Genomic DNA, 72,089 nt, shown 5'->3' on the forward strand with positions numbered 1-72,089 from the left:
GAGACCTAAGATATTTCAGAAAACGAAGGTGTATAGTTTCTGGCATAGAGACATTTTCAAATCCCCATATTTCGCTACTGCAAAGACGAATTTGTATAATTATGATTTCAAAAGGCCACATTTGTTATCCAACTGATGAAGGTGATTTCCTCCATTGGCACAGACAAAACTACATTGCTTTGGTGGCTCGCTCTGATACACCATGCTTCCTACCGGTAAGTTTGAGACCAAGGTGTTTATAGGACTCCACATGTCCTGAAGCATATCCTTCAACACAGAAACGGTTTGTATAATCCCTTTTGGATCCGCCCAAAATCATTACTTTAGTCTTCAATATATTACTCCATCTAGTTTGTGCAAGATCTATGAAATGAATACAACGCATTTTGTCTGCATACAAAAATACAAACATTGTTATCACATTTTCTATTGGTTCATAAAATTCGTTTGGCTTTAACACTTAACAACCACACATTATTGGGAACAAGAACAACTGTAAGCCAGAATGCACACGTGGCCTCTTACGACTAACTAAAGTACTGTCGGAAATAGAAAAAAACTGGTTGATATCTACAGTTTATATAGTTAACATGTGTAAGTGTGAAATATCTGTTCAACTAAGTTCGGCCTAACTACAGTCTCAGTGGTAGGGAGATTGGAAACGTAGAAAAAAGACTTTACTGAGAAGAGATTAGTGCAGAAATGAGAAATGCGCTTTTTTCTAAGTTCAAAGCGACTTATTTGGAACAGACCATGGCTTTATGCAAATGAGTGTGCGATGATATGATATTACAAAGGACAATTTTTACATGTCCATTTTGAAATAAAACTTAGCTTCATTATAAACGATAGCTGACGTAAAAAATAATAACTTTAATACTGAAACTATGAAGGATGTAGCTACCATGTAGTCTCACTATCACTATAAAAAGAAACAGGTAGGAGGGGTTGTCTCAAAAGCAAATCCAGGACGGGTGTCGCAGACGGTGGTTGGGGTCGGGCTGGGGGATAGAGATATAAGCTGAGATAGATACATGTAATCCTTTAGGGGAATTAAACTGGGAAGCAAACGGCATGTCATAACAATTTACAAATAATATCCAGATCTTCGGGTGGCCATGCCACCTACATATTTTGAGACATTTAATACGATGGTTGATTTAAGCTTTCCCATGGGTATCATACCCTTTTAAGTTTCTTAACATGAAGTTTATGATCAATGGATGAGACATATTCAACACACATGAAAATGCATAAAATATCTTTGAGATGACCCCTTGTGCTTGTAGGCTGGACGTGCATTTCATGCCAGGTGAGTCGACATACCTGGCTGAGCGACCTAATTGCCATCTATAGTCCGATCTATTGTTTTGAGCAGTTATTCGTATTTTTTCTAAGTTTTGCCCGATTTTAAGAGTAAACATGCTTTTCTGGATATACTATTACGCATCCCACTGAATGCCCAGTTAGGCCGATGTGGGTTATTTCGATATATATGCTATTTGTAAATTTGTCAATTATAGGGTTAAAGAGTAACAGCCTAAAAACAGGTTTTTTCTATTTCCGACAGTACTTTAGATATAGTTGGAAGCAGCGATGTGTTGCATATAACTCTCTCTTCATACTGAAACTGCCTCAATAATAGGAGCGTTTCTCTCACTCACTCACCTCGATATTCGGACCCGGGTATCTAGTGAGACTAGAGAAAGGGCCAACGTAGAACGCCAGCCTGTTCTAAATGAAAGCGGAACTATAAACATAAAATTGTATATTTACATAAGATGGTTAAATCGTAACGAATTTGGTTTACTGCCATAAATTTGTGAAATTCGACCCACAAGTAGTTGAGAATGGTGTAGTATCAAATTTCTATTTAGAAGACCAAATAAAACATGTATTTGCTGACTCTTCTGTGCTTGGATGAACCCAAGGAGCCTGACCTTTAAACAATTCAACTCTCTTGGTTCCTATAAATAAAATAACTATTTTCGGTCTGCTTTGAGAAGGGTAAATTATTCTGTGCTACGCAATTCTGCTAATTTAAGACGGGCGTATTTAAGTAAAATATCATCAATTATTTCATTCTTGTCATTAATGCTAGCAAGATGGGAAATGATTTTAAATATTCAAACTTCAAAATAAATGTTTAATGAATAAAGTTATTACTGGAATATTAAGAAAATAATAACAGAATCAATATCTGAAAATATGAATGAAATATTGAATTATGTATGTTTTCAAATATCTTTCACTGATTAAGAGATTTACATAATGCAACGTATGGTAAAGATAGTTTTATTTGCTTATCAGCAACACAATGCTTTTTCAAAGCCAACTTTTTAAAATAATACTTGAGCCCCATGGTTCCACAAGATGTGTTTCATATATTTGGAACTGGCGAGAGTTTTCGCAAGTAAATATATATATATATATATGTGTATGGTTCTTACGCCCTACAAGAGCATCCGAAAATACCAAGCAAAGACTGCAGCGGTTACATTGAAGCTATATCTTGGACAATATTACCACTCTGCCCGGTCCGGCTTGTCAAACAGCTGGATTATTGCTGGGTGCAACTTTAAACAACAGACAACTTACAACACAAACGACAGAGTCCTGCCCTACATTTCCTCACTACGGCGGTGGTTGCTACAGTCCTGTCCTACATTTCCTCACTACAGCAGTGGTTGCTACAGTCCTGCCCTACATTTCCTCACTACAGCAGCGGTGGCTACAATCCTGTCCAACATTTCCTCACTACAGCAGTGGTTGCTAGTCCTGCCCTACATTTCCTCACTACGGCAGTGGTTGCTACAATCCTGTCCAACATTTCCTCACTATAGCAGCGGTTGCTACAGTCCTGTCCAACATTTCCTCACTACAGCAGTGGTTGCTACAGTCCTGTCCAACATTTCCTCACTACAGCAGTGGTTGCTACAGTCCTGTCCTTCATTTCCTCACTACAGCAGCGGTTGCTACAGTCCTGTCCTACATTTCCTCACTACAGCAGTGGTTGCCACAGTCCTGTCCTACATTTCCTCACTACAGCAGCGGTTGCTACAGTCCTGTCCAACATTTCCTCACTACAGCAGTGGTTGCTACAGTCCTGTCCTACATTTCCTCACTACAGCAGTGGTTGCCACAGTCCTGTCCTACATTTCCTCACTACAGCAGTGGTTGCTACAGTCCTGTCCAACATTTCCTCACTACAGCAGCGGTTGCTACAGTCCTGTCCTACATTTCCTCACTACAGCAGTGGTTGCTACAGTCCTGTCCTACATTTCCTCACTACATCAGTGGTTGTAACAGTCCTGTCCTACATTTCCTCACTACAGCAGTGGTTGCTACAGTCCTGCCCTACATTTCCTCACTACAGCAGCGGTGGCTACAATCCTGTCCAACATTTCCTCACTACAGCAGTGGTTGCTACAGTCCTGCCCTACATTTCCTCACTACAGCAGTGGTTGCTACAGTCCTGTCCTACATTTCCTCACTACAACAGTGGTTGCTACAGTCCTGTCCAACATTTCCTCACTACAGCAGTGGTTGCTACAGTCCTGTCCTACATTTCCTCACTACAGCAGTGGTTGCTACAGTCCTGTCCAACATTTCCTCACTACAGCAGTGGTTGCTGCAGTCCTGTCCAACATTTCCTCACTACAGCAGCAGTTGCTACAGTCCTGTCCAACATTTCCACACTACAGCAGCGGTTGCTACAGTCCTGTCCAACATTTCCACACTACCGCAGTGGTTGCTACAGTCCTGGCCTACATTTCCTCACTACAACATGTGCTGCTACAGCCCGTCCCCTACATTTCTTTACTGTGATACTGCCTCATGTTTCAGCATACACTCTGGCAGGCTGAGGAAATAAAATAGAGGTTTCCCTGGAGCATTCAAATCATACAGAATCTATGCTTTCATGGAAGATAAAATTGACAGAAAACCCCTTTCCAGTATACGTATAGCCAACCAAGCACCATCAGTATTATTTAATTCATCTTCCTATGAACATGATCAAACAACATAAGATGCTGATGTATATTTGACATTGAACACATTAAAATAACATGTGAAACATTGATGATAAGTTTTGAAATACGCATCTGAAAAAACAAGCACAAAATCTTTGTCTTCCTGGTGTACTCTTGTCTCAACAGCAACACTTTAGTTAGCAGTACAACATAATACAAATCCTCAATTGTTAAGATATGTTAATTAATTCCATACATAAAATAAAATTAGTACAGACACCAAATCAACTCAGCTGTACAGTTGGTAAATATATTTCATAAATCTTCAAAAGGGTTAACAACCAAAATATGATCAAAAGAAATCAAACAACAGAACATAACAAATCATAAAAATAATATCACAACATGTCATGAAAGCATATGATTGCTGATCTATTTGTGACCAGAAAACAGTTGTCTCAGTACTGCACTTGAGATACTGATCATGTATATCATTAACAAGGTGAGACAAAGTTTGAATATTTTAACTTGTCATGTGATCTAAACACTACAACCTGTAATCACACGGAAAGTGGAGAAATATATTTTAAAATGTTGAAATTGAGTACTTTGATTCCTATCATATCATGATGCTATCAGTCAACAAGTAAGGCAGGTGTATTGTGACACCTCCACTTATCATGACAGCAGCACAAGTAGGAGGGTAGACTAGTTGCAGCCATGTCTTATTTCAGAGTTTGACCCTGATGCACATTCTACATAAACGTTGTTGGTTGGTTTGTTGTTTAACAGAGCACTTAGCAATATTATACCTATATGGTGGTGGTTTGTAAATAATCAAATCTGGACCAGACAATCCAGTGATCAACAGCATGAGCATTGATCTACGCAGTTGGGATACAATTACATGTGTCAATCAAGTCAGCGAGCCTGACGACCCAATCCTTTTAGTCACCTCTTTTGACAAGCATAGGTTACTGAAGACCAATTCTAACCCGGATCTTCACGAGATCTTCATAAATGTGACCTGCATGTGTGTGGTACCTACACCATGTACAGTATAAGCCAAATAATACAAATTATGACATTTCCCCCAAATCAAAAAAATAAATGTGTTTGTAAAAATTATGCAAATGATGAATCATTTTTGTAGTGGATGTCTTTTTACACCACCAAGTGGCAGTCTTCCACTCCGTAGGGAACCAGGCACTCCATCATTGCTGGCAGAAGTGAGTGGGCCTCAGAGGAAATGAGGTTAGCAGCAATAATCAGGGACTAATTCCATCAATGCAAGCCATCATATTTCGGCTCGGCTCAGAACTAGTTTTAACTTGACTGGTGAATGGGTATTATTGTATGTGTTCACTAGCATTCACACAAATTATGATAATCACATGCAACAGACAACTGTGCATATTATGATTGTGCAACGCACCAGACAACTTGAACAAGTTACACACACATAGTGTTATTAGCACAATATTGTGAAATCCTTTCAAAGGAAAACTTTGATATATCAATAAACATGGTTAATATTGTTAATATATATATTTAATGTTCATAAATAATAGACAAAATTAAAGCAGGAAAACAATCTGTATGATACCAAATAAATACAATTCTCCATTGTGTCATGCCCAGTTACATATACGCCATATGTATATGTCCCTGTACGACATGCATGTCTTCAAACAAAGTGAGACAACTACCGGTACCTATGAGACAATGGCTATGGCAAAAGTTTGGGGTGTTCAGTCATGATTGATGTCAGGTGTTCAGTAAGAAATGTAGAGAACAAACCTGAAAACAGAAAATAAGATAACAAACAAATGGCCAAAGGGAGCTAACTCACCAAAAATGAAGTTACTCAAGGTGCTTGGTTTCATGCATGTGTGTAACTGCTTGTACTGGTTTGAACTAAAATCACTAAGATATCCCACTAAGATACCCTGCTCAGCATACTGACTTCAAGGCGACCAGCACTTGTTTTAACAAGTGCTAAGTGTCAGACAGGGTCACAGCAAGTACAATCTTTTTACATCTTTCAGCATGATGCTTTTTAAACATATTACGACACACAAAGAGTTACTGTTACACATATTAAACGAACTAAATAGGTGAGTGAATTGCACTACATTTTTCCCAAAGAATCAGTTATATTTATCATGTTTATGTTGTATAAGGACCAACTTATGGATGAACAACTTCTTTATTCAGGTGGTGCGCATTTCAATAAAGATTCTAGTATACCTGCTCGAAACCGATACCTGTTTCTGTATCAAAACGTCACACCACCTGCTTGACAATGATACAAGAATCAGAATCTGTATCAAAACCTTGCACCACCAGAATAAAAAAGCTGTTTATCCATAACGTTTGTCCTTATCTGACACTCCAACTTCTAAAAATGTCACTCAAAGAGAGTATGTTTATGTTGTGTTTTGTGTCCGAAATGGATAACTGGTTGACAAAGCCTGTAAGTACAAGAGCTAAAATGAATCAATGACAATCATACTTTAAGCTTTAACAATGCTCGAAATTTTGCATGTAAATATAGTGTCCTTTATAACCCTAACCCTGAAGTTAAGCATGCTTAAGGAGTCTGAAGATCCATGTGTTCCTACAGTACACTTCAAGATACCCTTCATCCCCACCTTATTTCTAGAGTATGCGAGTGCTTAAAGCCTTCACTCATCATGCTGAAGGCCCAGGTTTGAATATCCACATGGGTACAATGTCTGAAGCCCATTTCTGGTGTCCCCCGCCATGATATTGATGGAATATTGCTAAAAGCGGCATAAAAAACTAACTCACTGGCTCACTCACCCTAATTTATAACACACTGTTATTACTTCAACCATGGAAATGTGATCACAAACAACCTTGTATCAATTAGGTCAAACATCATGACGAAGGTGGAAACATATAATAATTACCTCTCTTTCATATCTAAATTTACATACCATTCTATTCCATTTCCAGAGTTACGGAAAGGCATTGGAAAAATGAAATTCAGCAACCACATGGGTCCAAATACTGATGATATGTTTTCAAAGAGCGGCCTTTTATAAAGCTTGATACCTTTCACATATTCATATGAACTCTGACCGGTGTACAAGAGCATGCACTGCCACAGAAAGTAATGTGCACATGCTGCCATGGTTGCAACACAGCAGTAGCTGTAAACAACCATAGATACGGTTGCTATGGTAATATCACTAATAAACCATCTCCATAACAACCATGGTAACAAATAATTGTAAAATTCCTGGGATGATAGCTTGGCATAGTGAACTTCAAGGTACCCAATGGCAATGCACAAACTGTAGAGAGCACCAAGGGTTCCATACAAACAGAACACAATAAAGTAACGCTGGTTGTGGAAGCCAATACAGCATCCGGCAAAGAAGCAGTGATGATCCCTTTTGAGAACACATCGGTCACAGAGTGGGCAGTGTTTGGCTCGTGGTGGGACTAGCTGGTTACATGTGAAGCATTGTTTCCAACGTTTCTCCTCTGCACTTGTTTCAGTCTGGTTTAAAAGAGCTGTGCATGTTGATGAGTTCACCACAGACCTCTTGTAACTACGAATGATGCAAATATGATTGACTACAAGCATGGCAAATATATACCAGCCTGCTAAAACCCGGTAGAAAAGCACATCTGGTTTGTCTTTGTACAGCTCAGGTAGGGCAACAGTTATTCCTACTACTAGAGCAGTGGTAGAGTAAAAGAAAAAGTAGATAATTCCACATAGGTTGATAAGTTGCAGCTTCCATTTCCAGCTGCTGCGTTTTGACCCATGAAGCCCCTGGCAGGACGGGTACAGACCCCCCGAGGTGTCCATGTCCATGACACGAACTGATTCATAGTTATTCTTCATCTTGAAGATCTGCAGATTCTGTTCAGTTAAAAACAGATATTCAGCAAAACATCGTCTCCGCTTTGACAGTCATCTGAAACGTTAAAACATAAAAACATAATAATGATCTTGACCATGTTCACTATATGATCAGGTTGACTGTCAATGCAATTGCAACAAAGCAATGATAACAATTAATAAAATTCATACATGACAATTTATCCATTTTCCTGTGAAAAACATATTGCTCAACTCAAACTATTATTACTATTAACTATATATTGGAACGTCAAAATGCAACAAACCTGCAGCAAGCAAATGGTACACAATGCCTTATTTGAAACTGAACATGTGTAGTCACTGTGATGTCATAAATGTGTGTTTTGGCCAATTTAATAGCGGCATAAAATCACACTCACTCTGAAGGCTTCCACCGGGGCACTTGCATCAAGACTCCATCGTAACGTTCTTTACTGAACTTACTCCTTCCTCGGTTTAAGTAATTTAGCACTCTGTGTGATGCAAATGTAGCCACAAACCCTTATTCATTCAACGGAAAAAATCGAAATAGCAGTTTCTGTTGACATTTCAACCAAATTCCTGTTATTGATACGAAACCGGAAGTCATTGTCTGCACTGCCCACAAGGGTTTGCTTGTTGTAAGACTCATATTTGCTTTCCTATATTTATGAAGTAATGCGTAGTGAAACTGTTCATTTTTCACAAAGGATTATGAAATGATAGTCTTCTATATACATATTAAGTATAAAATAAATGAAAAGTAGAACGTGTTTCCAACTTACAGTAAGTCTTATTATTATCTCTAACACAGAGTAACAGTAGTTGACAGCAAGTATATTTTCATGAACATTCAACCAATTGCGCATGCGCTACGGTTTCTTCCAACTTGGCGTCATTGCTTTTTTGTTCAACTGAAAACGGACTTTGAAATATTATTTATTCGTGAATTCTGGCATTTCAACCAAGAAGGTAAATGCGATACGTCAATATGTATTGTTAGGGTTGTTCACTATGAGATCGTTACGTACTTATAGCCGGTATTGGACTACAAGCAACAGCAGAGGCTAAAAACTAACCTCATCAATATGGCGTTGGCGCCAATCCGCATCCACCATGTTTGCCGTTCCCTTCCTTAACTAACCTCTCGCAAAAAGTCGCATGTTTAGGAAACGAAATGGAGAGGAAACGAAATAGATTATTATCATGCAACAATTGTCCCAATAAAGTGTGTGTCTTGATTGTGTCTATACAGTAAGATTTAATGCTAGATGAAACAGTACTTATGATATGTTGTTGAATCAGTGGTCACTATGACCTTGAGTACACACAAACATTGAACACAAAACATTGACTGTTCTTGATCATTAATTCTGTTGAATAAGATTATTTTCATGTTCATGTTATAAAATGTGAACTGCAAAATTGATGTACTGTTGTCATATTGATATTGCCTAACGCTTGCATGTTTAGTCACTTGAATGAACCAGATTTTAGTTTGTTGTTATTAAATGAACCAATGGACTTTCATGTAAGGACTTACATAATATATATATCATGGCTATCTTACTATATATAGGCCGTGGGACTCTCTCCAAAACGTTTGTAGCACAACATCATTCGTAAGCAAATGGTATAATATAGCGTTACGATAAGTCTTACGTTACGAATGCTTTGTGAATTTGGACCCTGGAAGTTACACAATATATTGAAAATATCTCTTCCAATTCACATTTATCTGCAAGTCAATATGAGTTTTCTTCATTGGACATATCTATGTATCAGGCCCTGATTTCTCGAAACAAACTTAAGCCTGAGTTTTGACTTAAGTTAGAGTTTTTACTCAAATTTGAGAAAGCGCAGGAAAATGCATTTCCCAGAATGAACTGAAATCATTATTACACTACAACATAGTAGACAATTTGAGTTTGGTGGATATATTACTTAAGTTGTTTAAGCAAATTCAGCCGTTTCAAATTGTCAAACTTAGTTTGAAATTTGAGTAAAAACTTAAGTTTGTTTCGAGAAATCAGGGCCTGGTATATCATAAGTAACATACAGATTTGCCTCAGATCGGTTACATAAGCACTATTCACCTAAAACTTGGTTATCGGTTCTACAATTAAATGGTCCATAAACTGTTATGGTAAATCAACAAATGTAATGAATAATGAAGAAAGACTTTTCATGAATATCAGTAGTAATGCTTTCAAAAATTGTATAGGATGCTGAATGCCCGTGATTACAGAGGAAAGAAACATCAGGATTGAATATCTTTTACTCATGACAATAAGAGGTGTTTAGTAGATCTGAGTATTTTGTATGTAGGAGTAGTAGCAAATTATTTCTGACATTTTCTCAACTTAAGCTGTTGTTAACATGTTAGAATTCCGGGCTAGAATTCATCCCCAGCAACCTATGCTTGTATATAATCGACATTATGTGTCAGGTGGTCAGACTTTGAGACTCTGTTCATGGTATGTTAATGTACACCAACGATGTTGATTATAATCATGATAATACCAATAACTGGACTGTCTGGCCTCGACTTGATTACTGAAAGGGCACCATAATCAAGTTGGGTGTTGATCATTATAACGTTAAACAGCAAATAAACACTCACCTGTTTTTAATTTCTTGCCTTTTACTGGATATTACTATGTCAACATGGGCATTATTATTTTTCAGTTCACCCCATGAAAGACTGCCTGATGTTCTGTACTCCTTAGCCACAAAGTTACTATGGATCAGCAAGGTAATAAACTTTAATGTTTCAGTTCTTGTGGGTTTCCTGGTCAGAATAGGCCATTATGCTATTGTCTAAAAAGTATTTATTTAACCTTTTAACACATACTTCTGTTTGATAACACAGGTTGTTAGTTGTTGTCACTCATGCCATCAATCACCTCAACTTGACCAAGGGCGGTGGGGTAGCCTAGTGGTTAAAGCGTTGGCTCGTTACGCCGAAGACCCGGGTTCAAATCCCCACATGGGTACAATGTGTGAAACCCATTTCTGGTGTCCCCCGCCGTGATGTTGCTGGAATATTGCTAAAAGCGGCGTAAAACCAAACTCAGTCAGTCAACTTGACCAATGACAGCTGTGGAAATATCGCTGACTTTAATATAAAACAATCATCCACACTCCAGCTACTATTAAAGCCAGATGACTAGATCCCACTGTGACACATGTATACTGAGTTGCCATGGTTACAGGAGCAGAATGTGACGTGTGTGGTGGCGGCCATGAGACAGAGGTGTGCCCAGAGCTGGGACTGGAGGAGGCAGCGCCAGGAACTAGCAACGAAACAAAGTGAGTTGATCCTCAAGGGTGTCTGCTGGTACGGTTATGTGCAGTTCTTACTGCTGTTGTGGTGTTTAACGACATGTTTTGAAGCCAAGAATTATAAATTATAAATCATAAAACAAAATTAGTCCAAACCCATAAAATGGCTTACAAGAAATTAGCCAATCAAAAAGCAGCTGCCCCAGGCTATACAGTACCAGTATAAACTGAAATATAAACTGGTAACCTCTATTTCAAACTACACCTCTATTACATTTTGAAAACTGTTCAAAGGAAATATTCTGGAATATCTAATAGATGGATTTGATTATATAGCAGTACTTCCCATGTGCAATGCAAAGCGTACAAATATTTAACTCTGTGAACCATGAGACATGATATTGACAATGTACAGACCCTGTCTTAACCTTCCAAAGGTTGCATGATTAGGCAAAATACTATGTCTGTAACTTTCCCAATCTGGTAAGCGACCATGTGATTGGTCTGATGGAAGGATGTTCAGACTTGAAATGGGTATCCCCAGTTCTTTGGTTAGTGGAAGCTTGAACTAGGGTCTGAGGTTAATGAAATTGATCTCCTCACAGTGCAGCTGATTTTAGACAGAAAGGGGATGGAAATTAACTCTAGCTCATAGGCCAAGACATTACGTAATTGTTGCAGAGTGATGGTACATGTACAGGAGTTTATACGATACTGAAATATATGTCCAGTAGGCACAAATGTTTAGAATGGACATATAAAAAATGCGATTTGTCCCTAGGGGCTCAGAATAATATTCAGTTTTACACATCCTTAGCAAGATATATAAAGAGAAATTATTCACTAATTAAGTAATTATCAAATCTTACAGTACACTACACTACATTCTGTCATTACTGTTACTTCCCGGGGTCCTCATGTTTCCTTTATGTAAATTAAATATTGGGGTTCCCTTGATCCCCACTCATGTTAGTCAGCCTAAAACCCTGCTGGTAACAGCTATACAGGGGTTAAGTCTGGTTACAAAGATTTTAAGCTAATTTATCAGTTTAATCAAGTATTACTTAAGACTTTTAATGCTTCAATTTTGGAGGTTCAGTGAACATGTAAAAGACAAATGAGAGGAAGCAGGCATAACTTTCTTGATTCTCTGTAATCCCTTTGATAAGATATGCCCATGGAGTCAAGACAGGGATTGTAAATACATGTGGTGTTTGTGTTTCAGAGCCCGTCTGACTGTACCAAGCAGCTTGTTGGTGCAGACTTACACTGATGGCAGTGTCGGCATCTACACCAGAGAGAATCTGCCCAGCAAAACTCAGTTTGGACCATTTGAGGCTAGGCGGACAACGCATGAGATCGGGAATGAGGACTTGTTTGTTCTCAAGGTGGGTCCAGATACTCCAAGGTCAGAATGTAAGAATACCCAGCAGTGATGAGTGAGTGAGTGATGTTTTACGCTGCTTTTAGCAATATTCCAGCAATATCATGGCGTATGACACCAGAAATGGGCTTCACTCATCGTACCCATGTGGGGAATCGAACCCGGGTCTTCGGCGTGATGAGCAAACACTTTAACCACTCGGTTACCCCACCAACCCCAGTAAGATGAGATGGTAAAGTGACTGTCAACCTTACATATTACTACACAGGGCTCCAGATAATTTTTCAACATCAGGAGTACATACTCCTTATTTTTGTAATATAGGAGTACTGGAAAACCTTAAGAGTACATTTCGAGTACTGAATGGAATTTAATGCAGTATCAGTAATCTTGTGTTTTGTTTCATATACGCATCACAACATTGCTACTCTTGTGTAAATGGGGCAATAAACAATAAAATAATACTTTTTCAGATAAATACTTCTGTAAATGATTCTGAGACCGTACACCATTGCTGTGATGCGTATCTGCTACGTTTTCTAAATTATTTCCTACCGTATCATGCATATTATTTAGCCGTACATACGTCGATACAGCCCTTATCTGTAGCCCTGACTACATATGTACTTGGGTTGTATTCTCCCCAGGGAGCAAAGAATACAAAATCAAGTGCACACTGCTTCTTTGTTCTGGGTAATGAGTCTCTGTGCTTTGTGACAGGATATCCATAGAAATGGATGACTCTGTCATCATTGTTTGTTTGTAGATCCTCTCAAAAGAAAAAGATGGCAGTGCTGTATGCCTGGACGCAAGTGACGAGAATGAGTGTAACTGGATGTGCCTGGTGGAGGTTGCCAGGACAGAGGAGGAACAGAACTGCATGGCGTACCAGCTGGCAACCAACATCTTCTTCAATACCACCAAAGCTGTGGAGGCTGGAAGTCCACTCAAAGTGTGGTATGCTTCCCACTATGCCAAGAAGATGGGCAAGTCACCCCAGCCTGATGGCAGCACCATATGTACGTGAGATGAACCTAGTGGAAAAAAAACAATGTTTGAAATAGAAGACAAAGAATCATGTTATGGTCCATGTGATGAAAATGGTAGATTAAGGGATTCAAATACTATGAATTACAGAGCACTTTTATGTCTCCCAATGCTACATATGACAAACTGTTATACCTATCCCCTTATTATCATTAATCTTGACTATATCTCCAATAATTAAAACATATCTGTAGGGTTTGAGAGACAATAGTTTTATTGTGATACGGAATACATGATACTGCACATGTTTATACTGCATCAAAATCAGTGTTTGTCTTCATTACAGCAATGCTGGGACAGAAGCTGACAGTGCAAGAAGAGTCGGTGTTGGCCACACCATCACCTTCCTCCCGCAGAAGTGTCAGGACACGGGTCTTGCCAGCACGATCCAAGTCACATACCAATGAGAAAGGGGATATGGGTCAAAATGATGCCATAGAAAATTTCTTCTCTGAAGTGAAGCAGTCTCTGGATGAGCGAGAGGAAGCCGATGAGGACGAAGATGGAGAACCTGCTAGTGCAGACTATTTGGGGATCTATGGATTTAAGTGTCAACGCTGTTCAAAATCATTTGAGGATCAAAGCCAGCTGGCCTATCACATCCGAGAACATATCATGCCCACAGTGGAAAAGAAAACATTCAAGGGTGTGTATACCTGTAAGATTTGCAAGGTTGGCTTCCAGACAGTGAGTAACTACAATCGACACATGAAGAGACATGTTGGCTACAAGGTTAAGTGTCCTCAGTGCAACTACTACACGTACAGGCCAGATATCCTTCAGACTCATCTCATGGGCCAACATGGTGTCACCCTAGAGAATGCGAAGACTCTAGCGGCATCAAGTGAACTGCCTGCCAATGGAGATGAAGGTTCTCGGAAAACTTCAGGTAGGAAAGGTCGTCGGAGAAGAAGGAGGGAAGGAAAAGGAAGGTTGAAAGTGAGGATGAGATAGAAGAAGAGGAGGAGGAGGAGGAGATGGAAGATGTTGTTGAACCAGGGGAGGAGGGGGAGGAAGAAGCTGAGGAAAGCACACTGAAGTCCCCCGTGGCAGTGAGTCCTCGTGCAGTTAGTTCACACGATGCTGCAGGGTTCTCCCCTACCCGAGTTCAGCCAAGACGTTCACTCAAAGGTATCAGAACAACTGGAAACCTAAAGGGAATCAATCCAACTTCACTGTTTAAGAAACGGAAGAATGAGTCTGAGTCTGAAGAAGAGGAGAGTCCAGCTAAAAGTCCAGTGAAGATTCTCATACCTGAAGTTAAGAAGAAGAGGGGGAGACCAAGGAAACATCCAGTGGTAGAACCAGTTGTCGAGGCTGTATCTCCAATGCGGAGGAGAGGCAGACCAAGGAAGGATGCTGAAGAGGTTCATAAAGTGGCAGAGGAGGCTATGGAGGAGGAAGAGGAAGAAAATGCAGAGCCTGGAGAAATAATGATAAACGATCCTGCTGAATCTGGGGTAAAAGGAGAGAAGGTGGAAGAGGTTGCTAGTCAGGATGTCAAAAGTGAAATTGTACCTGGTGAAGAAAAATCTGCAGTTACAGCAGAAACCTTTGTGGATGAGACGAAAGCTCTAGTTGAACCTGAACCACCGACAGAATCTGAAATACCAGCTGAATCTGAAGCACCAGTGGAATCTGAACCTGTGAAGGATGAAGCAGAAAGGACTCTACCAACTGGAGATGAGAATGTTGAAGAGGACAAGGCCAACATTGCAGATGATGCTGAGGAAAAGACAGAAGAGAATCAGGAAGAGGAACCTGATCAGGCTAAAGAGGAAGTAATCAAACCAGTACCAAAGAGAAGAGGTCGACCTCCTAAACACGGCAGAGTCCGTAACAATGAAGAAATGAAAGAGCTAGAGAAACAAATCCGCCAAGTGGGTAATGCCTTCCAATGTGGGGTTTGTGAGAAGAAGTTCTCCCAGAAGAAGTATGTTATGTTACACCTGCCCAAACATACAACAAAATTCAAGTGTGACGGTTGTGAAAAACAGTTTGCCAGATACGAATCCTATCAAAACCACTCCTGTGTGCATCATCCTGTAAGTGATGATATCATTACTACAGACAAGAACGGATGCTACTCCTGTGGAGAATGTGGCAAAGTCTTCTCCAAACCAGAATATGTTAAACGCCATTATTCTGTTCATTCTTCATCCTGGGCTTGTGAAAAGTGCAATAAAAAGTTTTCACGCCGACATCTGCTGCTTGATCATGTGTGTCAGGCAGAAAATGGAGATGAAATTGTTGACAATCATGAGTGTGAAATCTGCAAACAGTGTTTCCGTAGTCTGAAGTATTTGTATCGCCACATGGCTATGCATACAGATATCTTCAAATGTCAGGGATGTGACAAGACCTTCTCTAGAAAGGATTCACTACAACGACATGTTCTTAGATGTAGGCCTGACCTGGCTGATCAATATAAAATCTATGACTGCAAAAACTGTAAGAAAACATTTGCAACCAAGCTTGGTCTGGAAAATCACTATCTCAACTGTGCCAACTATAGCTGTGAGAAGTGTAGAGTGGCTTTCTTTAAAATTGAACACTTGGAAAAACATGTTTGTGAAGGCACTGTTGTTCATGATGGCGCTAGCGTGCAGTTCCCGTGTCAGGAATGTGGAAAGACTTTTGCGAGTATCAACTATCTCCGTCGCCATGAGGAAAGTCATAAAGGTGCCTTCTCCTGTTCAAGATGTGATAAATCTTTCAGTCGGAAAGAAGAGCAGAAGTTACATGAACATTTATGCTTTGCTCAACATCATCTTGAGACAAATACTGAAGTGGAGTGTAGCATTTGTCATTCAGTTTTTACAGAAGCAAAAGCCTATCGAGATCATCACCATGAACACTCTCATCCATTTAAGTGTGAAAAATGTGGGAAAAGATTCATCAAAATTGGCACCTTGACGACTCACACTTGTCAGGAAACTGTGGTAGATGAAGATAATCCATTTTCTTGTGACCTGTGCATGAAAACCTTCCGCACTGAGAAATATCTGCAGAGGCATCAAACCATCCATGAAAAGCCTCAGTTTGAGTGTGAGTATTGCAACAAGGTTTTCTACCGCAAGGACTACCTGAATAACCATGTCTGTAAGCTGCCAGATGGCACCACGGTGAGAATTGTCAGGAAAAGGGATAGAATATTCATCAAAGAGAACTTGGTGTGCCATCTCTGTGGGCGAACATTTGTCAGCTCGAGCAATCTGAACAAACACATGAAAATTCATGGAGAGAAGCAGAATGAATGTCCTCATTGTCAGAAGAAATTCCATTACCCAGCATATCTCCGAGAACACATTAAGACAGTCCATCAGCGTGCCTATCAGTTCCAGTGTGCCGACTGTGGCAAGATCCTGCACTCAAAGACTGGTCTGGCAGCTCATCTAAAGCAGTTCCATAGCAGACAGATCCAGCTGTACCAGTGTGGGACGTGCCAGAAGACGTTCAGACAGAAGGGCAATCTCAAGACTCACATGTACTCTCATACAAAGGAGAAGACGTTCATGTGTGACTTCTGTCACAAGATGTTCAAGTATCCGGATCAGCTGAATCGCCATCGTCTCGAACACACAATGACAAACAAACTTAACTGTGAATTTTGTGACAAGAAATTTTGTCGTCCATACCAGCTCAAGAAGCATGTACAGACATTCCACAGTGGTGTTGTGTACGTTTGTGATATTTGTAACGAGCGTTGTAGTCACAAGCACACCATTGTCCGTCACTATAAGCGTAAGCATCCGGAAATCAGCAGCGTGTTTGATCATCAACCTGATTTCCTGACCCAGCTCCAGCAAGAACATGCAGACAATGAAGGGCAGGTTGACATCAAACCAAACATAGCCAGTATTGTTCAGGCGATCGACCACGTGGAGACAACAGTTGTGACGACTGAGGGGGCGGACGGAGAACAACAGTACACAGTGGCGGAGATTCAGACTGATGGGGACGGGTATCTGCCGCAGGTGGCAGCAGAGGCATTACAGAATCTGTCCAACACCATCATTGCTTCTGAAGGGGAGGGAGGGACATTGACCATACCCCATTCCATTGAGGGACCCGATGGTCAGCAGACAGTTGTAATTTTACAGATTGTGAACCCAGGAGAAGAAGAGACATCCATTCAGGAGATACAAGAGATTCAAGAGGTACAGGAAATTCAGGAGATACAATGAAGATAACATAAAGATACAGTGACTATGAACCTTACTGCTGCTACAGATACAGTGAAGACTTGACGTCGACCTCACTACTACTGCAGATTCAGTGAAGACTTGGTGTGCACCTCACTACTACCGCAGATTCAGTGAAGACTTGACGTCCACCTCAATGCTGCTACAGATACAGTAAAGACTTGACGTCCACCACAGATACAGCGAAGACTTGACATCCACCTCACTACTACCACAGATTCAGTGAAGACTTGGTGTGCACCTCACTACTACCGCAGATTCAGTGAAGACTTGACATCCACCTCACTGCAGCTACAGATACAGTAAAGACTTGACGTCCACCACAGATACAGCGAAGACTTGACATCCACCTCACTACTACCACAGATACAGTGAAGACTTGATTTCCACCACAGATACAGTGAAGACTTGACATCCACAACAGATACAGTAAAGACAGGACGTCCAATGTTTAGGACATGCACTCAAGAAGGTGCAGTGGAGCACTCGCCTTTTGTCAAACAGCTGTCAAGTCATGCTGTCTTGTGGGTTTTTTCACCATTCATGACTTTATTATTTGCAGCACATTTCATCCACACCCAGTATCAACCGTTTGTGTCTGTATATGTTGAGGTTATGTAACATTTTGGCTTAGCTGAAACCTTATCATGCTTACCTGTATTGGCAGGTCAGTATTTTTATTGGGAAACTAGGCTCTGGCCCGTGGTCCGCAAAATCAAATTGGCTTGAAGTCATTCAAACCACAGTTTGTATACTCAAGTTGAATTTCTAGCAGTTGATGCTAACGCCAATATTACACATACCCAGGCTCTTATTTCATTTATCAGGGGTGGTGGGGTAGCCCAGTGGTTAAAGTGTTGGCTCTTCACGCCGAAGACCCGGGTTCGATTCCCCACATGGGTACAATGTGTGAAGCCCATTTCTGGTGTCCCCCTTGCTGGGATATTGCTAAAAGCACCATAAAACCATACTCACTCACTATTTCATTGGTCAATGATTACAGACATACACCAAAAATAGACACCTGATCATGCAGCACAATATCCCTGTGAGGCCAGGTCTTGTCTTGAACTATGGATTACACACCAAATACTTAACAAATAAAGTAAGGTATCATGAATATTTGGGGTTATTTATTAAATTGTGTGCTATGTCTTCACTGCAGAAAAATATTTCTGTCTTCAACTTCATCAATTGACAAGGTTTGGCAAGAGTGTTGTGTATTCAAAGATACTGACTTTCAGTGTTTGCTTAACTTCAGTTAGTTTTGTCCAAATTCTGCAAGTTTGGTGACCAATAATGTAAGATAATGTTACTTTGTGATGACAGTTGGTTATTGTTTGTTTCCTTCTACTTGATGTTATTACATCTAAAGTTGGCATTGTGCAGTTCAGATATGAATTTCAGTTAACACGTTTTGATTTACATGAATGAGGTACTTGACCTAGTCAGGATTTCATACAGAAGATGACTCACACCAGGATACATAATTAAGTATGTTGTGAACCTTGTAACAACGGTAACAATTAATATTCCACTAGATATTGTGGCTGACATCATGTATCATGACTATTGTGTGATATAATTGTGAGAACTGAGCCAGCTAAGAGTGGGCATTGTTTGAGGCATGCCATAAAACATTTATTTAGCTTGTATGTCTACTAAGTCTGTCTCTTGAAGATGGTGGAAACACAATAGGTATCTCTCATGGAATTTGTTCTGAATGTCGAGATGCTCACGTGTGAGAAACAGCTACTCATAAATAACATACATGTACTTCATCTGTCTTGGAAACTTTGCATAGTGTCTATTTTCAAAACTTTTATGTTTCAAAAACATTCTATGGTATAATTGTATGTCCTATTTAATGCACAGTTTCACAAAGTGAAATTAAGTGCAATTAAAACTGCTTTGCAAAAGTGAATGTAACAAATACTGACTTCACAAATGAAAATAAGTACTAGCTGTAGAACACAGCATGTAAACCAAAAAAGTCTGCTGTTATTTTTAGACAATCATATGATACTGACGATAACAGCAATGTCTCATTATACATATGAATGAACATGATAAACAATGCCTACATTATGATGCAAGATCACTTGTAAAGATTGTTCAGTTTAAAACAAGTGTATTGTATCTTAATCTCAAGAGTCGTGCACCTCCATCATGAATGTGACTTTGAAAGCATGTGGAGAAGGTTTGTCAAACATTTTGGATTCAAAAAGATATTTCTCTGAAGTTTTATTAAAAGGTTTCAAGTTTTGAATGTTCATAGTTTCAATCTTTCAAATGGTTGCACTTGTTAGAATGTTATCATTTATTACTTGAGATGAACGTGATGAAGAACATGATGGAACTTTAATTTGACATTAGAGTTATCTCCCTTATACTAAATAGAAAGTTTGCTTAATCCATGCATTTTTTAACATTTTATGGTTCAATGTACAACAGATATATAGTTTCGATAGAACAGAACTAATGTCCTTCTTTGACTAATTTATTTCACTGATTTTGCATAATATAGCACTAAATATACTTGTTTTAGCTATTTTTTAGTCTCAACCAGGAGGCAGTTCTCCTAACAAAATTAGGTACACAGATAAGACACAAATTCACCATTTATTCAATCATAACCCATTTATCATGTTGGGGATGTGGACGATTGAGATTAACTTTCATTCGGTTAAATGTAACAGTAATTTTCTACACAAAACTTCTGCTATCTACACACTTATATGCCATACTCACTCATATGCATGCAATATGACAATATATTGTTTACATGGTTCAGTATATATGGGGTATTTTCAAGTTACACCATCTCATTTTGGGTCATGTGAACATTTGTATCAAAATGCTAATCGACCTGCTCCCATTTCCACAAAGCAATCTTACTGCTATAAGGATAAATAACTTGTGTGCTATAACTTCAGCTTACAAGAGATGTAATGCTAAGATTGCTTTCTGGCATGAGGCTGTGCATCACTCTCCTGCATTCAAACTGACTCATGATATGAAAGAATCCCTCTTTATTAGCACTGTACATGTATCATGTACCTGAAATATCTCCTGCATTCTCTTTTAATTTCTACGTTTAGAGTGTCTGTACATTATAATAATTTATTGTAGATGAACCTGCTTAGCTTAGTTTTTACAAGATCCCCCTTGTTTGTTACGCTTTGTGCATTCAACACTGGTGTTATTCTTAGACCTGTGATCCTAGGAATATGAAATGGTTAAAGGAAACCAGAATCCATGCATTGTTTCATTTTAATATGACATTGGGTAAGAACTGGAAATACTTTTCAGCATTTTGAATGATGTGGTGAATATTGCGGATGAATGTACTCTGAAGATTGTTGAATATAAGTTTTACTGAAGATGGTCTCTGAGAGTACTCTGTTTTGTATTCTGGTCTGTCAGACACACCTATTGTCTGCTTTGATGTATATATAATCCTCAGTTTGTTGTTCCTGTTAACTTTGTATTTGGGTGCATGAAAATGAAGGAAGTCTCACATAAACCATTGCTGAACATTCACAGTTTCCTGTTGTTTCTCAATGAATTCATGAACATGGTAGGACAACATTATCCAGGTTTGTTCCTTTAGTTGGAGTATTGGGGCATGTATTCCCTGAGAACGACTCTCAATGAGCGATTGTCTATTATCATCCAAAACTGTCTTCCACAGGAGATATTGCTTGTGTGAGATCAAACGATATCTCCTAGGAGAAATCGTTTTGACAGTAGATTTTGTACAATGCCCTGACAATGCTATGGCCCCATGAACTTGGTGACGTCACAATATTATGACATCGCTTCACTGCAAGCCTAATGGCAGTACTGTGTACAGAGATGTACATTTCTCATTGAAAACTGATGAAGAGTGATTTTGGGTGATAAATAGAATCTCACCCTCGTGTCTTCTGATATCAAATATATCAACACTCGTTGATAAAAGTTAAAATATCCTCGGCAAGCCTCGGATATTTGTAACTTTATCAACTCTGTTGATATAATTGATATCAGAAGACACTTGGGTGAGATTCTCTATTAACCCCAGAAGAAACCTACATGTAGGACATCAGTACTCAAGCTTCATCTAGAATGCATGTTTGAGTAACATCATCACCCAATGATTAGCCTACAGTGGGGATATGGGGTACTGAAAGATTCACCCTGAAAGGAAAAACATCGCTTCAGTATTCACCCCAAATGTCGGGCTTCAACACACCAAGTTTGTTAGAATGGGGAGACTATTATTCCATACCTGAACAGAGGACAGCATTACTCCATGTCGGATGAGTTATCACACAAATTATGAATACAATTATATTAATATATCATTATCGGACATCATGCGTTTTTGGACTTCAGAATTTACTCTTGCTATAACGAGGCGGTTTGCATTATTTTTCATGCCCGTCACTCAGCCAGTTTGAAACCGATCACTAGTACCTTACTAACCACAACGGAAAAAATAGTATTAATATCCAATTTCTAACCTGTCAAACGTGTAAGTGATAGATCGTCCGCTTTGTGTCGATATCTGTTATCACATAATTGCTTGGAGGAGGCCCAATGGACGTAAATGGCTTGTCAGTAAGGCGAGCTTAAAACATGCAACGTCATTTCAAAGTGCCATCTTCGCAGTTGGAATTTAGAAAGCTATCGATACGGATTTTCGGTTCATAACATTTGAATAATATGCCATCAACATGTAGATACCATATTAAAACTATTCTATGTTCGTTTGTATTTTGTGAGCACGTGTGTCTTATCCAAGCGAAATCTGATGACGCCAGGGTAATAATAAACTTGATCATATTCCATTACATGGAAGTGTAAAATGGATACTTTTGTAACTGAATGTTTTACATTTTCTTTGGGCTGTCACGGGAAAGCGGGGCGGTAGGATAGCCTCGTGGTTAAAGCGATCGCTCGTCACCATGGTCACGCCGAAGACTCGGGTAAGATTCCCCACATGGTTACAATGTGTGAAGCCCATTTTGGTGTCCCCTGCCGTGATATTGCTGGAATATTGCTAAAAGCTCGTAAAACTAAACACTCAATCACTCTTTCAGGACTGAAACAAGCACTTTAACTTCAGCATGACTTGTGATGTTGCATACAACCAGGAATGCTCTTTAGCATTAGGACTTCCATTCCACTGTCTTGGTCCAGCACATTTATGGCATCTGACTATTTTAGGATCGATGGGGTAGCAAAAGCTAAAAGCGGCGTAAAACTAAACTCACTCAATCACGTGAAAGCTAGGCGAGCAGACGACGCACTATGGGACTTAACTTTGTTCACATTGCATTGTTTAAGCCGTATCAGCCCCTCGGGTGATATAGAACGGGTTTAGTTATTACACCCCCTGCGATATGACCGTCTTTATGTCTGCTCTATTGCACATGCAAAATACCAAAATTGGTAGGTATATGATAATCAAAGTCACAGAATACACTCAAAGCAAAATCCCGAAATGAATGGATTTATCGTAAGGCTGCTTTGAACATTATTGCATTATATGTTATACAAAATCCATTTAAATCCGTTCTAGTGAGAGAAAATCCCAAATATTGTGCAAGATTCGGCCAGCTAAACGTCGTGTTCCTACGTCGGTGTATACCTTGGTAGGAACACGACGTTTAGCTGACTGAACTAGTGCAAGATGTGTACCACTTCGGAGAAACCCACGAGGTAGGACGTGTAACAGGAATCAGGGGAAATCTGGGGTTCGATTGGCTGGTTGGTTTGTTGTTCAACACCCACTCAGGAATAAGCCATCTATATGGCTGCGGTCTGTAAACAATCGAGTCGAGAAAATCCAGAGATCAACAGCATGAGCATCGATCTACGCAAATGGGATACGATGGCGTGTGTCAACCAAGTCAGCGAGCCTAACCACCCGATCCCGTTAGTCGCCACTTACGACAAACGTGAGTTGTTGGAGACCAATTCTAACCCGGATCTTCACGGGTCTCTGGGGTTCGAACCCTCAGACCAAGGATCACGATACTGACAAAGCTTGATGCAAACCCTTAATCCAAAAACATACAGTACACCAAATAACAGCCACTACTGAAAACAAGACAACCTGCTCCAATATAACTACTTGCTCCAACTCGTTAAATTGGATTTTTCTAGTGACTTATATAGAAATATGAACCTTCTCGGACACTAAGATCTGCTGATCAGTTACTTCTTAAAGTACCCAAATCCCGCCTCTGTGGCACGATCTTCCCTTGGGAATAATGAAATCCCAATCATTGACAATCTTTAAAAGCTGCATAAAGACACATCTCTTCCAAAAGTTTTATAAAGATTGATATACCAGTGAAAATATTGCACCTCTACTGCAGTGTATTTTAATTTTGTGTAGCGCCATGAGCAGACACCAAGTGCCTGGAGTTTTGGCGCATAACAAATCTACTGTATTATTATTATTACATAAAAACTAAGTCTGAAAGAGAAAATCGGTTTCGCTTTTAGGGTATATAGATACAAGAATCAATGCTTGTCCACGCGAAACAAATTGCAGTTTGCTATGAATGCGATCTAAAAGAGAAAGGAGAAAAAATCTCATTCACATGTATTTAGATGCAAACAACATTATAGTCCCTCGCCCCCATAAAAAAGGTTTCCATTGAATTCATTCTGATATTTTCTGTCAATTTCGATGCCAGTAGCCTATTTTTAAAAATGCATTGAGCACAGAAGAAACGCACATGCTATCGATAGCCTGTGACGAAACGATAAATCAATTTCAATTAAATATAGTACGTCGTCATGTACAGTTATCGTAATCATGGTGATGTTGCGTCCACGCACTGTAAGTACGTTTCATATTTCAGTCGAACAGAGTTATCTGCCCGTTACGAAAGCCATAGTCCAAGTACAGATTCCGAGTGGCAGGGGTTGACAGCGTGTGTGACTGCAAGCAAGATGAATGTAATTCTTGAGACATTTGTCGTCCTCTTCCAGGTGGCCTACCTGTGGCTGCGGGCTATAGTGGTGGCATTCATACCAGCAAGTTACAGAAGCAAGGATGTGGCCGGCGAGACGGTGCTTGTCACCGGAGCAGGTGACATATGACCCTGAGAGAGTTCTCTACACTGTAGCTGTTCACTGAAACTCTTTGTTCAACTTATTATACATACGCCCAACTCACTAAATTATATCCCGGTTGCAGTTTGTTTTCGTTATTGAGACATATCATGTTCATGCTTTTCACGTAATTGCTGTAACCAGAGACCATATACCCTCTATTATATGGCCTCTGTTGTAACTTGGATTAAAGTTTGCACGTTAAAATTAGTGATAATTAATTGAATGTGTCTATAGGTTTAACCAGATCAGTTTTATTTTTCAGTTTAACATATTTTCTTTGTAAACGTTCTTATATATCAGATTGTACTTCATGTTTTCACACATGTCATCGTATCCCAATTGCATAGATCCATGTAGTCCAGGATATAACTAGACGACTTTGCGCTATACCAAGGTGTGCTCTATGTATGCCGTGGCTGGAATACGAGTTTATTCATATGAACTAAGATCGATGCTCATGATGATGATCACTGGATTGTCTGGTCCAGACTTGATTATTTACAGACCGCCACCATATAGCTGGAACATTCCAGAGTGCAGCATTAAGCAACAAACAAACACGCTTTACATTTTCAGAATTTAGTTTTGATCAAGATGGTCTATAATATAACGTAAGAAATTATATCAATTTTGCTTATGAAGTGAATTTAAAGTTTAGTGTAAATGTTAATGCCATTTATTTTCATTTGGTCTGTCTCTGATTCCATTTTGTAATGAAAACCTGCAAAATGCTGATGTTGATAAAGGATTTATCATTCACTGACTTTGCAATATGTATACGTAGTCTGGACTCTAGATTGACAGTTTACAAAATGATCTTATTTATAATATGTATGTATAAATAAAATATAAAATTGAAATTCAGAAGAAACCCCCAAAGTCCTTAGTTACAGGGAACCTACAGGTGAGACACAGTCATTCTAGATGTGGAAGTCAGTCTATTGTCCTTGGTCTGAGAGACCCATTCAATGATTCATTCCGTTCTCATTCATGATGATCTGTGTAATTTTCAGGAAGTGGTTTAGGCAGACTGCTGTGTATCCGATTTGCACGACGTGGGTGCCGGCTGATATTATGGGACATCAACGCTCAGGGGATGGCAGAGACAGCTGAAGTGTTACGCAAACTAGGCTCTGTACCAGTGTCATACACCGTTGATCTGTCCAGAAAAGATCAAATCTACGATACAGCTGAACAGGTGGGAGCTTCACACTAATGTTAGTCTGATTAATTGAAATAATCAAAGATTGGTCGCAGTGAATAAACGACCAAGCAATCGATCATGTTTTCTTATAATCGAACACAAACAATTCTGGAACACTTTTTTCGTTAACAATATTTTTCACAGGTTTTGTCTGTTACATTTCATGAGCACTACAAGCTCGTTCCAAGTCATGATTGAATTTATCCTGAACACCCCAAGACATTTATGTCCCTAACATACTAGTCATCCTTTAAAGATGTGAAATTTGCAAAAAATAACACCAAAGAACTACATGGTTTTGTGCAGACAAAAATAAGCAGGAAATTTCATAAAGGACGTTAACCAATTATTTTCGATGATTGATCGGTTGTAATGAACCAGTCAACAATTATGAGATTTTTTACCAATTCCCAACACTACTTTACTCTCATTTCAATTCATTCAGAATATATGTGCAATTGTATGTGTTAATTATTTATGTCATTCCACACACAAACAGCATGCTTTCAGAATGTGAAGTGGACTGATCAGAACCATCTTGTAGAAATATCATGAGTCTGTTAGATCATTGGTTATCAGGGATTTACATGGAGTCCTGTATTTGATGGTCCCTGGGACTCATACTCTTAATTTTCAGGAGTCTTGGACAACAAAATAGGGGTCGCAGACACTTAAATATTATGGTTAATATTGTTATTGTATTGTGTATCATGATCATCACATTGTTACAGTAATTGAATTACAAATGGTACCATAACCCAGCTAGTAGCAAACTCAGTGATAACTTGTTGTCACTTGATTGGAAATTTTACAAAAAGTATTTTGGACTTTTTCTGCATCCTTGTGGATGTGCTAATACATTTTGTTGCGTCCATTGTCAATGTTTATGCGTATAGGACTCCTGTAAATCCCTGCGGTCACCCATTTGGTTCTGGGGTGGTGGTAGGAATAGGAGTCCCAGGGACCCTTAAATATAGGACTCGAGGTAAGTCCCTGGTGACCCCCCTTTGAAACCATCATCACCTCCCCCCCCACTTAAATTATGAAACACCCTAAGGTGTATTTTGAGAATATAAGTCTCTTCATAACACAGGCTGGAGAATATTACACTAGCCTTAGGAAATGCTATCAAACCAATAATGCCTTTAATCTACAGTTTCACACATCCACTTTGTTCATAGGATTATTAATACATCTATGTTTAGCTTAGATAAAACGTGTATGTCCTGCAAACTTAAATGCTGCATTCTTTCATTTTCCCCCTGATCCTGATTACAAACCCAAGTTAACCTTTCCATGTTGTTAAAACAACCAATCACAATCACAAACACAATCATGTAAATCGAGAGTATATCAAGTATTTAGTTATGAAATATATGATTATATAAAGATATGTGTCAGTTATTCATTGGTGTAAATGAAAGACTAATGAAGCAGAAATACTTCATACAGGCAACATTTATCAACATGGCAGCTGTACTGCACATAACCAAACATTTTATTAAAGCACATGAATTAAAAAATCAAATGCTTTGGAAATGGTGAATTCCTTATCAGAATGGAACAATTATGGCAATCTGTTCCTGTGGGTAATATTGCTGATAATGAAAGAATTATATTTTATGTATAGTAAATCTGATGGTGTAGAATATGTCAGTGTTCCACTGCAAGTATGTCACAATCTACTGAATGATTGTGAGCTGGTGGTATTGTTTGTCTACAGTACAACCTTCTGGCAAATGGAAACTTTTACAATTCATATGGTTATCTGTATGATGTTACCTTTTCTGCCTTTAGCCTGCCACTCCTCCAGAGTTTCTGAAGGGAAAGCAGCATAAAAATGGAACTGACACAACCTTAAAAATCTTAGTAATACAATTCATTTTGTAGATGAAATATTGATAATAGCCCCATGTAATAGCCTTTTAAGACCTCCATGTTATAATGTTGCTAACATTCTGGAAAATTCATTGTTACAGTCATGTCTCATTTTTATGGGTCGACTAGAATAATTTTTAAGGGTGATGTGGGATTAATTCTTGACAGAGCAGTATTCCAGTCATAGCACAGCGTGTTAGCTTATTGTGAGCTTGACTGTGGTACTGTCAAAACTAGAAACATGATCAAGGCAAACATCCATTCATTATTTTTGCTATGCCTAAGGACTCAACACTATACAGTGAATTGTCACTGCCTTGGATGACTGCGAACCCCACCACACCCCACCCCATGCTTAAGGAATAACCAGTGATATATACTGATGATAAGAAGTTAAAGAACAATTGGGTGCCATTGTACAAAACAACCTTAGCACTGAGGTGATCGTAACTCCCATACCTTAACATAGACTTACGACAGTCTTAACGCTAAGGTTGTTTTGTACAATGGCACCCTGCTCCTTTCATACTATTGTAATCCTTGAGGTTCGCGGGGTAGAATAGGTCTTCAGCACATGCTTTCCACAAAAGGTGACTATGCTTGTTGTAAGAGGCGACTAACGGGATCGGGTGGTCAGGCTCGCTGACTTGGTTGACACGTGTCATCGGTTCCCAATTACGCAGATCGATGCTCATGCTGTTGATCACTGGATTGTCTGGTCCAGACTCGATTATTTACAGACCGCCGCCATATAGCTGGAATATTGGTGAGTGCGGTGTAAAACTAAACTCACTCACTCACTCATACTATTGTAGTAAATCTGACAATGTGACTACCTACAGGTTTCTACTTCACTGGACGTCCATTTCCTACCTGGAGAAACACTCAGGCTGTCACCAACCAGTTGATCTCTACCAACCAATATCAGACTTAAATTTATACTTCCTTATTTCATTGTATTTAAGAGTCCATTGCTGTCAATTTTCTTTGATTTGCAAGGTGTGGGTATGAGTGGATTAAGCATGTTATTGATGCAGCAAGGTATGTTTGTTTCTGTAGGTCAAGAGAGATGTTGGTGAAGTTGACATTCTTGTGAACAATGCTGGAATCGTAACTGGGAAGAAGTTTCTGGAATGTAAAGACGAGTTGATTCAGAAGACGATGGATGTCAACATTATGGCCCACTTCTGGGTAAGCAGCAGGAGAGATTGGCGAGTGTTGGTTTATTCACTTCTGAGACAACTTAATATTGTGTTGTCAGTATGATTTGGTTGATTATCAGCATATGTCAGGAGTGAAGACATATTGTCCCTCTGGCGAGATTCTGTAATAAATAACAGATTGCACAAGGTGTTGTTTTGGACAGTCCGTTATGTGGACACCTTCAGTGACCCTGGAAGATGTTTCTGGAGGCAGTGTAATTGATGATGCTGTGTTTTCTGACACCTGGCACAATATTTTGTTATCACATCACTGTTTGGTGAAGTAAGAAAATGGTGGGACAATTATTTTTATCCTACATGCGTTCAATGGCAAATTATGGATATTTTGGTTAGTAGCAGACTTACTTTGAGTTAAATCTGAAATGGTTTAATTTAGTTAGCAAAATAGATTTTTCAGAAAACCCTTATATGTTTTTTGTCTGTTGTCTGACCCAGGTTAGATTAGTCCATTTTTGTCTCCTACTTGAATATCCAGCACAATTACATGACAACAATACCCGAATGTGCTGGCAGTGAGGTTACTTCTGAGAGAAATGTCCTCCTTACTGTTTCAGACTGTGAAGTGTTTTGTTCCTGGGATGCTGGAGAGGAACCATGGCCATATTGTCAACATTGCCAGTGCGGCTGGTCTTTGTGGAGTGAACAGCTTGGCAGATTACTCTGCCAGCAAGTTTGCAGCAGTTGGCTTTGATGAATCTCTCCGCATGGAATTCTCGTCAATGGGAAAGACTGGAGTCCACACAACAGTTGTCTGCCCCTTCTACATCAACACAGGCATGTTTGAGGGAGTGAGGACAAGGTACAGTGTTAGCATACTGTATATGATTGTAGATAAGCCGAATTTTGAGAACCAAAGAAAGAAGTCTGTGGAAGGGGGTTGGCATTTCTTCAGGTTACACTTTCGTCAAACATTTTTTCTGGTGGTAAGAAAAGAAGAGAAAACGACTTTGTCAGTGAAGACTTCAAATTTGCAATGAAACATCACTAGACAAGAATATTTACCTAGATTTTGCTAGGCATTGTATTATATGCAGGGATTAAGATAGCCAAGTGTATTTGTCTCGGTATAAAGAGCCGGAAATAGCAATCAGCTGTGCTGTAGTCAAATCTTAAGGAGACCTGATGTTCTGGTCTAAAGTGCAGTCTACTGGGCAAAGGTCATCTTCCTGAAGTAAGGGAGTTAACCAACTATATAATTCCTATAACAAAGTCTAATAAGTGAGTTAACTCCCTTGCCATGGAAGATGGGAAAAGTTATTCAGTGCTAATTGGCTCTTTGTCTGTGACTTGACTGATATTGAATGCTTCTTTGATACTTAGGGTTTCTTGTGTAAAGGTTAGGATGGTTTGTAAACCTTCAACTCTGCCTTTTGCCTTTTCGATCAAGGGCCCTTTTACAATCATTAGGATTAGGCACCTCTTTCCAATCAAACACCCCTTCACAATCTGGGGGGTTGGCATCTGTGATAATCAAACATACATTTACTCTCCTTGAGATAAGTTGTGATTTACAGTTAAAGTTAGCAATATCTTTAAAAAAATTAACCTGTGTAAACATTTGCAATTATTATTGAATTCCAGGTTTAGTGGAGAATAGTGTATTTAATACATGCTCACAAATCATTTGCTGATGGCTGTGTAAGCAAGTACTACTTATTGGTGGGAATGCCCATGGTCCTTAGGGAAAGTGCTGTCTTGCTGATTCAATGGCTCAAACCCAGCTTCTAACTAGCGACAAGAGTTCGGTCCTCCTCAACCCATACTGACATATCCTGGAAGCCCTGCGATCCCAAGTCTTGATGAAGAGGGGTAATGTTCCTATCAGGTACCCACATTAACTTGTTACTCAAGGGACCATAGCGATGGTAGCACTAAGGTGATCGTAAGGGGCCCCAGCATCCGTACCCAAACGTAGCACTGATGCCCATACATCAACTGTGTTTTATGAATTGACATTTTTAACACAAATGTTTGTTTCAGATTTCCCCTGCTGCTCCCTATCCTGGACCCCGACTACGTCGCAGACTCCATCATCAGCGGCGTGTTGACCAACAGTCATGTTGTCATGCTGCCACCCGCTGTTGCTCTTGCTTCAGCTTTGAAAGGGTAAGAGTGAGTGAGTGAGTTTTAGTTTTACGCCGCTTTTACCAATATTCCAGCAATATCATAGCGGGGGAAACCAGAAATGGGCTTCTCACATTGTAGCCATGTGGGGATCGAACCTGGGGCGTGACGAGCGAATGCTTTAACCACTAGGCTACCCCACCGCCCCCTAATGTGCTTTAGGTTTAGTTGTGAAAATATTACTGCTGACTAGTGAGGTACCGGAAACAATATTGACATTGGTTTGGAAACTGCTTGGCAAAAACTTCACATTGTAGTACCAGTGCCAGAGTAAGATTTGGTGCCATATTATATTTCCTTTATAAGAATAGTTATTAATTAGTAATATATATATTTTTTCATTAGAAAAAAAGCATTAGTTGGATATTTAAATATATTTGCCACACAAGTTTGCGGGGGATTGATATGAAGCAGTGTTTCCGCTGACTTCATTATTTATTGGACACTGTGTCTGGTGACCTAAAATTTTACCGGTCATGAATGAAATTTGCCTGTCATATCCTATTACCATACTGTTAGTGCTCATTTTAAAGTTATTTTTAGCCTGGGTATTTCTGAAACATAACAATTTTTGCAACCATGAAAGCACAGCCAAGACTGTCTTTTCGCTAACCCATGATGTTTTTATTTTAATACATGATTATTTACCGGACACGCTGTCCAGCTGGCTTTCAATTTACCGGTCCCCAACAAATTTTACCGGCGATTTTCAGGTATATACCGGAGAACGGAAACACTGATGAAGTGATCCAAATGCTATTCAAGAAGGATTAAACGTATATTATGACCCTTTCTTTTTGTATAATGGTATACACCCACACAATCAATGGCTCTTACATCAAGGTAGACAGCGATTACGGAATGTGGTCTTTCTGGAATATACTTTTGTGTCGCTTTTTGAGTGTGTCCTGCTTATTTTCAGAATCCTACCAGTAAAATGTGCGATGCTACTGAATGATTTCTTAGGCATCAACCACACCATGGAGAACTTCAAGGGGCGACAGAAGAGGGACTGAACAGTTTGCTATTTCAGGGACCATCAGAATACCTGGGCTAGACCCATTTCATGTTTTGGTTTGCAGTTTCCTAGTCTGTGGATACTTGATTCTGAAAATGACATGCTGGTCTTGTCTGCAAAGTATGACATGATAGGGCCTAATTCAATAGATTATTTCAGTCTTGTTGTTCAGCGGTAAAGGTGGGCATCCTGTTCGAACAATTATGATGCCATCACAGAAATCAGTGCTGTGTTTAGAGCGTAACCATGATTCCAGTTTCTTTTTGACCATGTCTGATCAATACAAGGAAAATGAGGCACTATTGACTATTAAGATTTATTTCTTACAGATTTAATTGGAGTATCTATTAGTGGCACATCTGACTGCAGAGTCCACTGATCATGGGTCCACTGATCATGGGTCCACTGATTATCAGTCCATTGATCATGGGTCCACTGATTATTGGTCCACCGATCATGGGTCCACTGATTATTGGTCCACTGATAATCGGTCCACTGATCATGGGTCCACTAAACAAGAGTCCATTTCTCATTGGTCCACTGATTATCGGTCCACTTATCATGGGTCCATTGCTCATTGGTCCACTGATCATGGGTCCACTTATTATTGGTCCACTGATAATCGGTCCACTGATTATCTGTCCACTGATCATGGGTCCACTGATCATGGGTCCACTTATCATGGGTCCATTGCTCATGGGTCTTCTGATCATGGTCCACTGATAATCGGTCCACTGATCATGGGTCCACTAAACAAGAGTCCATTTCTCATTGGTCCACTGATTATTGGTCCACTTATCATGGGTCCATTGCTCATGGGTCTACTGATCATGGATCCACTGATTATTGGTCTACTGATCATGGATCCACTGATTATTGGTCCACTGATCATGGGTCCACTGATACTTTGATCCAGTTACTATCCTGGTTCTGTCACCACTATGGCTGTGCTCACTGCCACTTTGGACTTGGACCACCTACATTATGCCAACAATCCTAGTCACATCCACTGAATTATATCACTATTCTTAAATACTAATCCATTTGCCTCCACAACTTCCTTTTGAGTCTGCTTCAAGGGACTCTGTGGTACAAATATCCATCCAGTGTTCTTTCAGGACTGGGGAGGTGGGGTAGCCTAATGGTTAAAGCGTTGGCTCGTCACGCCGAAGACCCGGGTTCGATTCCCCACATGGGCACAATGTGTGAAGCCCATTTCTGGTGTCCCCTGTCGTGATATTGCTGGAATATTGCTAAAAGCGACGTAAACCCAACTCACTCACTCACCCTTTCAGGACTGAAGCAAGCACTTTAACTACGGCATGACTTGTGATGTTGCATACAACCAGGAATGCTCTTTAGCATTAGGACTTCCATTCCACTGTCTTGGTCCAGCACATTTATGGCATCTGACTATTTTAGGATCGATGGGTAGCATCGTGGTTGAATCACTCGCTCATCATGCAGGTTTGATTCCCCACATGTACAATGTGTAAAGGTCATTTCGGGGGTCCCCAGTGGTGATTGTACTGGATAATGGCAAACATTGGCATAGAACCCAACTCCCTCCCTCTGTGTAGTCAAACATAAGTTCATGATAAGATATAAGCTGTAGATGGTTGTGCCAAGGTGGATTCTTCATAAGAAACAATCCAAAACAACCTTTGCTGGATGTAAGAGGCAATAGAATGTAGGGTCAGACTAAATTATTTACAGGGCTGTTGTCAAACAACTGGAATATTTCAGACTGCAGCATTACATATTCCAATGTGAAACTTGCCGTTGTTTTCCGAGTATTAATAATTGAGGTGTAATATACTTGATAATGAGTGATGACTTAGACGTAATTAGACACAAGACATATCTAGACCTGTGAAATCTTAACTATTTCTGGAAATGTGACTGGCCATTAAAGAAAACTATCTTTCATTATTGTACGTTAGTATACATATATCCAGTTATATTATTGCCGTGAGTCATCATTTGGTGGCTGTTGGATATACAAACTGGAATGGGATATGTTGTGAACAGCTACCACAGTTCTTAGCTTTAAATCTCAATTATCATCCCTTGTTTCCATGGCAACGAACAGTTTGATAAAACAAGAGCAGCTTTTGGAATTGTTGCTTGTATGTCAGGATGATTAGATTCAGTTTTATGAAAGTGCCTTACATGTACAGGGTTTGACTGGTATATATTAGTAAGATGTACCATTTCTCAAATTCTTGCCACTATGCATATTATGTAATTAGTTGTATGAACAAGGTACTGACTGTACATTCAGGAGATCGATTACTCGAACTATTTTACAAGTGGATTTTGTTTATTATTCTTTGAGTTTAAATATTTATGGCATAATTTCAGAGAATGATGAATATTTTGTTTCATGTTATTATTTTAAAGGCTGTTGTGCATTTCAGTTTATTATACACATGCATCTACACAGAAATGCTGACAAGAAAACCATAATTGACAGATGCATGTTTCACGAAATGAAATAATGTAACCACATATTAATGTATGCCCAAAAAATCTTACTAAGTACACTCTCTGTTATGTAGTGACTGTGAGTACCCTAGCGGATAAAGCGTTCGCTCATTACACTGATAATAAGGTCATATGGGTTCAACTTCCCTCATACAGAGTGTGCAGTCCATAGTGTCATGATATTCCTGTATTGTTTCTGAATCAACATCCTCATGATATAAATCATATGTGATTATGTAGATGTCTGATTTGGAGGAGTGAACAGTTTACTGTACATTCACTGTAAAGGTTCACTTGGCTTTTCAGTGAACCTCACTTATTGACAAAGTGCCAACACTATCTCTCCCGGTTTTAAGTTAAGAATGTTTGTTTCATATGATCTTATCGAAAGAAGACGTTGTTAAGCATTATTTTTGCAAAAGAGGTTTATGTATATTTTGCTGTTTTGTCACTGTTGCAGTATAGGCAGGCTATTAGAGATGATGGTTTGAGTCAAGTTTCACTCAGGCTCCTATGCTGTTAAGAAGGGTCCTGTCATTTGTTTTTTCACAAGTCAGTGCTGTTTTGTTATGAATCATCAAATTTGTTGAATTTATATCTATATCAAAACTGATTAAATTTAATATGAAAGGACCATTTCTGTGTTCTGTGTTGAAATTGAGCAAACAATGCAAAAATCAAGGGATTCTGGTGTAAAATGTGTGTCTCCGCTTGGGACAATTTCACTGTGTAAATTTGTGTTCCCTATTTGCTAGGATGTTGAATCCCAGCCTTATTTGATCAATGTTTTGTGATGCCTCAGTGGTATAGTGGTTAAAGTGTCAGTCTGAAACAGTGATTTAATCTCCAGGTCTCATCATTTAAAATGGCTGTAAAAGATGGTACCTGATACCCTGTCTGGTGTTGGCCATTAAAGGGATTAACTGGGACTACTCGGAAAAGCCTTTGCAACTTCATCACTGAAGTCAATGGAATAAATTCTACATTAATGGACTAAAATTTGACAAATGATATCAAGTCTTCTGTACATCCAGAGCTACCTTATATTATGATTATTCATATAACAAATGAAATAACTTTGCAAATGTAAACTGTTGAAGATTGATTGAGTTCGAAATTGCTAAGCAGAGGGTAACAAAACTCGTGGACATGATAATTACTTAACTGGATTAAATTCACAGACAATACTTGACATTTAACATCACAACATCAGGCATCCAGATGAAGACTGCACCTTAAAGCTATAAAGACGGAAATGCAACTCGGCTCCTGCCTTAGCTAGTTCGGGCTAAGACCGCCACCATATAGTTCGAATATTGCTGAGTTGCTAGTTTAGAACTAAACTCACTCACCCAAACTCCATCACAAGACTGGAACCCGGTTCGATTCCCCACATGGGTACATCCCCCGCCGTGATATTACTGGAATATTTCTAAAAGCGGCGTAAAACCCCACTCACTCACAAGACTGGAACCGTTATAAGACGCAGGGGTCAACACGTGACCTATCCAGATCGCCGACCAACTGCAGCGCAGGACAGGTTGATACGGGTTCGTTACGTACGTGATGGACTCACCACGGCCACCTTTACAGCTACAACATCTACCACGATCGTCTAGAATTTCAGCACGGACAGTGAGGAACCGTAGGCGTCGCAGTTATTCGTCCGAGACGACCAGCTCGCATCCTCGATAATCTCCAGGGTATCCTCGAGCTGGTCATCTCAACTATAGTGGAGAGTGATCGTAACGTATACCCTGGAGATTATCGAGGATGACCAGCTCGAGGCGTCATACTGACTGATCGGCGTCGTCGGTTCCGACGTCAATGGTGTCAAGGACAACAGCGATGGAGACGTGTTTGGCTTAGTGCCAAGTCTTATTTTTTGTGCTTGAATGACGGAAGCCGCCATGTTTACAGACGTCGTGGGGTATGTTATTCTCGAAACTGCATACAGGACGTGGTCAGGTTTGGTGGTAAAGGGGTGGAACGTCATCTCCCATAACGGTAGAACAGACTTGGTACACATTCAGGGCCATTTTAGGGCACGACGTAACACAGGTGAAATTCTTCGGCCACAAGTCCTTCCCATTATGCGACGTCCGACCTCACACACGGCAAGACTGACAACGGCCCTTTTTAGGAACCACAACATCCCGCCATGACCCTCAAGGTCTCCGTTTCTAAACTCCATTGAACATTTATGGAATGTGTATCTTTATCAACGTCAGCAATCACGCTAGCAACAGCCACAGAACAGCAGTTGGCACATGCACTACAATAAAAGTGGGTGACCATTCCCTAGGTCATTTGATTGATTCCATGGGACGACCATGCCAAGTAGTTCTGGACTCTCATGGGGGCCATAAAATATATGGAGAACAGATGACCTTCACTTTGACATATATATTAAACATAAACTATAAATCTGAAGAAAATAAAGTTTCGGCTAGTTATTGGCTAGTTACCATACTTTGTCGCACGTATATTCATAATTAGTGGCTTTAGTCGGTTCCATTGTGTTCAAACATTCGTTGACGTCAAAGTGACGTCGAAATGTCACCCTATTTTCTATTTGACGTCAAATAACATATTGCAAATTATCATAAAGTTCTGCTAATTTGGTGAAAATAATCCGTTATGTAGATGGCAACACTGGTGTAACAGGAGACATACACTAGACCTGTCGACTCAGCGCTGTAAGAGGCGATAAATAGATCAGCTGACGTATTTCAGCAGGTGATAAGAAGTGACCAAGCAACGCTATCTTCCCACGTGTTAAACTTCAGGCTGGTTTTCATGCAGGGGAGTAAATTAACAAAACTTCCTCCTTAGAAATATTTATTAAGACATACAGATTCACTTTCAAGAAAAACAGCAACAGTAGATGATGTATATATAGATAACATATAAATTAATATATATGATATAGGTAGAATGGGCAATGGGTGCGTTAACGCCCCCGTGTGACTTCTGTAGGTAAAGGTCGAGAATAACAACCTGGACTGAACCAGGTAATCAAAGTCATGGCTGGTAGTTCCTGGCACGACTGAGATCTGTGGTCCGTGAGACTTCTTGTAAACACGCACTTTTTCACAGGTGACAAACACTAGACTAATATATATATATATATTTTGATAGAAACGAACTAACAATTCCTTTTAAATTGAAAAGGAGACCCTGAACCTGAGGAAATCTAGACTTGCTTCATTTTGGGCTTAAGCATTGCAGGAAGGGCTAGGCAGAAGGGGAAATAATGCGATCCAGGGGCTGTGAGATAGACTAGATAATCACATATATACTACACGTTTCATAAGCTGACTGTGCTGTTACTATGGCGTCACCCCAGCTGGAATTGGCTAAATATAGAATCGTAATGATGTATCCTGTTGACAATAAGAACGTTATGGAGAGTAAGCTATACGTTTACATACTGTTGTGTAAATGTCATGGCTAGTCTCGTCAATGTATAAGACAAATCCCTGATTAAAGTTGGTATTTATCTTTAGTTACCCAAATTTTATTTTCCTCTTTAATTTGGAGGGGAGACAAGGATGAGACAGTGTTTTTTATATATCTTTTTTTTGTGACCGTGTCCCTTGTTTCAGTATCAGTATTTTGGTACACAATGATAAATGAAAAAACTAATTTACCCTAATTTATACATAATGATTGACTAGGTAGGGTCGGGTCGATTGACAGAGCTGACTATTGGATTCAAGCCCACGTGGTAACCTGCTAACTCATATTTTCTGATCTAATATTATCTTTAACAGACAGACCTTTGAGACACTCCCACCATCACGTTAAAGAGCACATATTGTATAAATAACACAAGCATATGTTGTATTTAGCCCACACAGCACTTCAGTATATGTCAGCTGCAAATAGGTGAAATGTAAGGCTGGTATATCTATGTACTTTGAAATATATTCTATAAGTTCTAATCATGTTTAAACCAGTTGAGCCAGACATGTTGATGAAGTAAATTCCGAGCCATATATTCACTGACCATTCATTGTAGCCGAAAATAATATGAAGGAAAACCAAGTTCTAGTGATCACTTGCTTGATAACGGCGCTAGTATCTAGACTGAAACGTCGCATTCATTGCAATAAAGTGAGTGAGTGAATGAGTTTGGTTTTACGCCGCTTTTAGCACTATTTCAGCAATATCGCGGCGGGGGACACCAGAAATGGGCTTCATGCAATAAAGATGTCACTATCCATATAACTTGGTTTTCCTTCATCTTTACATCTTCTAAAAATGCCCCCCAAAGAAGATAAATAATACGTCGACTACAGAATATACATTAACCGTAATATATGGGGAAACCACACGAGTGCTGGTATCGGGGGCTCGTCGACTCATGACTTCTGTTACACGTTGAATCAGATTCTAATGTCAGGTGAGCCAAAGATGTCAATGTCCAAGGAGACATTGTGACATCCATGTCCCTTTTTCTGATGAGCAATGCTTCGATCAAATGTTCAATACCTTAATTATATATTTGGCAACTCCTGAATGTAAAAATACAAATAGATTGTGCAGAGTTAATAGTCTAAACACACGAGGTTCCATAGTGAAGGTTCCATAGTGAAGATTGGTTTCAAAAACCATTTGGTTTTGTTTGGAAAGACTCAACTCTTGCTCGAAGAGTCCCTTTAAATATATATAAGCACATTACTGTTCAAAGACACTGGCCATCACAACCTCTTAAAGATACGTAATCAGATGTAGAACGTCTGGCGCGTCCATGAATACACGAGACAATGATTGCGAATGCATTTGTTCAGTCTGGGCTGGTACTGATAGAAGCTTCGCCCCTATCGAGGTCAAGTAAACAGATTGGCCGGTTCGGATTTTGATGACTATGCGTCTACAGACTAGTTGTTATTGAACTGCCTTTCCCCGCCCTTTGAAGGTTTTCATCATCGAGTTTACTCCCATGAAGTCGCACAATAGGAACACTACTTTAATTGGAAGAATGCTGAAAGGAAAAGAAAATCCCGTTTGAATTAGTAGTGCAATTTATAGCGATGAATCTCGATCGGGACCCATAGACGAAACAAAGTGGCCCGTACGTATGTATATATAATTATGTATACAAGATTCTGATCGTTTGACACTTCATGGAAGTCTACGATAACACTTAAATATATGGTTATGAGAAAATAGTCTACAACACACATTGTAATTAGAACGGTTTCATTAAGGTGTATTTGTTTGTTGTTGATTGTTGATGGGATACACATACCCTTTGAGAAATGGGACATGCATAACCTTTGAGCCATGTCATATACACCGTACATAGTCTTTGAGCCATGTCATATACACGTACATAGTCTTTGAGCCATGTCATATACACGTACATAGTCTTTGAGCCATGTCATAAACATACCCTTTGAGCCATGGGATACACATACCCTTTGTGAAATGGGACATACATAGCCTTTGAGCCATGTCATATACATACCCTTTGAGCCATGGGATATACACGCCCTTTGTGAAATGGGACATACATACCCTTTGAGCTATGTCAATACATACCCTTTGAGCCATGGGATATACATACCCTTTGAGCCATGTCATATACATACCCTTTGAGCCATGGGATATACATACCCTCTGAGTCATGTCAAATACATACCCTTTGTGAAATGGGACATACATACCCTTTGAGCTATGTCAATACATACCCTTTGGGCCATGGGATATACATACCCTTTGAGCTATGTCAATACATACCCTTTGAGCCATGGGATATACATACCCTTTGAGCCATGGGATATACATACCCTTTGAGAAATGGGACATACATACCCTTTGAGCCATGTCAATACATACCCTTTGTGCCATGGGATATGCATACCCTTTGAGCTATGTCAATACATACCCGTTGTGCCATGGGATATGCATACCCTTTGTGCCATGGGATATACATACCCTTTGAGCTATGTAACTACATACCCTTTGTGCCATGGGATATGCATACCCTATCAGAAATGGAATATACATACCCTTTGAGCTATGTCAATACATACCCTTTGAGCCATGGGATATACATACCCTTTGAGAAATGGGACATACATACCCTTTGAGCCATGTCAATACATACCCTTTGTGCCATGGGATATACACACACTTTGAGAAATGAGACATACATACCCTTTGAGCTATGTCAATACATACCCTTTGAGCCATGGGATATACATACCCTTTGAGCTATGTCAATACATACCCTTTGAGCCATGGGATATACATACCCTTTGAGTTATGTCAAACATACCCTTTGAGCCATGGGATATACATACCCTTTGAGCCATGGGATATACATACCCTTTGAGAAATGGGACATACATACCATTTGAACCATGTCCAATACATACCCTTTGTGCCATGGGATATACATACCCTTTGTGTCATGGATATACATACCCTTTGAGCTATGTAAATACATACCCTTTGTGCCATGGGATATACATACCCTTTGTGCCATGGGATATACATACCCTTTGAGAAATGGGATATACATACCCTTTGAGCCATGTCAATACATACCCTTTGTGCCATGGGATATGCATACCCCTTGAGCTATGTCAATACATACCCTTTGTGCCATGGGATATGCATACCCTTTGTGCCATGGGATATACATACCCTTTGAGCTATGTAAATACATACCCTTTGGGCCATGGGATATGCATACCCTATCAGAAATGGAATAAACATACCCTTTGAGCTATGTCAATACATACCCTTTGAGCCATGGGATATACATACCCTTTGAGCCATGGGATATACATACCCTTTGAGAAATGGGACATACATACCCTTTGAGCCATGGGATATACATACCCTTTGAGCCATGGGATATACATACCCTTTGAGCAATGTCATATACATACCCTTTGAGCCATGGGATATACATACCCTTTGAGCCATGGGATATACATACCCTTTGAGAAATGGGACATACATACCCTTTTAACCATGTCAAATACATACCCTTTGTGCCATGGGATATACACACCCTTTGAGAAATGGGACATACATACCCTCTGAGTTATGTCAAATACAAACCCTTTGTGCCATGGGATATACATACCCTTTGAGAAATGGGACATACATACCCTTTGAGTTATACATAGCCTTTGAGCCATGGGATATACATACCCTTTGAGAAATGGGACATACATACCCTTTGAGCTATGTCAAATACATACCCTTTGTGCCATGGGATATACATACCCTTTGAGAAATGGGACATACATACCCTTTGAGTTATACATACCCTTTGAGCCATGGGATATACATACCCTTTGAGAAATGGGACATACATACCCTTTGAGCTATGTCAAATACATACCCTTTGTGCCATGGGATATACATACCCTTTGAGAAATGGGACATGCATACCCTTTGAGCTATGTCCAATACATACCCTTTGCGAAATGGGATATGCATACCCTTTGAGAAATGGGACATACATACCCTTTGAGTTATGTCAAATACATACCCTTTGTGCCATGGGATATACATACCCTTTGAGAAATGGGACATACATACATACCTGTCAGCCATGGGATAGATATACAGAAATGGGACATACATACCCTTTGAGCCATGTCATATACATACCCTTTGATCAATGTAAATACATACCCTTTGACCCATGGGATATACATGCCCTTTGAGTTATGTCAAATACATACCCTTTGAGCCATGGGATATACATACCCTTTGAGAAAATGGGACATACATACCCTTTGAGCTATGTCAAATACATACCCTTTGAGTCATGCCAAATACATACCCTTTGAGCCACTGGATTTACATACCCTTTGAGAAATGGGACATACATACCCTTTCAGCCATATCAAATACATACCCTTTGAGAAATGGGATATACATACCCTCTGGGTCATGTCAAATACATACCCTTTGAGCCATGGGATATACATACCCTTTGAGAAATGGGACATACATACCCTTTGAGCCAGAGAAAATGGGACATACATACCCTTTGAGCTATGTCACAAATACATACCCTTTAAGCCATGTCAAATATATACCCTTTGAGCCATGGGATACACATACCCTTTGAGAAATGGGACATACATACCCTTTGAGCTATGTCAATTACATACCCTTTGCAGCCATGGCATATGCATACCCTTTGAGAAATGGGACATACATAGCCTTTGAGCTATGTCAAATACATACCCTTTGAGCTATGTCATATACATACCCTTTGAGCCATTGGACATACATACCCTTTGAGCCATTGGATATACATACCCTTTGAGCCATTTATACATACCATTTGAGCCATGTCATAAACATACCCTTTGAGCCATGGGATATACATACCATTTGCGTCATGTCATGTACATACCCTTTGAGCCATGTCATATACATACTCTTTGATCCATGTAAATACAAACCATTTGAGCCATGGGATATACATACCCCTTCAGCCATTGGATATACATACCCTTTGATCCATGGGATATACATACCCCTTCAGCCATGGGATATACATACCCTTTGGGCCATAGGATATACATACCCTTTGAGCCATGGGATATACATACTCTTTGGGCCATGGGACATACATACCCTTCAACAATGGGATATACATACCCTGTCAGCCATGGGATATACATACCCTTTGAGCCATGTCATATCCATACCCTTTGATCCATGTAAATACATACCCTTTGACCCATGGGATATACATACCCTTTGAGCCATGTCATATACATACCCTTTGAGCCATGGGATATACAAACAATTTGAGCCATGGGATATACATACCCTTTCAGCGATGGGATATACATACCCTTTTCAGCCATGGGATTTACATACCCTTTGGGCCATGTCATATACATACCCCTTCAGCCATTGGATATACATACCCTTTGATCCATGGGATATACATACCCTTTGGGCCATGGGATATACATACCCTTTGAGCTATGTAAATACATACCCTTTGAGCCATGGGATATACATACCCTCTGAGCCATGGGATATACATACCCTTTGAGAAATGGGACATACATACCCTTTGAACCATGTCAAATACATACCCTTTGTGCCATTGGATATGCATACCCTTTGTGTCATGGGATATACATACCCTTTGAGCTATGTAAATACATACCCTTTGTGCCATGGGATATACACACCCTTTGAGAAATGGGACATACATTCCCTCTGAACTATGTCAAATACATACCCTTTGTGCCATGGGATATACATACCCTTTGAGAAATGGGACATACATACCCTCTGAGATATGTCAAATACATACCCTTTGTGCCATGGGATATACATACCCTTTGAGAAATGGGACATACATACCCTTTGAGTTATGTTAAATACATACCCTTTGAGCCATGGGATATACATACCCTTTGAGAAATGGGACATACATACCCTTTGGGCTATGTCAAATACATACCCTTTGTGCCATGGGATATACATACCCTTTGAGAAATGGGACATACATACCCTTTTAGTTATGTCAAATACATACCCTTTGAGTCATGTCAAATACATACCCTTTGAGCCATGGGATTTACATACCATTTGAGAAATGGGACATACATACCCTTTCAGCCATATCAAATACATACCCTTTGAGAAATGGGATATACATACCCTCTGGGTCACGTCAAATACATACCCTTTGAGCTATGTCACAAATACATACCCTTTAAGCCACGACAAATATATACACTTTGAGCCATGGGAAACACATACCCTTTGAGAAATGGGACATGCATACCCTTTGAGCTATGTCAATTACATACCTTTTCAGCCATGGGATATACATACCCTTTGAGAAATGGGACATACATACCCTTTGAGTTATGTTAAATACATACCCTTTGAGCCATGGGATATACAAACAATTTGAGCCATGGGATATACATACCCTTTCAGCGATGGGATATACATACCCTTTTCAGCCATGGGATTTACATACCCTTTGGGCCATGTCATATACATACCCCTTCAGCCATTGGATATACATACCCTTTGATCCATGGGATATACATACCCTTTGGGCCATGGGATATACATACCCTTTGAGCTATGTAAATACATACCCTTTGAGCCATGGGATATACATACCCTCTGAGCCATGGGATATACATACCCTTTGAGAAATGGGACATACATACCCTTTGAACCATGTCAAATACATACCCTTTGTGCCATTGGATATGCATACCCTTTGTGTCATGGGATATACATACCCTTTGAGCTATGTAAATACATACCCTTTGTGCCATGGGATATACATACCCCTTTGAGAAATGGGACATACATTCCCTCTGAACTATGTCAAATACATACCCTTTGTGCCATGGGATATACATACCCTTTGAGAAATGGGACATACATACCCTCTGAGATATGTCAAATACATACCCTTTGTGCCATGGGATATACATACCCTTTGAGAAATGGGACATACATACCCTTTGAGTTATGTTAAATACATACCCTTTGAGCCATGGGATATACATACCCTTTGAGAAATGGGACATACATACCCTTTGGGCTATGTCAAATACATACCCTTTGTGCCATGGGATATACATACCCTTTGAGAAATGGGACATACATACCCTTTTAGTTATGTCAAATACATACCCTTTGAGTCATGTCAAATACATACCCTTTGAGCCATGGGATTTACATACCATTTGAGAAATGGGACATACATACCCTTTCAGCCATATCAAATACATACCCTTTGAGAAATGGGATATACATACCCTCTGGGTCACGTCAAATACATACCCTTTGAGCTATGTCACAAATACATACCCTTTAAGCCACGACAAATATATACACTTTGAGCCATGGGAAACACATACCCTTTGAAATGGGACATGCATACCCTTTGAGCCATGTCAATTACATACCTTTTCAGCCATGGGATATACATACCTTTGAGAAATGGGACATACATACCCTTTGAGTTATGTCAAATACATACCATGGGATATACAAACAATTTGAGCCATGGGATATACATACCCTTTGAGCGATGGGACATACATACCCTTTTCAGCCATGGGATTATATACCCTAAACATACCCTTCAGCCATATATACCCTTTGAGCCATGGGATATACATACCCTTTGAGCCATGGGATATACATACCCTTTGAGCCATGGGACATACATACCCTTTGAACCATGAGCCATGGGATATACATACCCTTTGTGGGACATACCCCTTTGGATGTCAAATACATACCCTTTGTGCCATTGGAAATGCATGGGATGGGATATATACCCTTTGAGCTATGTAAATACATACCCTTTGTGCCATGGGATATACACACCCTTTGAGAAATGGGACATACATTCCCTCTGAACTATGTCAAATACATACCCTTTGTGCCATGGGATATACATACCCTTTGAGAAATGGGACATACATACCCTCTGAGATATGTCAAATACATACCCTTTGTGCCATGGGATATACATACCCTTTGAGAAATGGGACATACATACCCTTTGAGTTATGTTAAATACATACCCTTTGAGCCATGGGATATACATACCCTTTGAGAAATGGGACATACATACCCTTTGGGCTATGTCAAATACATACCCTTTGTGCCATGGGATATACATACCCTTTGAGAAATGGGACATACATACCCTTTGAGTTATGTCAAATACATACCCTTTGAGTCATGTCAAATACATACCCTTTGAGCCATGGGATTTACATACCATTTGAGAAATGGGACATACATACCCTTTCAGCCATATCAAATACATACCCTTTGAGAAATGGGATATACATACCCTCTGGGTCACGTCAAATACATACCCTTTGAGCTATGTCACAAATACATACCCTTTAAGCCACGACAAATATATACACTTTGAGCCATGGGAAACACATACCCTTTGAGAAATGGGACATGCATACCCTTTGAGCTATGTCAATTACATACCTTTTCAGCCATGGGATATACATACCCTTTGAGAAATGGGACATACATACCCTTTGAGTTATGTTAAATACATACCCTTTGAGCCATGGGATATACATACCCTTTGAGAAATGGGACATACATACCCTTTTAGTTATGTCAAATACATACCCTTTGAGTCATGGGATATATATACCCTTTGAGAAAATGGGACATACATAGCCTTTGAGCTATGTCAAATACATACCCTTTGAGCTATGTCATATACATACCCTTTGAGCCATTGGACATACATACCCTTTGAGCCATTGGATATACATACCCTTTGAGCCATGTCATATACATACCCTTTGAGCCATGGGATATACATACCATTTGCGCCATGTCATGTACATACCCTTTGAGCCATGTCATATACATACTCTTTGATCCATGTAAATACAAACCATTTGAGCCATGGGATATACATACAACCCCTTCAGCCATTGGATAAACATACCCTTTGATCCATGGGATATACATACCCTTTCAGCCATGGGATATACATACCCTTTGGGCCATAGGATATACATACCCTTTCAGCCATGGGATATACATACTCTTTGGGCCATGGGACATACATACCCTTCAACAATGGGATATACATACCCTGTCAGCCATGGGATGGATATACATACCCTTTGAGCCATGTCATATCCATACCCTTTGATCCATGTAAATACATACCCTTTGACCCATGGGATATACATGCCCTTTGAGCCATGTCATATACATACCCTTTGAGCCATGGGATATACAAACCATTTGAGCCATGGGATATACATACCCTTTCAGCTATGGGATATACATACCCTTTTCAGCCATGGGATATACATACCCTTTGGGCCATGTCATATACATACCCCTTCAACCATTGGATATACATACCCTTTGATCCATGGGATATACATACCCTTTCAGCCATGAGATATACATACCCTTTGGGCCATGGGACATACATACCCTTTCAACAATGGGATATACATACCCTGTCAGCCATGGGATATACATACCCTTTGAGCCATGTCATATCCATACCCTTTGATCCATGTAAATACATACCCTTTGAGCCATTGGATATACAAACCATTTGAGCCATGGGATATACATACCCTTTCAGCTATGGCATATACATACCCTTTTCAGCCATGGGATATACATACCCTTTGGGCCATGTCATATACATACCCTTTGATCCATGGGATATACAAACCATTTGATCCATTGGATATAATACCCTTTGAGCCATGTGAGATACATACCGTTTGAGCCATGGGATATACATACCCTTTGAGCCGTGTGATATACATACCCTTTGAGCCATGGGATATACATACCCTTTGAGCCGTGTCATATACATACCCTTTGAGCGCTATGAAAGCGTAAAGAATCTTGGGAATGATGACGATGGCGGAGTTACACAATATGGCGTCCATGATGCTATCCACAACATCGTCGGGTTTCAGTTTGGGCAGGAGGAAGGAGAACCTGTAACAGAGCAGAACTCGGCCGTTATATGCCGATAAACACAACAGAACTCGGCCGTTATATGCCGATACACACAACAGAACTCGGCCGTTATATGCCGATAAACACAACAGAACTCGGCCGTTATATGCCGATAAACACAACTCGGCCGTTAGAACTCGGCCGTTATATGCCGATACACACAACAGAACTCGGCCGTTATATGCCGATACACACAACAGAACTCGGCCGTTATATGCCGATAAACACAACAGAACTCGGCCGTTATATGCCGATACACACAACAGAACTCGGCCGTTATATGCCGATAAACACAACAGAACTCGGCCGTTATATGCCGATAAACACAACAGAACTCGGCCGTTATATGCCGATACACACAACAGAACTCGGCCGTTATATGCCGATACACACAACAGAACTCGGCCGTTATATGCCGATACACACAACAGAACTCGGCCGTTATATGCCGATACACACAACAGAACTCGGCCGTTATATGCCAATTAACACAGCTGTACAGGAATTCGTGTAGAACAAACCGATTCTTAAATACGCTAAGACTTAATAAATACCAAGGAGGCGTCTGGTATAACCTTTAGTAGCTGCGGTAGAGTGTTGGTCTTTCTATTTTGTGGTGAACAGCGCTTTGAATACACCCGGGAGTCAGAAATGTTAAATCATGTACACTATTCCTCATTCCTCTCAACAATTGATCAGGGAATCAAATCATCAAATCACGTTCCTATAGAGATGTACTCATATATGGCGTAAATGACTGTAGTAACGTGAAAGAATGGGGGGTTCTGTAAAATCTTTCGAGTAGTAAATATCAAATACAATGGTTTTTCGATCGTCAACTTCATTTTTCTGTCCTGAACACAAACTACTACACCACACCAATCATGTCGGTGTAGACGAGCAGGGCCGTCTGAACAGAATTATAGGCCACGGGCAAAGCAGTGCACAACGGGAATGAATGTGTAGGTGGTAGATCAAATTATCTATAAGTATATTAGTACAGTATGTATTTGCTTATAGACTGCAAGACACAATATACACTTTTCAAAAAAAGAAACGCACAGGCGTTTTCACCAGTTCATTTCGATATATGTTGACAGCAATCGTCATTAAGATAATTCCCATGTTTGAATCCCGTTACTCATGTCGTGGTTGTTGTGTATTGCACTCAAACGCATCCCAAAATGTGTTTGTAAACGTTTGTCATAAAAAAATGAAAACGATATATGAAGTGCATGCAGAAAACGTTTTCCACGTAATGCACGTGCAATGTGTCGGTAACATGAGGTAGAGACATCGACTATAAAAGGCCAAACCAAATTCATCATTTCATTACGAAATTTACGACGTAAACGAAGATCATAAATGCCAAGATTTTGAATGCTACTGACCCAACGAAATATCGCCATTGGACGTTTGGAAGCAGGGGTTTCCCTAGACTAAGGCTTAGTCTCTGAATATATATAATTTTTATAGTAACAAACAAGCCCATTTATATTGAAAAGGAGCCCCAGGGAGACCAGAGATTCTGAACCTGAGGAAATCTAGACTTGCTTTATTTAGGGCTTTAGCACTGCAGAGAGGGCTTGGCAGTAGGGAAATTAATGTGGTTCAGGGACTGTGAGACAGACTAGTCTTCCCAGTCTGCCGTTGTAAGCTACTGCAACGTCCGCCGTAGCAACATATCTCGATTATGGCATCGATATACCCGCTTCAATTCGACCCAAGATCGTCCCAGAAGTGGAAGACCAAGAGGGACCTCTCCTGCTCAGGACCGATTCATCCGGGTGTTTCAACTACGTCACCGATTTGCTACAGCAACGGACACTGCAGGATAGGTGCCTGGTCTTCGAAGAATTTCCGACCAAACCATCAGATATCGTCTGAGAGAAATGAATTCGAGCACATCGACCAAACGTTGGATCTGTCCTGACACGACTACACCGACAATGACGTGTCCAATGGTGCAACAGGGTACAGACATGGAACCTAGCTGGGGAACTGGCGACACGTTTGGTTCAGCGACGAATCCCGTTTCCTAGCTCCTGCAACGACGGGATGTGAGACAACGTGTCTATCGACGTCAACACGAAGGTTTTGCGCCGAACTGCGGATAGATTTGGTGTGGGGAGCCATGTCCTACACGGGTAGATCAGTGCTAGTGGTGGTTCAAGCAAATCGCTACATCGACCAAATCCTGCGAGCTCACCTCCTCCCGCTATTTAAACGCCAGAGGGAGCAGTTTCAACACGACAACGCTAGACCCATAGAATCCGTAAACGTCACCATCGTCCTCAGACACTTGCTGAATGCGGTGCAGGAGGAATGGCGAATAATTTCCTAAGTGAAAATCCGACGACTTCCCTTCCAAGTGTCGAGCAGTGACGGCTGCAAGGGGTGGTGTCACCAGGTACTGACCTGAACGCCCCTTGTGCCACACATGCGCAGTGAGTGAACTGAATTAATGCTGACAATGACAACAATACATATGTTCATCCGTGTGTCCAATTTCCTTCATCTATGTTCAAGCTTAATCGACATATGTACACTTAAACACGTTTAATACATTTCCTTATTTTTGACCTGTGCGTATCTATTTTTAGGAGTTTACATGCATGTTCGTGGGGGCCAAAGTGTGCACATGCGCGAAGACGGCATTGACTTGACTGTATTTTGACTTTCTGTCATTTTCGCAATGACCAAATAGAAAAATGTTGGACAAGTCCTTTTTAGATGCGAAGATCACATGATCGTGACCTTTATCCCAGAGCTTCATCACTAGTTTTTCGGCATCGATGCTCGTAAATTTCAACAATGCAATAAATGTTAAAAACCTGCATCACCTCGGGCTTCCCTCTCATTGTAAGCTAGCTGACACATCGTGTTATGGTTGAAATACCTTTCCAAACGTCATTAGAAATAACACGTTCATGCTTATATTGAACTGTCAAATGATAGTTCCCCATACCATCCGCAGAGCTTGTTTGTTTGTTGTAGAGAATATAACGTGGCGGTAGGGTAGTCAGTGGTTAAAGCGTTTGCTTGTAATGCCAAAGATTCGGGTTCGGTTCCTTACAAGGACGTGATATTGCTGGAATATTGCCCTTCGGCTCGCTCATTCATTCTGCGTATACATACATTCTGTAGCAAGGCGAAGCTACAATCCATCTAGCTCACCTTGATTTGCAGCCATCAAACATGCCTGTATCTATGAGGTAAGGACAAACAGCTGTTGTGTGAACACCCGTTTTCCCTGAAGTCTCTAGTTCGTATCTAAGAGACTCTTCGAACCCGACAGCCGCAAATTTACTGGCGCAATAATCCGCCAAACCCGAAACACCAAGTAGTCCCGCAGAGCTTGCGATGTTTACGATGTGGCCGTGGTTCCTGTCCAGCATGGAAGGTAGGAACGCTTTCACCGTCTGAAAAAGTAGTTCCGACATAACATGATTGTTTACAGTTTAATACCACATTCATCAATATTTCCTAGTATGCAATGGCGACCTGCATCTCCGCCAGAAGACCAGTCACGTCATGCCGTCGAGTTATGACGACATACAATGAACCAAGTCAGCGAGGAGCTGAACACACGTAGCTGCGATATCGAAGCTTTGTTCTGCTCCACTTTACAATCAATTCCACTGCCTGCTAAGACACACGTAAAGTTGGGTGGGACATGTAAAGGCTGTGCTGTATACCCACACCATATCGCAACTTCGCCATTACTCCATATCCCAAACTCCAACTTACGTCTCGAATGATTTGGCAAGCCTTGATAGGCTCAGAATTAAGGTCTGTACAAATCGGCGAGTGAGAGATCAATGATAGTGAAATGTTTCGGAATGGATATAACTTGTAGGTATCTCCACGTCAGTGGGGGACAGCATGAGCAATGATACTTCTCTCATTGAGCTTAATAAGAATATATATGTATACACGTCAAGCGGACATACAATTGTTTCTGGCACATTCTGACCTACAAATTCTGGATTTGCATAATGCCATAAATTCGCGATCCATAGTTTCTGGATACATAAGTTTTACAAGCTATCGATTTCAATTACTAGGTGTTACGGGCATGTCATATTAAACGGGACTACAAAATTGTATTAGTCTCGAGCTTGACATGTAATCTTGGTTTAACATGAGTCAAAATGAACAAAAATCTACTGAAATACTGCAAACTTCCAAGTATATAATACACGTTTATATGTTCTATAAATGTTGCAATCACTGGTGACGGATGAACACTGAATTAGACACGAACTGAGCGTAACACTTTGGTCGTTTATGGAGCAGTTCAATAGGTCAATGAGGATTAAAAACAATAATTCCCAAAATGTTGAGAAATACACACACCTAAAAAGCTTATTTGTAAAACGTCGACGTCCTCAAGGAGATTCCATCGTCAAGCAATGATCAGTTAAGGTGTCGCTGCCGCAGAGCTCTGTAGTCGACTGACTTATCAGTTTGACTGGTTTATTGTATTCTAACAGATTTATTTCCTTCGACGGAGACGCGGTCTTCCAGAATAAAACATGACGATTTTTTGTTACTAGGACTGTAAAGCTACTGAAAAGTGTTTTTGTACGATTGAATATTCCCACACCTATTATCCCTCCACTTCTAAACGTAAGGAATTCAGGTTTTATCTGACATGGAACTCTTAAACGTTTGCCTTACGCCCTCGCTTGGCGTCCAGTGTAACCGGAACTGACCCAGAAATGCGCCTGAACGTTGACCTGCATTGTCTTCTGAACCATCTCATCTGGACACTGCATGAACTTCCGCCCAGTCACTATCCCTGCGTTGTTCACCAGGATGTCAATATCGCCCATCTCACGCTTCACCTACAGACAGGAACATAACAATTACAGTTTGTAAACTCCCTTTCAAGTACACAAGTCACGATGACGCAGTTCAAATCCACTTTCCCCGAGAAATATTAGTACGCGTAAGTTTAATCTTGGAGTATGCCGGAAACGGTAAAAATGTTTTTACCACTTCGCTGGAACTAAAGAGCACGTTTATGGACCTGCAAAACTAAAAGCATCATCAGGCGTACCTAGGATTCAAACCCAGTATCTGGGCCCAGTTGGACAAAGTGATCGTAGCTCCCATACTTTGACATAGACTAAGGGAGTGATAGCGCTAAAATTGCTTTGTACAACTGGGCCCTGGCACGCCCACGGACGTAATTCGACTCGCCAGTTAGCGTTCAGTGTCAACGACCCGCCAACCCGTGTGCCTATTCAGGATTGATAACTAAATATCGGTAATTGGTTCATCTTGTCAAGTGACAAGTTTATCTTAGTGACCAAACAGATTGCTATCTCACTAACGGCCCAGTCTCGAGTGAATATACACTTTATCAAGACCCCCATCTCTGATTTCCTTTGTTATTTGGCAAAAATTACAATCTTCAACGTGTATTATCTTACTATTCCTCATAGACGAGGCCTGGAAGTAGTTCAGTGTCATTCGTTGCGGGAAAATATTTGTTCATATTTATCTATGACCACTGAAGGTATAGAAAAGAGTATAACCAACCTTCTCGGCTGTCTGGTATATCTGTTTTGCATCCGACAGATCTACGGTGTATGTTTTCACAGTGATTCCAAATCGCTGAACTTGTGCAGCTGTCTCCTCGTTACCTTCCTTGTTGACGTCCCACAGCACCAGACGACAACTACGGTCGGCAAAACGCTTGGCAAGCAGACGACCAATTCCACTACCTGTGGAGAGACGTTGAGAACAGGATGAGGATTGCTAATAATTTAATGACGTATAAACTAAATGTTGTTTATCTAAGCCAACATTAAACCACCAAACACAACAAGAACTGCACAGGCGTCAAATGTATGAGTGTGGTTATACATGACCACCTTTAGGACTAATCCAGTAATATCGGCGGGGCACACCGGAAATGGGCCACCTATGATTGGAATCGAACTCGGTCTCGATCGTTGTGACGAGCTAACGCTGTAACTACAAGGCTACCCAACCAGCCCCTGCCTTTCTCAACCAGTCCATCATCAAGGATACAACCGTATGTGCAGAAAACCTGTTTCTTCACATCCTTAGAAAGTCATCCTTGAGAGATCTGGCTGCGGTCACATTGTTTCTGCGGACGAGAGTAGGGAAATACAGCACATCTCGGACTTGTCACCCTTGGACGATATGCTCGTGGGATTTCTTTAGGAATGCACTATTGTATTACGAAAATATATTGTACCGATTGGCCACGGTGGTTTTGGTCAAACCAGTGGCGAAAATTGGAACCTAGTTCCCAAGTCAGCACTTAACAGTCCTTCCAACCTATCATACCCACGGATGGAATACCCGATGTTTTCTTACGTCCCTACAAGTAATAGCCTGACCACAACAAATTAGAGATTTGCCCGCGAGATTTGATACGATATTAAATAAACTGTGATTTCCTGTCAGTGTGATATTTTCTAACTATGGAGAAGCTTCGTGCCCAAAATGTCTGACAAAGAAAGAAATGGGGACGCAGTAATCTCCCACCCAGAGCGCTGAAGATGAGATGGAAACCTAAACATGTGCAGTACCAAAGGTTTATAGGTGTTACATTAAGATGAAACATATCTACATTGTTCAGTGTTACACATCAAGAATGTCATTTCATCAACAAAAGAAATCAATTCATCCTTCGCATCCTGATTAGAAATCCGAAGAAGAAAACCTAATTCGTTGTGGCCTCAACCCATTCGCATGCTGACAGCTACGTATTTGTTCGTATGATCAATAACATGGCGTCATCGTTCCGCTGATCTGGTCAGAGCTGTCAACAGGGATGCAAGCATACGTTCAGTTCTAATTGTGACATTACTTTTACGGTAATACGGTTTACGTGATACGGTAACATTAACTCCCAATTTACAGTATTTTCAAGAGCAGCTGTACAAAACTACACTTATACACAATACATTTATGCGACACATGTTCCGTAACTCAATTCTTGAGCCGGGGGATGTCAACCGACATGTTTAGTAATGAAATGATATTCGTCGGAATATTCAATATAACCGCAGGACAGCAGACATATAAGTAAGTGAATCTATTCAATAATACAGCAGACGACCAGTCCAAACAACATTTCACACGTACTATTTGCCAAAACTGCAAAGAGCGCAGAAAGGAATCTTTTTGTCTGCAATATTTTTGTCACCCTCCTCTCGTGATAATAATAATATTACCTATACGGTTACAAAAAGTGAAGACCAAGAGCACCGACCAGACCATTTAAAATTTGCATTTTCCAGACGCATTGCTCGAATCATTCGAAGCGTATTCTGACGTAAAGTCGGAATGACGTCAAACTAGAAAATCATTGTTGAAGGTATTTGACGCCATTCGATAAATAGAGCATACTTTAAATTTAGAGCTATTATAATTTTGTTACCTTCCAACACAGTATGTTTATCTCCATTCTTCCATAACCGCGTTATTGAGATTTAAAAAAGGATTCATACTTTGTTGGAAAATCAGAGGTATATAACGTGATTATATACCTCTGAATGACTTTAACTGACCAATCACAATCCAGTATTAACTGTAGTCATGGTAGAATAAACGATGCCCCGTGTAATACCATATTTCTGAAATGAGTTTATTTATTACTCACCCAACATTTGCAAAATAATATCGAGCAAAGTACTTATTTCCTAAGAATTCAACGAGTGTGAAGACTATCAGCTTTCCGTGAGTCAAGTAAGGTCTAATACTATTTTGATAGAGGTATTAGCATTGTGACGTCATAACTGTATTTTTTTTCAGGCGGCGATCGTCCATTGTATTTTTCTAAAGTGGAGTTCAAAACATTTCAGATATAATGGGTAATAAAGAAATCGTTACACTCACAGTTGTGTCAAAATGATTATGCGTGCAGGCATAAGCACTGACAGACCAAGAATAAACAAGGGCAAATCTGAGATTCGAACCAACGACAAACAGATTCTGGGGCAGCCAAGGAAGGCAACAGCGAATTGCGGTACCTTAAACAGCTGAGCCCTTTAATAATGTATGACATCATCCTAGATGTATCACATTTACACAGCCCACCTGCTCCGGTTATAAGGACGGTTTCCCCTGAAATGTTTTTCCCCCGAACACTGGCAGGTAGGGCTGCCAGTACCATCGCCTCCAGCCAAAAGTACAGCAACTTCCCCATCAGCAGTATCACCTCCAACACCATTTCAAATATGGCCGTCACGCCCACCATCTTGTTTTACTTCCTGGGTCGTTCGTATAACAATGCCTCACGCTGTAAATATCAAATCTCCCAATCCCTTCCTAGTAGAGTGAGCCAGTTGTATAGCTGATATGTTCAGGGCCGCTGTGCTAGCAGTCGTGGCTGTCGTTGATGAAGTATTATTTGGAGATGGAGAATTGTATCAGTGTACCTGTAACACATGAAGCAGCTTGGTACAGGATTTAACCTAGTTACCGATGTACAAACATAATGACGTGAGAGTATTGTCATGTAACAATAAAATAATGGTTACCTCCCTTGGGTACGATTACATCCGTGTCGCTGTCAACAAGGGCAGCAGACAATATCGTCTGTGTTGCAGTACACTATGCTAATGGACGTTGTCATTAATAGATTTATACGAAAGACGTATCCAGTAGTGGCACGTCTTTTGGTACAAACCCCCCAAATCATATTCAACAAATGACAATGATTAGTTAAAAACATAGCGTCGGACATCCGACCAGGGTTCACCTGTATACACAAGCTGGACTTCGACCCGTGTTGCGATTACCTGTTTACGTTGATATCGAAACGCAGATAACAAAATATATAAATACCGTAGTAAATTAAAATGCTTAATCCATGGAGCCCCGGTCGAGTGTATGGAATGCAGGTGTGTTGTGGTGACTGGGTACACATTTCCTTACGTTTAACAGGTGTCATTTTAGGGTTATTTATCTCATTCATTTTGTTGGACTGTGATTTTAGTTTCGGGCGGAATATTTTAAAGACCCATCATGACCATATATTTTCTCGGTTTTTCTCAGAATGTACAGCATATGCGGAGAAGGCCACACAGCCACACCCACCCTGTCGACTCTAAACAACTGGAGTCACTGTAGTCAGTTTGCTTCTAGGCATCAGTGAAGAATCTCTGAGGAGACTTCAAAAAGTCCAAAATGTAGCGGCAAGAATCGTTACACGTGCCCCAAAGTACTCTCACATTACGCCGATACTGAAGTCATTACACTGGCTTCCGGTTGAGGCGAGGATAGTGTTTAAAGTACTCTGTATCACATTCACGAGTCTAAAAGGCATGTCACCAGAATATCTAAGTGAACTGCTAACCCCCTACAAACCATCCAGACAACTGCGATCTGAAAGCAGATTCTTTTTGAAAACTCCTTCTTATAGACTGGCCTCTTATGGAAAGCGTTCTTTCAGTGTTTGTGCTCCATCGCTGTGGAAATGAACTGCCCCTCGCCTTAAACTGTCCCCATATTTTGCTGCGTTCAAATCACATCTTAAAACGCATCTCTTTTCATTGCACTATTAACTCTATTCAAACATTATTCTTATTTTGTAGCGCTTTGAGCACCCACTTAGTGGTTGGATTTAGCGCTATATAAATTTCCAGTATTTTAGTCAAACAGGTGCGGTGACACATAGGAGTGACACAAACATGGCTTCCTTATCAGAATGAGTACCTGTCAAACACGCTACATGTATGTAACATGTACGTGTTGGTTCGGGAAAGATTGTGAAATATTCTGAACTAGTTTACTGACAAGGTACTCCACCAGTGTGTCTTGTGCAGTGAAAGGGGGTCAAGTTTCCAAAGACAATTTCAACATTTCGGATGCAGAAGTTAATAAATGTTGATAATACGTTAATGGTGATATGCATGAGGTAGGATTATGACGTATTTTATATTTCTAATTCTCTTTAAAGGTATATTATCCAGTTCCCCTTGAACTGAAATGCTGTGTGATAGTTAAATATATATATTTGTAAACAGGCACAGCTATGGAACAGTTGGTTGTGGATAATAAACTGAAGTCGCATGATTGTGACGTCACTGGGTGTTGCACACAAATATCTCGTTAACTATCCAGAGCGTATCGGGGACGTATCCAAAGCCTATCTAGAGCGTATCCAAAATATCATGAGCTGCAAAGTACACATTACGCAGGTTATTCGTTGTATATGCGCTGCGGCGCCTGTTCTGTTTGTAGAGACGGTTTCTTCTCACGGCTGACCGGTTAATCTATTTTTAGCTGGTAACTGAGCAAGGTCGTCCTTCATATTACACTGGATATATTTCATACAAAGTAGTAATAGATCCATGTAGCAAATATCTAAGAATATGCATATCTATGTTACAGTGGGAGTTTTAGTTTGTGTCCTCTTTACCACCACATGACACACACACAAGTGCTCACGTTAATGATGTTTAAGCTTTATATCAGATCTTAATTTGCTGTAATATGATTGCAAAAACACGAAAATAATATAAATAACAGCAGCGAAATAATGGTTTAAACACGTGACATGAATCATCCTATATTAAATAAACATAATTTAAACCATCTCTCAAAAGCATTTTATGAAATATCTAATATACTGCTAAATAAGAGCATGTGCAGTCATATTCCATTTTGGAATCGTACAAAACCATATGCAGATATGGAAATAAGTACAGAAACACTTTAGCTTGCATTCCCTTATTCGTTTCGGGTGGTGGTGAAGCCAAGTGGTTAAAGCCTTCCCTGGTCACGCCGAAGACCGGGTTCGATTCTCCACATGGGTGCAATGTGTGAAGCCCATTTCTGGTGTCCCCCGCCGTGATATTGCTGGAATATTGCAAAAAGCGGCGTAAAACTAAACTCACTCACCCCTATTCGTTTCCAACAGGAAAATAGGTAAACGCTGCAGAAGGAATCGCTCGGAATACAGGGATCCGTACGAACGGAGTTGTATTTTAAACAGAGTTACATTATTTACCGTATTTATCTTGATAATTATATTATTTCAAGACCCGCATGGTGTATAGTTCCAGCAAACAAGCTGTTCTTACTGATACATTGCGCGAGTCAAATTGAAAAAGGGTAGTTACCGTGTGTTGAGCCAGACAAACACGTCGTGGTGTGACAGGGTAAGATGGAGGTGTTGTCCTGTTATCACATACCCTGGTTAATCAGCGTTATAAATCTATACTCATGTGATACATATTTACTGACAACCATGTGGACACACGTGACTGACATACATACTGCTCACTGAAATGAAAAATGTAGCAACGTGACATTTTTTATTTTAAAAATATTATTGTCAGGGAAATGCACAGACCTGTTTGCCTCGACAGGGAAAAGCTGTACATTTATTTTACGTTACACTTTTGACAATGTCGCAAAACATGAATACCAGCTTTTCATCCACTGACCAAATCACGCCAAACAGCAAGTTGACCAAGACATACAAGTCTATCGTGAGTAGAGACAATCCTGTCTGAATCATAGATGTGTTCATTTGTCACGCCTTTGTCCAAGGTTTGTCCCAGGTTCGATCTACCATGTATTACAACTTTCCTGCCAGAGACTAGTCTGATTGTGTGTAAGAACAATATTTGAGTGAGTGAGTTTAGTTTTACGCCGCACTCACCAATATTCCAGCTATATGGCGGCGGGCTGTAAATAATCGAGTCTGGACCAGACAATCCAGTGATCAACAGCATGAGCATCGCTCTGCGCATTTGGGAACCGATGACATGTGTCAACCAAGTCAGCGAGCCTGACCACCCGATCCCGTTAGTCGCCTCTTACGACAAGCATGGGTTATTGAAGATCAATATTCTAACCTTCACGGGTGATAGTGTGTTAGAACAATATTGTAGTGAGTGATTTGGGTTTAACGCCGCTTCGAAAACTATGCAAAGAGCTTAGTTAAGCACCCCTTGACATATCTCATAATTGAATGAGCCCCAATCGTAGCCCTTTGGAGCATATGTGGGACTTAACTTGTCGTCGTGTGCAACAAAGGGATCCTCCTCTACAGACCCTGGCCCAAATAAAAGCTGTTTTAAACGAGGAATGGCGTAGGCTGGCCCTTCAGAGGATCAGGAGGCTGACAGGGGGTATGAGGAGGAGGGTTCTGGCTGTCAAACAGTCACACAGAGGTTACACTCGGTATTGACCTTGAATCGTTTAAGACGCGCAAAATGACATTATAAATGTTCACAATTAAGGAAATTATTGAGAAATCTGTCTGAATAAAAGATCTGACTTTTAAAACATGATGAATAAACTGCATTATAGAAAAGACCTATACAAGCTATGTATGTTGCTATGTCTACTGAAAAGGACTCGGATATGATTAAGAATTTACCAGCAAACAAATCTGTTACAGCAGGGGTTCCTCGGGGATCTGTCCTTGGTCCATTTTTGTTCCTTGTGTACATCAATGATTTATTTGAAACTCTAACAAATGTCACAAGACTGTTTGCCGACGACACTTCAATTGGTGTTGCACGAAAAGATGTAAAAAACATAGAAGCTACTCTTAACTATGATTTAGCAAAATTGAATGAATGGGCTGACAAATGGTTAGTTAACACGAATAAGACAAAATTCATGCTTTTTAAAAATGGAAATTGTCCATAAGTTCCTGACTTTATTCTCAATAATGAACATTTTGAACGTGTACATCAACATAAACACCTCGGCGTCATCTTTTCAGATAATTCAAAATGGTCTCATCATGTATCTTCTGTAATAGAAAAGGCCACAAAAATTGTTTCCTCATTACGGACGCTAAAGTACGTATTACCTAGATATATTCTTTCTAGTATGTATGAAATGTATATTAGGCCTATTTTAGAATATACAAGGTCTGGGATAATTGCCCTAGCTTTATTTATGATAAACTTTGAAATGTTACAACTTGAAGCAGCAAAAACTGTAACCGAATTGCCTAAATTCGCTTCAAGATATAGTTTATACAGTGAAACTGGTTGGTTACCATTGAAAGTTAGACGAACACAAAGAAAACTCTGTACATTCTGCAAATTTGTTAATATGCAAGCTCCTGATTACCTGATAGATTTACTTCCACCTTTTACTGAAACCATTTCCGGATACAACTTGCGTAACAAATCAGATTTGGCTGTTCCTAAATTTCGCACCTCAATTCTCCAAAAGTCATTTATTTATGATTCTGCAAGTTTATGGAATGCTCTCTCCTCTACAACAAAATGTACAAATTCATTATCACTGTTTAAATCAAAGTTATCTGGGAAAAATGACAAAGTTCCAAAATATTTTCTATTTGGTGACGGAAAGACAAATATACTACACACGAAGTTAAGACATTCGTGTAGTTCATTACATGCAGATCTGTTTCGTGTTAATCTATCAGAGAGTAGAGCTTGCAATTGTGGTGCGCCGGTGGAAGATGCTAACCATTTCTTTTTAAAATGTCCAAAATTTGTTAGCTGCCGTTTTGATCTGAAGAAAGACTTTGAACTATCAAAAGTTCACTTAGACATTGATACCATTCTTTACGGCAACCCTGCTCTGCCAAATACTATTAATGAGAATTTCTTTAGACATGTGCATAAATACATTGTACGAAGTAAGCGATTCGATTAATGAATAATATGTCTTAATATAATTCTGTCCATTCATTACGTTCATTCAGTATTGTTCATGTTTCTGATGGGAGCAGGCGGTAAAAAAGTTACATGACTTGTGCCCAATCCATTTCGACATTGAATAAAATATGTTCAAACAAACAAGACGGGGATCGGTCAAAGATCTATGCAATGGTCCTGTACTCCCAATCTTATACAGCTTATTTCTCGGCATGTATTGCACGGACAAGAGGGGAATCGGTCAAATCTATCCAATGGTCATGTACTCTCAATCCTATACAGCTTATTTCTCGGCATGTATTGCACGGACAAGAGGGGAATCGGTCAAATCTATCCAATGGTCATGTACTCTCAATCCTATACAGCTTATTTCTCGGCATGTATTGCACGGACAAGAGGGGAATCGGTCAAATCTATCCAATGGTCATGTACTCTCAATCCTATACAGCTTATTTCTCGGCATGTATTGCACGGACAAGAGGGGAATCGGTCAAATCTATCCAATGGTCATGTACTCTCAATCCTATTCAGCTTATTTCTCGGCATGTATTGCACGGACAAGAGGGGAATCGGTCAAATCTATCCAATGGTCATGTACTCTCAATCTTATTCAGCTTATTTCTCGGCATGTATTGCACGGACAAGAGGGGAATCGGTCAAAGATCTATCCAGTGGTCATGTACTCTCAATCCTATACAGCTTATTTATCGGCATGTATTGCACGGACAAGAGGGGAATCGGTCAAATCTATCCAATGGTCATATTCTCTCAATCTTATACAGCTTATTTCTCGGCATGTTTTCCTATACAGCTCGGATGTATTGTTTCGGAAAGAGAGGGAATCGGTCAAATCTATCCAATGGTCATGTACTCTCAATCTTATACAGCTTATTTCTATGTCAACAAGATCGGTCAAAGATCTATCCAATGGTCAAGTACTCTCAATCCTATACAGCTACTCGGCATCAATCCTATACAGCTTATTTACAGCTCTCGGCATGTATTGCACGGACAAGAGGGGAATCGGTCAAAGATCTATCCAATGGTCCTGTACTCTCCAATCTTATACAGCTTATTTCTCGGCATGTATTGCACGGAAGAGACGGGGATCGGTCAAAGATCTATCCAATGGTCCTGTACTCCCAATCTTATACAGCTTATTTCTCGGCATGTATTGCACGGAAGAGACGGGGATCGGTCAAAGATCTATCCAATGGTCCTGTACTCCCAATCTTATACAGCTTATTTCTCGGCCTGTATTGCACGGAAGAGACGGGGATCGGTCAAAGATCTATCCAATGGTCCTGTACTCCCAATCTTATACAGCTTATTTCTCGGCCTGTATTGCACGGAAGAGACGGGGATCGGTCAAAGATCGGTCCTGTACTCCCAATCTTATACAGCTTATTTCTAGGCCTGTATTGCACGGAAGAGACGGGGATCGGTCAAAGATCTATCCAATGGTCCTGTACTCCCAATCTTATTTCTTGGCATGTATTGCACTGACAAGGCCAGGTTCAAAGATCTGTAGAAGCGCCCCATATACTATGTCGTATGATCACGTCACAATCGGGATTAGCTGGTTATCATGTGATCATCTGTTCAGGTCGATGTTTATCTTTGCTCGTGAAACTTCAGTGTATAAGATCCACACAAACCTAATATGGTAGTATTCATTGCTAAATATACTTTCTATCACTCATCAACTGATAAATTAGGTCCGAAACCGTGTTTTTCCCACAACGCATCATCAGGACTCCTAACTGGCCAGTATACGAGACATATTTTCACAAATGAATAAATCTCAAGTTATGTTTGTCCTGGCATAGGTGTATTCCGAGTGCGATACCTCCAGAAACGAAAACGAAAACATCGAAGTAAAGGGAGATAACTGCGAGCGAACGAAATATTTGTGGTCATTTGTATGATTTAGAGCTTGTTGGCATTTTATAGAATACAATATATTAAAATATGCCTGATTCAATCTTGTGATAGTAGTTTTGACTTGTTATTTATTAATCATAAATGCCTTTTCACAATCATTTAGTACTATAGATGTTTGAAATGGCGTCAGTAAGTGTTCTTGGATCATATATCGTACCTTTTATTGCTTCAATGTGGATGAAACAATCGATCAATGGTACATTATATCCACATTTCACGGATTGAATTTAAATAATCTCATACTGCAAACCTCCCTTGGATTCTGAGTTTAATAGTCTCCATCAAACATGCTTAACCCAGGAGGTGACGAAAGGGATTGGGTGGCCAGCATATACTCCTTGGATACTTGCCCTGGTAACTAGTAATAGGACTTGGCTCGACCATGCCGCCACATAATACTGGAACACTTTTACATGAAGCATCTAACATACACGTCACACGTGCGAGCTTGTCACAAGCAGAAATCCACGAGGGACATGTTCACAGTGAGAAAAGTTCAATACAAGCAGAAATATTCCACAAGGCGGGGACATGTTCACAGTGAGAAAAAGTTCATGAATACGTTTCAGTTAGTACATTAATATAAACGTAGACATCGCCATCATTAAGAATTTGAAAACTAATGTGAAACACTCTTCTCCCATATGATCCGAAAGCATCAAGCCACTGGCAGCAAGGACGATCAGTCTCGTTTTTGTATGTCGTTTGTTTGCCTTAAGATTATTACAAATTTATCATATACAGGTTAATTTTTTGTTTACTTTCTTGGGTCTGTATGAAATATATGCCATTTAATGCGAGAAGGGGAAAGAGCAGATAACTACTTGTCATTTCCTACATCAGTTTGTCTTCCGACCTGGAACACAGCTTTGAACAGTGATCTCACGCTTTACGTCAGCTTTCAAGTCAGATGCGATGTAGCCATGAGACGATTCAGTGGAAAGAATATTCCCAAGAACCAACACCGGAAGAAACTAGGATAGAGATCTCAAGTTGGTTGAATCCTCCTAACCTGCTAAATATACTAGAATATATACCAACATATTTTCATAAATATATGCAATACATGCTTGAATAAATTAGGTGCACTTCCATATACTTTATGCATGCATGGAATTAAACATGTCTGTTTTATGTAATGTGTGTAGTATAAACTGCATTCGCAAACTCATTTTCAACTGTTTCCATTATTGAAAACATGAATCTGTCGGTGTGTGAATATTTGTCAGTGATTTCCATTCAGAAAACTTCAGATAGCAGTTATATCACAGAGGTATTCCGTTATATTCAATCAGAAGTTATTTCTACTACGTTGTCATATAATAATGTATAGCACACTGAACATTGTTCATTTGTTAACCTGTTACTGAACATTGATTATTTCAATACAAGAGGTACAATTGTATATTCATTACCAATTGTGAATGCTCATGTCCACTGAAGACAAATCCTGCTTGTACACCAGGGAAGACTTCACATCCTGTTGTTACACTGTTGCATTACAGATCAGGTCAATTTTCCATTCAACCGAGCATGAATCACTTGCAGTTTAAAGTCAATGAATCAGTGTATACCATGTAATGACAAACACACTTCCTACTTATCTATTCCAAATGGCTGTACACTTGTCTCCTTCATGAAAGTCACAGTAAGTTTTGTGTACTCCTTAATGAACTGATTAATGTTCATTTTAATGAAATAATAACTTCCTAATCCAGACAAGTATTATTTGAAATTTTCAAACTGAAATTTTAGGGCCATATGTTAAAATATAAACAATGTGTGTTGTGAATTTATCGAGGATCTCTGAAAGCCAGAAGACACAATGCATAAAAAATATATAATAACAATGAACAAAGTCCAGTTTTAAATGATGGGAAAACTATTACAATACACAAATTCAATCTGAGTTGAATAAGGTAACATTCTTTCAGCAAACTTAACATTTTATTTGTCCTAGCTTGAAATAATTGATAATCTCATATGCACACTTTATCTTGTCAACATTTTATTCCATTACATATCTTTTTGACAACTATGATAAACATTCAAACATTGTATAGTTGTAATATGGAAACCTTTGAGCCTGGATACGAATGAAGGAAAAATCATAACTTGATGAGGACCGTCAGCACTACTACTAGATCAGCAAAATCAAATAAAATCCTACTCCTTCAGATTAGGTGAATTTGAAAACAATGATACGATTGAATGATTATTTCCTCTCATTTAGAAAATTGTTTCCTCAGATTCATGATCACTTCCAGTAACAAAAGAGAAATGACATCTCGAATCAGAGCAAGCATTACCTGTTGTGCTCCAGATTAGCATCACCTATTTGTCCATCTGTTGAAATTTGGGGAAGCCAAGTGTATTCAATTACACCAAATCTCAGGTTCCAAGATGCAAAAAGTTATTGTATACACAAAGTTCACAACATTGTCCTGGCAGAGATATTGAATGGATGCTTTGTGAAATATTTCACGTCCATGTAATTATGAAAATGCATAGTTTTCATTTCTCAAACGCACTTTCATATTCAAAATCACATGGAATGCTCCTTAATCTGCGTATTCGCTTCAAACTTCTCTTGTGTAAATATATCAAAACCCATCCAGACGTTTACAAAAATTTAAAAAGCAAGATAATATAATTTCCTGTAGGCAAAATGTTATAGGACACAAGAATACATAAAATACTCATATTCACTGTAATAATATGTATACAACAGTCTCTAGTGTATCGTGAGCAATAAATTTGGCTTGAAACATCAATCTCATTCAGACAATATTTCATTTCATCTTTCTCGAAAGTATACTTGCAATTTCAGTGCCTGACAAAACGATGAGCAACCTAAACAGAGCACTAAATGAGAGGAAATAATCTGTGTAAAGAATCAACGAAGCTCTACATACACATGCTTAGTATACACTTTATTGGGATAACTGAAACAAAATGCTACCAATCCCACGGGCACAAGCTGCAAGTCCTGTAGCAACAACAATGGCGCTCGCTTGCTCCATGATTGAAGAGACACGATGCCATATTGGCCACAAAATCATCTGCTCCAAACTTGTTTTGCTGCAATCAGTACACGAATGTTTTAAAAACAACTTAGTTTTTCACTGAAGTTCTGAGTTTGTATCACTGGAAAAGTGTTTTTATCACGATTTGAAGTCTTTCATGAGTTTTCAAGTTTTTCACATTTAAAAGAATTATCACGGCACAATCTTGTCCACTTGTGTAGCCTAATGTAAAACCATGAGGCTTTGAGTCTTGACCCAGAGTGGCAGCTGAGTGTTAAAACCTTCGATCAGGTAGAGAGCATCTGAAGACAAGTCTTAGACAGGTTGCCTCCCTTTACCAAGGAAGATTACCCATCTAGGCATCAGTACAACAAGCTACATTGGTCTGTTGACGTCAGTTTCCATCATGGATTATTTGTGGTACACATCCACAATAAAATTGATTCGTAAAGTATTAGGTGAATTTTATGTCTTCTAAGACGATGTCTTACTAGGTTGTCTAAATCCTTGAAAAATGTCCATTCCATAACCAGAAATAGATAAATTGTGTCACAATGGCAAAATCATCAGTTCTCGTTGCTTGGCATTAAAATCCTCATTGGGAGTTACTTTTACATCCTGAAAAAGAAAGAAAATATTTGCAACCACAGCATTTAAAAAGAATCTTGTTGTGTTGATGAAGTCATGAAAGACTAAGAACAATTGACCCAATGTGATAAACTTTATCTTTCAACAAAAAGCTACAAATGCAACTGACAGTACTTGAAACAATTCAATATAAAATTGAATGGTTAAAATTAACATTTCAAAATTACGGTTTATACAAGCATGCATTGACATGTTAAACATTATAGAAATAGTTACAAACAAAACAAACCTTTACATAGTTTGCCAAGAACAACACAGCACGCCGCCATTTACTGTAAAGAGAAAGACAAGTATAAGTGTCAAGCAGCTCATGTAATGTACAACAGGGCCAATGTATCATCTGTCAAGACACACATGGGAACAAAGTCCCCAAACAACCATAGATCTAACATATTATTCAACAAAACACTGAAAGCAATTAAGTTCTGCAAAAATATTACAAAACTTAAGACTTGTTTGTCTTGTCTTAAAAACTGTCCACAAACATAACACAGGCCCAAATAATAACAAGGATTTACAGGACGCGAATTCCCGTGTCCTATACACATAAAAATTGACAATGGACGCAATGAAATTTATCAGCGCGTCACGCAGAAAAAGTCCAACTACTTTTTCAGGGTTTTACACAGACTTTAAAACTGGGAGTCATGGTGACTCACAATAATTATTTTGGGAGTCATTTTCAATATTTGGGAGTCATGAAAATTTTAATATTTCCTTGTGTTAATCATTCTCACTATATAACTGTCTGTGTCACACCACAAAATGAAACTACATTGTTCAATTCAAACAGCCAGGATTACTGTCTCCTCCGAGTTCTCTGGAATTATCTGACAGCTCTGTAAAAGTCAAACTATCATCGAACAATATCATTTTTTGCTTATCAAATCGATTTCATTGAACTGAATTGTGAGGGCCACCCATAAAACTTGCGTCAAGCTTGACTCGTATAATATTTTGAGTCGTTTACCAAATTGTTGAGTCAAATACACAGGAATCATGCAGCATGTAAAACCCTGCTTTTTGTAAAAATTACGATCAAGTAGCAAAAAGTTATCACAGAGTCTGCTACAAGCCGGATATGGTATCATTGCAATTTAATTACTGTAACAATGTGATGATAATGATACACAATACCATAACAGTTACTGAATTGCAACCATATTACAACAAAGTATTTATAATAATATTTGAGAGTGTGGGGACCCAATTTTGCAGTCTGGGACCCTGAAAATTAAGAGTACGAGTACCAGGTACCCCCAAATACAGGACACAAAGTAAATCCCTGTAAAGATATGGTTTACCTCAAGAACTTAGGCAACTTATACATCACTTTTAGTTCATTGCCATTGGATACCAAATCCTAAAAAGGCATCAATTCACCACTCAACTATCAGTATGTCAACCTTCAACTTGATATATTCAATGTTTTGTTCCATAAACCAGCACATCTCTCATTTTCACTAAAGTTCAGCTTGTTACCATCAACACAAATACATATTATATAAATACACAATAACAATTACAAATCTCTAAAAAGCACCAGTTCACCTCCCCACGGATCAATACAGCTTGTTTGATGTAGGTAAATTTGATTTAGAAATAAATTGCATTCTTCTCCAGAAACAGATGCAATCTGAATTTTCAGTAAAGTAAAATCAAGAGAGAGAAAGAAAGAAAGAGAGAGAGAGAGATAGTTCAGAATAGCAAGTGGCAACAAGACAAGTTCCACTGTTCAGTATAGAGTCCTGCTCTACACATGGACAGTAAAGTTACACACTGATCAAGATATCAGTCCCCACCACCCACCCTTTTTGGAAACCAGAAGAAGGATGGGTCACGAGTCTGGTTGATAAAACAATAATGAGGATGTGTTCATATTGCAAGTTCCTTTTTGATAGAAATCTATTATTACTATAAAAAAACATTTCCTGGTAGCTACTATAAACAGTTCTATCTTTGTGTTTTAATCCTGTTCCAGCAAATTAAAGAAATAAAACAAAATCAAATTTCAGATTTTCCTTTCCCCATTCAATGTGTCAAGTCCAATTTAAACCCTCATTAAAAATACAGGAGCATGTCAAGTTGATGTGCATGTTTGTCAAAATTGTGCACAGATATCAGTTCCCTGATTAAAGTCAAAGTACCAGTACCAACAGATTGTGTATTGGGGTGCTTCCCTCTGAAATACCTGGATACAGCATGTGTTTATGTTGTGAAGGGTTTTAACAAATAGGGTGTTTATTGCTTTGTCACGCGTCCAGAGGCAATAAGAAAACAATAGCAAAATCAGAGTTTATAACATTTTATCTATTTGACAGAAAACATTTCAAGGATCAATGGGACTAAATAAGTGTTTACAAGGGGTCAAAAGCCATGTCACTATCAACTATTAAATAGACACAATAGTGGCAAACATCAATGAACACTTGATTCAAGGATAGATCACACATAAATAAATACAAATGGACAATAAGAATTTACTTGTTTTCCTGAGTACACAACAGTAAAACAGTAAAAACAAGAAGACAAAGTCATCAATATCCCCCGCAATGGCAAAATACGCTTCATGATTATGTCTACGAGTTATGATTATGTCAAATATTTAGGTGTGTATATAGAAAGGTGGAAGGAGAGTATTGAACGGTTTTTAAAGTTCTGCTCCAGAAAGCAGCACAACCACCAATTTCAGACTAAGTCAAACTTGTTGCCATGAAAACCCCAAAAATGTTTTATTCAGAATTCCAAAACTACCAAAAGGCACCAATACACCACCAGATCTATCTATGTGCCAAGTTTGGTGAAGACATATTGAACGGTTTTAGAATTCTGCTCTGGAAAAGAGCACTACCACTAATTTCAGTCAAAGTCGAACTTGTTGCCATGGAAACGCCAAAAATATTTAATTCAGAATTCCAAAACTACCAAAAGGCACCAGTACACCACCAGATCCATGTATGTGCCAAGTTTGGTGAAGAAATACTGAACGGTTTTAGAGGTCTGCTCCAGAAAAGACATGTGCACGGACGGACGGACGCACGGAGTCCATTTTAATACCCCCGCAAAACCTGTTGCGGGGGATAACAAGCATTGTCACTAAGGTGACATAATCCCCCTCCGCAAATTATCAAATCAAACTTATAAAGTAATGAAAGTTTAAGATGAAGTTAAATGTCAACAAAAACATTATCTTGCTCTTTAGTTGTTCAAACACACACATATTTTCAAGACTGACTTTGACCTTGACATGAATGTCATAGTGTATGAAATATGCAAAACTAGTACTAAAGAAATTGCTTATTGAAAAACATTCAAGGGAGGTCTTGAAAGTCTATGAAGAAAATCCAGTGAACCGTTCTTAAACTATCTTGCTGACAATTCAGGTTAACATTCTGAAATCTTAATAGTGTCCTGACCCTAAAAATTATGTGAAGGTCACCAAAATTGACTGGGCCCTGGGCCTTCCCTAGATGAAACTTGGTGTCTAATATGAAGAAAATCCACTGAATATTTTTTCCAATATCTTGCTGACTATCTTAACAAGCAATTTAACATGCTGAAATCTTCAAAGTGTCTCAGTGACCTTGAAAATTAAGTGAAGGTCACCAAAATCGACTGGGCCCTGCACCTTCCCTGGATGAAGCTTGGTGTCAAATATGAAGAAACTCCAGTGAATGGTTCTTGAGGTATCTCGCTGACAAGCATAACATGTAGGTTAATATGCTGAAATCTTCAAAGTGTCGCTATGACCTTGAAAATTATGTGAAGGTCACCAAAATCGACTGGGCCCTGCACCTTCCCTAAATAAAGCTTGGTATTCAATATGAAGAAAATCCAGTGAACGGTTCTTGAGATAGCTTAACATGCAGGTAAAACGTTAAAGTCCCCTTGTGACCTTGAAATGAAGGTCAAGGTTACCAAACCTGACTTGGACCTTTCTTATAGTGTGATGAACCTAGGTACCAAATATGAAAAAAATCTAGAGAACAGTTCTTAAGATATTCCACTTCATGACGGACGGAGCCTAATACTGTATCCCCCACTTCGTGCTAAACGCGCGGCGGGGGGATAACTATCAAGTTTAACAAAGAATTCACTTCACTCAGCACCAAAACCCACTTTCTTATGGACTATTGTTAAGATTTTATAGATACCTAGCATAGTTATCTCAAATATGACTCTCCAGACCCAGCATGACTCATAATCTAGGCAGCCATTCATGAAGTTCACATACATATTGATCATGTAATACAAACACTATGCTATAGGGAGTGTCATACCGAGCACCTGCTGCCTGCTTTGCTGAGTCAGTTACACAAGACCAGTGTCAAGGTGTACATCCCCTGGAGACTATTTGTGGTAACACTGCTCATCCAGCTGTTCCCACTCATGTTGTTTCATGTGCATCAGTGTATACAAGGCACCAAAGATGAATACCATATTACCCAAGGCTGGTAAATCCATAAACAG

General features: G+C 39.6%; 5 protein-coding genes across 11 annotated transcripts in view; 2 read left to right on the plus strand and 3 right to left on the minus strand.

Annotated features, from left to right (window-relative positions):
* Window positions 1–5,143: 5,143 nt before the first annotated feature.
* Window positions 5,144–8,980, minus strand: LOC124269993 (palmitoyltransferase ZDHHC22-like). 3 transcript variants are annotated; one of them, XM_046705007.1, is made up of 2 exons: window positions 8,934–8,980; window positions 5,144–7,930 (listed from the first exon to the last, which is right to left on the minus strand). In XM_046705007.1, exon 2 carries the CDS (start codon window positions 7,855–7,857, stop codon window positions 6,907–6,909), a length of 951 nt encoding a protein of 316 aa, XP_046560963.1. In that variant the 5' UTR covers window positions 7,858–7,930; window positions 8,934–8,980; the 3' UTR covers window positions 5,144–6,906. The 3 variants fall into 3 exon arrangements, with proteins under 3 accessions (XP_046560963.1, XP_046560962.1, XP_046560961.1); XM_046705006.1 differs by lacking the exon at window positions 8,934–8,980 and adding an exon at window positions 8,640–8,697; XM_046705005.1 differs by lacking the exon at window positions 8,934–8,980 and adding an exon at window positions 8,256–8,604.
* LOC124269967 lies at window positions 8,726–18,187 on the plus strand. Its single transcript, XM_046704966.1, has 7 exons — window positions 8,726–8,826; window positions 10,543–10,609; window positions 11,070–11,166; window positions 12,365–12,527; window positions 13,290–13,542; window positions 13,857–14,515; window positions 14,548–18,187. Exons 2-7 carry the CDS (start codon window positions 10,597–10,599, stop codon window positions 17,755–17,757), a joined length of 4,395 nt encoding a protein of 1,464 aa, XP_046560922.1. The 5' UTR covers window positions 8,726–8,826; window positions 10,543–10,596; the 3' UTR covers window positions 17,758–18,187.
* A 6,459-nt stretch (window positions 18,188–24,646) lies between these two features.
* On the plus strand, window positions 24,647–38,392 carry LOC124269995 (epidermal retinol dehydrogenase 2-like). Of its 2 annotated transcripts, XM_046705014.1 has the most exons (7): window positions 24,647–24,868; window positions 25,908–26,092; window positions 29,036–29,167; window positions 29,754–29,998; window positions 31,180–31,305; window positions 32,246–32,342; window positions 38,382–38,392. In XM_046705014.1, the coding sequence occupies exons 1-6, from the start codon at window positions 24,730–24,732 to the stop codon at window positions 32,337–32,339; spliced, it is 921 nt and encodes a 306-aa protein (XP_046560970.1). In that variant the 5' UTR covers window positions 24,647–24,729; the 3' UTR covers window positions 32,340–32,342; window positions 38,382–38,392. The 2 variants fall into 2 exon arrangements, with proteins under 2 accessions (XP_046560970.1, XP_046560969.1); XM_046705013.1 differs by lacking the exon at window positions 38,382–38,392 and having other exon boundaries at window positions 24,648–24,868; window positions 32,246–35,462.
* Window positions 37,657–59,534, minus strand: LOC124269994 (epidermal retinol dehydrogenase 2-like). Of its 4 annotated transcripts, none has more exons than XM_046705011.1 (7): window positions 59,470–59,534; window positions 56,441–56,781; window positions 53,906–54,090; window positions 53,074–53,205; window positions 51,533–51,777; window positions 48,209–48,334; window positions 37,657–39,818 (listed from the first exon to the last, which is right to left on the minus strand). In XM_046705011.1, exons 2-7 carry the CDS (start codon window positions 56,598–56,600, stop codon window positions 39,722–39,724), a joined length of 945 nt encoding a protein of 314 aa, XP_046560967.1. In that variant the 5' UTR covers window positions 56,601–56,781; window positions 59,470–59,534; the 3' UTR covers window positions 37,657–39,721. The 4 variants fall into 4 exon arrangements, with proteins under 4 accessions (XP_046560967.1, XP_046560966.1, XP_046560965.1 ...); XM_046705010.1 differs by having other exon boundaries at window positions 56,441–56,799; window positions 59,470–59,484; XM_046705009.1 differs by lacking the exon at window positions 59,470–59,534 and adding an exon at window positions 56,884–57,090.
* Window positions 59,535–65,931: 6,397 nt separating this feature from the next.
* LOC124269990 (YTH domain-containing family protein 1-like) overlaps window positions 65,932–72,089 on the minus strand; it is a 14,579-nt gene continuing 8,421 nt past the window's right edge. The window contains 2 exon segments of the mRNA XM_046705000.1: window positions 65,932–67,589; window positions 67,849–67,891. Of these exon segments, the coding sequence (XP_046560956.1) occupies window positions 67,889–67,891 (3 nt within the window). The 3' untranslated portion in view covers window positions 65,932–67,589; window positions 67,849–67,888.

Source organism: Haliotis rubra, unplaced genomic scaffold (assembly GCF_003918875.1).
Source record: "Haliotis rubra isolate DU_JTF1 unplaced genomic scaffold, ASM391887v1 Scf149, whole genome shotgun sequence".
NCBI lineage: Eukaryota > Metazoa > Mollusca > Gastropoda > Lepetellida > Haliotidae > Haliotis > Haliotis rubra.

Excerpts from the sequence above, each read along its gene's own strand:
- LOC124269995 (XM_046705014.1), top strand. The coding sequence starts at position 24,730 with ATGAATGTAATTCTTGAGACATTTGTCGTCCTCTTCCAGGTGGCCTAC. Across the intron at positions 26,093-29,035 it reads TCTACGATACAGCTGAACAG|GTCAAGAGAGATGTTGGTGA; the intron begins GTGGGAGCTTCA and ends TTGTTTCTGTAG. Across the intron at positions 29,168-29,753 it reads ACATTATGGCCCACTTCTGG|ACTGTGAAGTGTTTTGTTCC; the intron begins GTAAGCAGCAGG and ends TTACTGTTTCAG.
- LOC124269967 (XM_046704966.1), top strand. Across the intron at positions 12,528-13,289 it reads AGGACTTGTTTGTTCTCAAG|ATCCTCTCAAAAGAAAAAGA; the intron begins GTGGGTCCAGAT and ends GTTTGTTTGTAG. Across the intron at positions 14,516-14,547 it reads AAGGAAGGTTGAAAGTGAGG|ATGGAAGATGTTGTTGAACC; the intron begins ATGAGATAGAAG and ends GAGGAGGAGGAG.
- LOC124269994 (XM_046705011.1), bottom strand. The coding sequence starts at position 56,600 with ATGGTGGGCGTGACGGCCATATTTGAAATGGTGTTGGAGGTGATACTG. Across the intron at positions 54,091-56,440 it reads CGTCCTTATAACCGGAGCAG|GTAGTGGAATTGGTCGTCTG; the intron begins GTGGGCTGTGTA and ends GTCTCTCCACAG. Across the intron at positions 48,335-51,532 it reads TTTGATGGCTGCAAATCAAG|GTTCTCCTTCCTCCTGCCCA; the intron begins GTGAGCTAGATG and ends GCTCTGTTACAG.
- LOC124269993 (XM_046705007.1), bottom strand. The coding sequence starts at position 7,857 with ATGAAGAATAACTATGAATCAGTTCGTGTCATGGACATGGACACCTCG.